General features: G+C 44.5%; 4 protein-coding genes and 1 pseudogene across 5 annotated transcripts; 2 read left to right on the forward strand and 3 right to left on the reverse strand.

The window, feature by feature from the left end:
- The first annotated feature begins 6,860 nt into the window (after nt 1-6,860).
- LOC103651678 (uncharacterized) lies at nt 6,861-7,703 on the forward strand. Its single transcript, XM_008677387.4, has one exon. It carries the CDS (start codon nt 7,035-7,037, stop codon nt 7,386-7,388), a length of 354 nt encoding a protein of 117 aa, XP_008675609.1. The 5' UTR covers nt 6,861-7,034; the 3' UTR covers nt 7,389-7,703.
- Nucleotides 7,704-7,923: 220 nt separating this feature from the next.
- LOC103651679 (PAP/OAS1 substrate-binding domain superfamily) lies at nt 7,924-14,345 on the reverse strand. Its single transcript, XM_008677388.4, has 9 exons — nt 13,900-14,345; nt 12,195-12,380; nt 11,769-11,861; nt 11,438-11,620; nt 11,222-11,324; nt 10,942-11,127; nt 9,762-10,852; nt 8,949-9,460; nt 7,924-8,441 (listed from the first exon to the last, which is right to left on the reverse strand). The coding sequence occupies exons 1-9, from the start codon at nt 14,110-14,112 to the stop codon at nt 8,381-8,383; spliced, it is 2,628 nt and encodes an 875-aa protein (XP_008675610.1). The 5' UTR covers nt 14,113-14,345; the 3' UTR covers nt 7,924-8,380.
- Nucleotides 14,346-19,436: 5,091 nt separating this feature from the next.
- LOC103651680 (amino-acid permease BAT1 homolog) lies at nt 19,437-21,811 on the forward strand (annotated as a pseudogene).
- A 3,063-nt stretch (nt 21,812-24,874) lies between these two features.
- LOC100274929 (uncharacterized) lies at nt 24,875-25,990 on the reverse strand. The gene is made up of 2 exons (NM_001322018.1): nt 25,362-25,990; nt 24,875-25,211 (listed from the first exon to the last, which is right to left on the reverse strand). The coding sequence occupies exons 1-2, from the start codon at nt 25,509-25,511 to the stop codon at nt 25,101-25,103; spliced, it is 261 nt and encodes an 86-aa protein (NP_001308947.1). The 5' UTR covers nt 25,512-25,990; the 3' UTR covers nt 24,875-25,100.
- A 14,896-nt stretch (nt 25,991-40,886) lies between these two features.
- Nucleotides 40,887-45,501, reverse strand: LOC100502155 (uncharacterized). 2 transcript variants are annotated; one of them, NM_001323622.1, is made up of 3 exons: nt 43,700-45,357; nt 42,649-43,583; nt 40,887-41,344 (listed from the first exon to the last, which is right to left on the reverse strand). In NM_001323622.1, exons 1-3 carry the CDS (start codon nt 45,026-45,028, stop codon nt 41,185-41,187), a joined length of 2,424 nt encoding a protein of 807 aa, NP_001310551.1. In that variant the 5' UTR covers nt 45,029-45,357; the 3' UTR covers nt 40,887-41,184. The 2 variants fall into 2 exon arrangements, with proteins under 2 accessions (NP_001310551.1, XP_008673338.1); XM_008675116.4 differs by having other exon boundaries at nt 40,928-41,900; nt 43,700-45,501.
- Nucleotides 45,502-71,630: the final 26,129 nt, after the last annotated feature.

The following is a 71,630-nucleotide window of genomic DNA, read 5'->3' on the forward strand; positions in this document are numbered from 1 at the left end:
TTTGACTTCCTATACATACAAGTTAGAATGACACATTTCTATGTAATTCAAAGTTACAACATACTGTGACTTACCATTCGCTTAGCTAAGCGCACATGACCATCGCTGTCGTAGTTGTGGAACGACTCAGTCCCACGGTTTCCCCTGTTCCTTTCAGAAATGGCACGAAACTCAGGGGAAGCCCACCATCTGCACAAGGCCCGATAACCGTCTGATCGGGTGACCATCCACGGGACCGACACCTACATGAAATTTTTTCAATAAAGCAAATACATGGATTCGTGCGATATGAGATGCAACAACCTGTTTACCTCAAGGTATTGCTCCTCCGTCAGGTAAATTGATGACCACTCAGCCTTGGTATTTGGCATCAGTCAATCATCAGCACTTGCTCTGTACCATGCCTTTATAGCCTGAAATTCGTGCATAGTACATTGCATCTGCAACGACATCATTCGCGTTATACTCAAACACGTAACGAGCGTTCATATCATATGATCCATCGTCCGACAACTTGTACCGTTTCTGCAAAAAAATTAGTGTTATCATAAAAGCAACCATATATGGGATAACTAAATTAGTATAAATAATTCATACCCAAGTGCATGTGTGTTGCCAAACGTTCTACAGCCACCATAGCGATAATGCTCCCAAGTGGTGGCGGGGACAGACTCGCCACTAGGCAAAGTCACAAGACCAGGCCAGTGCAGACGAACAAGATTACCAAGGACCATGTTCACCTGCCTGTAGTGTCCTGTGCCTATGAACGAGTTGTCGATCCAAGTCCTACAAACAGAAAACAATGTAGAAATTAAAACATAACTTTCAATAACATTTAAGCAAAGATATGTCACTCACTTTCCACTAGACTTTATCAAAACCCGAGATTCGGGTGGAAGCTCTAGAGGTGGTCCAACAAAATGCAGCTTCCTCGTCCTCCTAACTCGAGAAGTTCTAGGCCCAGCTGCGGAATCTCCACCAGCCCCAGAATCCCTGCCTGCAGAATACCCACCAGCATCGTCTCCAGCATCATCTCCCACATCATCTCTGCCATCATCTTCAGCATCATCTCTTGCATGATCCTCTACCACTGGTTCCTTGATTTCAGCATCCTATGAAACAAATAACTTACATCATACAATATTAAGTAACTCAAATAATGTAATTTAACAACTAACTTACGTCGTGTGGAGGCAAATGTTCTGCCAGCGCTCTTCGTCTGCTAATGGTAGAACCTGTGCCCTGAAAAACTGAATCCTCACCCCTTGAGCTGCTCCTCGAGCTACTCCTCGACCCAAGCAAACTACGAGCAAAAGACCTCATTTTCTTTGACATCCTATTTTAACAAAAACAAGTTAGTACATAAATCGACATAAAAATAATAAAATATTCAATAAAATCTTGATCCATACTCGTCAATCGTAATCGTAATCAAAATCAGTATCTAGTTGCTTTCGTCGATTTAATGGACGCCAAGTAGCTTTCTTCTTTCTCGTCACTCGTTTTCTTTTTGGAGGAACCTCTACATCATTTTGATCGCCTAATAAAGATTCTTCCAACATTTCAGTTTGTACATTAAACGTGCCGGTAAGTTCTTCGTCTTGGAAAATCTCAGCAGCCCCCACTTCCTGCTCGATTTGACTTTCAACATAACCAGCATCACCAGGAGCATATAGTCGTTCACGAGGATTAACTTTGTACACTACCCTCCAATCAACCAAACCCTTTTTCTTAGATGGATATGTCATATAATACACCTGCTCGCATTGGTGGGCAAGGATTATAGTGTCGTGGCCTTTTAATCTATCGTTGTGTTTGACTTCCACCATGCCATATTGGTTTTCTCGCGTTGTATTTAGAGAAAACCAATCACAATCGAAGAACACCACTTTGAGTTGTTTATCTCCAAAAAACTTGTACTCGAGTATATCATTAATGACTCCATAATAATTAGTCACCTTCCCTTCATCATCGATAGCTCCAGTTACAACTCCGGAATTTGTCGTGGCTGCTAGAGGATGATCATCTTCGAACCTTGTAGAACGGAATCTAAAACTAGTGTTCTATGTGAATAGTGCTTGTAGCGTTTTACTGAGGGCCACGAGTTGCATCATTAGTTTTGTCCTCGTCACTAGTGTTCTATGTGAATAGATGCCAGAAATTAGTTTATCAACATGAACTCATCATTCAAATTTGTAGAAAGCCCAAAAGGTTATGAAATCATATATGCATTCATACATAATTAAAAAACATCATTGAGAAAAGGCTACCATTGGCATCTATTGTCCATCGAGTAATTCTGCCTGCTACATGTTTTAGTATTCAGATTATGAACACATAAACTTGGGACATATTGACCAAAAGATTATTATCACACAAACATGAACAAAATGTTGCCTAGGACTTACAGACATATATAGAAGTCAAATAGAGGAATTTCAGAGGACGTACAATCATCCACAAAACCAAGCAGAAAATTCAGAACCAAGCAACTTGAATCAATAGAAATTACAATTTGTTTGTGTTGATACACATATTTCCTGGTCCTCCAGGAACCAGAAATGGAGACACATATTGGTTGTAAGTCGTACGATTAATCGTGATTGGTCATGATTACTCGTCCAAGTCGGTTTGGACAAATCGCAATTAATCGTCTAAGTCGGTCAGTCAGAACGACTAGCAAGTTGTCCGACTTGAAAACAACCTGCCAATAACTTTAGGTTGTCACTAGCAGCGTCATCAAGATTTTATCCCCCAAGGCCCCATGAATAGCAAAAGCAAGAGCTCTATACAACATATCATTAAATGCTCATTATAGACATTCTAAGGCCCCGTTTGGTTACATGGACTAATCTTTAGTCCCTGGTTTTTAGTCTCGTTTAGTCATTTTTTGGAAGGACTAAAGTAGGGAGTAATTGGCTTCAGTCTCTAGTCCCTCGGTCCCTCACATGGGTGCTAAAAGGGACTAAACATCATTTACTTCAATTACCATTGCATAGAGAATTTACACCGTACACAGGCAATAAGAAGAGGGACATTTCAGTCTTTATATACTTCATTTAATGTGTTTAGAATCTATTTAGTCCCTTAAACCAATCAAGATAGAGAGTAAAGTTTAGTTCCTATAACTAATGGAACCAAACGGGACCTAAGAATGTTTCAATATGTAGCAGATTGGTACAAATAATCTAATCGTGTACAACAAAATTGGCGCTTGACCCTCCTACAAAGAGGTTGATATTACCATTCAATAAAGAGGAAAATCTGCATCACTGCGAATCAAAATATAACATAGCACAAGTAAAGGAATTTTTATTACTAAAGTTAACCTAATGGGTAAACGGGTATTAGAACGTTCCGCTCTCACCCATACCAGTTAACACATGGGTATAAAATACCTAGTATAGACTTGGCCTAGAAACATGAACTTTGGCTTCAGCAATTCATCTTCTTTTGACCATTTAACAACCTTTTGGACGATAATATCATGAAAGGCTTAATGACTATGTAATGGAACATGTAATGTGTTGTGTGGTACTATTCTAGTGTTGCTATTTTATCTAATTATCTATGGTGATGTTGAATGGATGATTGAATGATGTTGGAATTTTTGTAATGGTATTTAGATGGATATATTTCATTTGTATAATATTTTATTTTTGATATATGTTTAATCTTTGTGGGTACGGGTGATCCGACGGGTGACCCATACCCACGTGGGTATGGGGTGAATCCATACCCACCATACCCACCAGTGGATATGGGTGACCCGATGGATAGTTTTTTTGTCGTGGTATGGGATAGTAATATCTCGTGATATTTACCCATTGTCATCTCTTGTTTTGGCAGTTTAAGGACTAAAAATGACTAAATTTTAGTCACTAAACTTAGAAGGTGTAAACCAAACGGGACCTAAAATTTAGTTCCCAAAGTTTAGGAGTGTGACTAAATGAACCAAACATCCCCTAATTAAGGAACGTACAACCTTAAACCTCTAGATTATTTATAAGTACAAAAACAGCTAATAAATAGACTGCATAATATGATAGAGTGTTTTTAAAATCAGTCACATTATAAATATAGTTAGAGGACTATAAGTACGGAGAGACATGTAGAGATTGATTCTTCACGAAGAGATTGTCTCTTTTTTTCATTTAACTCCTAAGAACCCCCTCAAGGGTCGGGTATTAAATGAAGTTGTATACCCTTACAAAAAAGATCCAGACGGCTTCACAGTCCCTTCTTCTCACTCAAGATCTAGAGGAAAGCTTTATCGTCGCATTTATTACTATTTGATGTAACATATCAAATAATATTTTGATCTGCAACAAAGCTAAGCAAATAAGGAGTCGAGAATTACAAACAACTTGCCAATATAATGTTGCTACGACGCCTAGGTGATAAGACTGCCTCCAAAAATATCCTCTAGATTTCATCCTCTAAAAATATTATATGTCCTTTATAACACGAGTTAAAAGATTTCATCCATCTTTACTCTCTCGGGCAATGTCACCTATATCTCATCCCGTATATCTTACCAACTATACTACCAGAATTATCCTAAACTATAGTGTTTATATTACCAGAACTTTTATAAACCGTATTATTTGTTACAAAAATAAAATAAAGCATTCGTATAAGGATTGGAAATCTTGTATTATGTACGAATAGATGCAAAACCTGGCTTCTTTCGTATGAATACATAGTGCTGAGGGCCACGAGTTACATCATTAGTTTTGTCCTCGTCATTAGTGTTCTATGTGAATAGATGCCAGAAATTAGTTTATCAACATGAATTCATCATTCAAATTTGTAGAAAGCCCAAAAGGTTATGAAATCATATATGTATTCATACATAATTAAAAAAACATCATTGAGAAAAGGCTACCATTGGCATCTATTGTCCATCGAGTAATTCTGCCTGCTACATGTTTTAGTATTCAGATTATGAACACATAAACTCGGGACATATTGACCAGAAGATTATTATCACACAAACATGAACATAATGTTGCCTAGGACTTTCAGACATATATAAAGGTCAAATAGAGGAATTTCAGAGGACGTACAATCATCCACAGAACCAAGCAACTTGAATCAATAGAAATTACAATTTGTTTGTGTTGATACACATATCTCGTGGTCCTCCAGGAACCAGAAATGGAGACACATATTGGTTGTAAGTCGTACGATTAATCGCGATTGGTCATGATTACTCGTTCAAGTCGGTTTGGACCAATCGCAATTAATCGTCTAAGTCGATCAGTCAGAACGACTAGCAAGTCGTCCGACTTGAAAACAACCTGCCAATAACTTTAGGCTGCATGCAACGACATGGCCTAAAAGTATATCTAAGCATGGACGTATCAATATGGTGCAGAGCATGATCTCAATCCAGTAGGACCAATTCTAGTTACAACATTTAATTCTCTACCAAGTGCTACAAAGAATATATAGACAATCGTAAATCTAAAATCAGCAAAAGAAAGAGCTCTATACAGCATATCAGCATTATAGACATTCTAAGAATGTTCCAATATGTAGCAGTTTGGTACAGATAATCTAATCATGTACAACAAAGTTGGCGCTTGAGAGGCTGATATTACCGTTCAATAAAGGGGAAAATCTGCATCACTGCAAATCAGAATATAACATAGAACAAAGAAAGGAATTTTTATTACAAACCAAGTATTACAATGTCACCAAGGCCAGGCATGAGAATGGTCGTTCAGCATCTGCAGTTGAAAACAGAAGGTGAATATAACCAAGCAAAGCGAAATTGATCAAACAAACCTGAATACAAAAGGCCAATCCCAGAACATTGTTTGCGAGCCAATGCTTCCTTGACGTATACCACACAAAAAATTCATGGCTGCTAACTGCGTCCACAGCGCGGTGCGAAGAAGTATGGCACGGCCGGGGGTGGACTGTCGCTAGCCACACCATCGTGGACAGCCGCAGCTTAAGGGCGGCATCACGTGAGTGGCCATGGACTGACAGCCCAACAATCATCGCGTGAGTGGCAGTTTAAACGCGGTTGAAGAGGAGAAGGCGGAGATCACGGGGCAGAAGAGGGACGGGGAGAGCGCGCGGCGAGGAGGAGGGAGAGGGATGACGGAGCTTCGACGGGGGAGGCTGATGTAGGTGGAAGGAGTGTACGGGTCGGATATGGGCTTGCTTGCTAGCTCTCCGAGTAGAATGCACGGAAGATCGTCAGAAGACGTACGACAGCCAGTCATCAAACTCTCCGAAACTGCAGCAGCGTGTTTGATTTCTTTGCTCGCTGCCTCGCTGGCAGGTGCACGTCTTCCTCCTTCCTTTTCCGCTTCTCACACTCTCTCTCAACGTTTTGGGCCCAGCCCGCTAGGCACGGTTAGAAAACCAGTCAGTGACGTGTAAGCACGCGAGCTCGATTTATTGTCCAAGTTCAGCCCGCAGCGGACCTAAACGGGCCGGCCAAAAAGCAGTCGAAAAACGGGCTAAGCGGGCCGGTAAACACATTTTAGTGTAAAAAAGCGGGCTTAACGAGTTTATAGGCGAAACATGGACTAATTAGGTATAATTTGTTTTTTTTAATTAGATTATATTTAATACTTCCAAGTTCCAATTAATATCTATGACAAAGGCTACAATTCAGTTATTTTTTAATACAAACTGGTCAGGCACAAGACTTATATATAATGTAAACAGGCAAGACAAGGACAAAGACGACACAGTGCGGCGTTCAGTCACTCACACGCGGTTTCCTTTCGTTCCGATGGACTCCGTCGTCTCCAAGCCACCGCCGGTCGCCGCCTATATATATTATATATATCTATCTTTTCTCCTGCCTTACCTTCTCCCTCACACCTTCCCGCGTCTCTCTCTCTCTCTCTCTCTCTCTCTCTCTCTCTCTCTCTCTCTCTCTCTCTCTCTCTCTCTCTCTCTCTCCACCATCCAAATCCACACACGCACCGTCCGCGTCCAGCTAGCTACTCCACCTGACGAGTGACGACGACTCCAACGCCTGCCCGGCGGCCCGCGCATTCGCGTCAATGGGCAGCACAGGAAGACAGCAGCAGACGCGGCTCCGGCCGCCCCGCTTCAGCAGCTTGTTCCTCCTCCTCCTCGTCCTCCTCGCCGCCGTCTTCACGCAGCCATCCAGCTGCAGGCCTGTGCTTCTTGTCGACAAGACCGACGCCACCGACGTCATACTGCTGCCTGTACCCGCCGACGCCGAGACCACAGCGACGGTCGTCTTCGCGGCACCGTCGGCGACCGTGCCCAGAGAGGACGACGACGAGGGCCGGCGGCATCATCGGCTCGCCGGCGGCCGCCACCAGTGGCTGCTCAACAAGAAGCCCCGGGGCAAGGCGCCGCCCTCCGCCCCCAGCAAACGCACCAACTGATTTCATTTCATCTCGATCGACATCGACCGTGCGTGCTCACTCTCCAACGACGGAAAAACGACACGCTGATACTAGTTCTCCTCGTCTTCCATTCAAACTTCTTCTTCATTTATTTCTTCTTTTCTTTTTTCTTTTTTTTGGCTTGAGTACATATATAGTACAGTCTACAGGATGTAAATGTAGATACCGATCGATACATGATACAATTCAGTTCCAAGTGTTTCGCGATCGCGTCTTCATTGTTAGGCAACGTACGCCACAGTGTCTTTTTAGTTCTTGGATCTATAAAAAGGTGAGAATATATATTATTGCAGACCGAGATGCATGTTCTTGTTCTTGGATCGAGCAAGCAGGGGAGGACGGCATTCGGTCAACCAGTTTGACGCCTGCATGGCTGGGAGACACGCATACGCATGCAAGGCGCCGTAGCGGACAGCGGGTCGACAGTGCGTGGGCGTGAACGCGCGCGAGTTTTACGCGCTTTTCGCCTTTTGCGTCCACGCGGATCGATCAGGACGCGCACAGACTTGCGAGATAATTTATTTGTTGCGAGATCCTGCCAGACCCCTTACTCGTTATATAAACGCCAACAAAGGCTACTAAAAACGCTATTCTCAACAACAACACAACCAACTAGCCCTCCAACATGTCTGAAGGGGGACCTTTTCCTAGTAACAGTACTATCTACATGTCATAACCCTGCATCTTTATTCCTTCTGCTTCTCTTGCTGTCCCTTTTGTTTTCTTTCTTTTTTTTTCTTTTTTGCCAAATGAGGGTGTAAGGCTGATCGCAGGGACAAGGTGAATCTGACGCCTGGAGTACGGGAAGAAAATGGCAGGATATACAACATGTTGTCTGGTTTCAGGGAGCAACAACTCGGTGCCACTGCTGCGGTTCAGCACAGACCATTCATCGGTAATTTTGCCTGGTGATCAAGTGCGGCGTTGACAGTCACCTCTCAGTTCATACTACAGTGTACCGCCATCAACATTCAACTGGACAGTGGGGGGAAGTCTCTGCTGTCCTTGAGGCGATATGATTGAGCGCCATCCCTGTGAATTGTACAGTGCAGGGTCAGACGTTGTAATAAACGCAGTAAACTCAGCACAAAACATGATCTAGATGTGTATTTATCAAGTACATCAGTAAGCTTTTAATGGTAAGCTAGTAAAATCTGCATTACCAAATCTGAAAAGACATCAGAATCCAAGGACACCAATTCTTTCTTGATTCACATAGTAATAATAATGTGACCAATGACAACTTGAATTGCCTCCCATCAAAATGGTACGCACGTGTGGTTCTCAAGAGTCAAGACCAAGGAACCCAGTACGATATAATCAAAAAAAAATTACATGCAGTATAATTTACTCTATGTATTAATGCCCGACCGTCAACATCACAACTATCTAAATAACTTTGCAGAAACACCAAAGTACCAAACTACAAGGAGTAAAACATCTAATTGTTGTAACATGGAAATGCCCACTACATTAAACATCATTTCTGCCATACAATTATTGTTAGTGCTGGCGATGAAAATAATATGCCATACATACCTCATTAGATTGGAATCTGTCGTAGTAGTGTTTCGAGGAGCAGAAACAGTACTCACAGGTCCAGAAACTTGATTGCTGGAAGCGGATTCTGATCTGCTAGCATGGTCTTTGGAGGTAACTTCTAAAGGCAACGGCCCCAATATCCCAGACTCAAGTTTACTGTTAAAGGTCCTGGACTCAAGCTTACTGTCTTGCAGGAGCATGAAACCATTGCCATGGAAATTATTCCTTCGAACCTGGGAAGATGGAGAATGAGCTGGTACCTTCAATTGATCTCTTGGAGAGTTAAGAGATGACGATGACATTGGTATACTCATTGGAGATGGCATTCCATGATCAGTTGCACCAGGAATATGTATCTGTGGTAGCTCATGCCTCAATTCCAGACCAGATCCCATATCTGCAGGCATATCTGTTCTGACATGGTGATGGAACCTTTGATAATTATTTGAAGCGAACTGATTTCTTCCTCTCTCCACACGTCCAGTGGGTGGCCTATTCTTGCGCAATTTCTACAGCATCCAACAAGGCAGACAAAATTATCATGAATACGGGACAAAGCTAAAGTAATCCTACTATGTAGTGAACTCATAAGAATAATGCCACAATGGAGACATCTTCAAGGTTATTGCATGTGAAGAAGGGCAATAACTCTAATAACATGATAAATAGATTACAAGGAGATTATTATGTGCACACATGTACAACATTTGGAACAGAAAGAACACATGGGCAAGTAACAGATACAGATTGTTCAGAAATGTTATTTTAAGTTCTACAAGCATATTTAGAATGTCCATGGAGGGAACATACTCGGTCAGAAAAGTAGGTGCCTGTTCCACGGGTCCTCATAGCCATAGGATCATCTGGTTGAATAAATGGACTCCACACAAGATAGCCAGATGGGTAAGGAGGGCAAGGGACTGCACCATTCATGCTAGCATATGAATATGGATTTTTTCTTCCTCGACCATTTGAAGGGCACGTGTTCTGACATTGCAGGGATGGTGGAGCAGGCCTTCCAGAGGAAAACGGGTTTACTGGATTATCTTGCTGGAACCCTTGCGCATACTGAAGATTATGGAAGTATGTCTCAAAATCTCCAGTGAGATCTTTCAAGATGTTATTATTGGCTCCACCAAGTTGTGAATTTTCATGTGTACATGCTGAGTTAGAGGTGGCCAGAACATTAACAAAGCCAGCAGAAGAGTAAGCATTATGCTCAATGGGTGGCAGAAAGCTTCCTGAAAACTCATTGTGATACTTGGCATCTTCAAAAGAGTGGTAAGATCTGCTTGTGAACTGCTTTGTTGGCATCCCATGGTGTGACATGTTTGTGTTATGTCTAACAACCACCTTACCATTTTCTAATTGGTAAAATTGATGTGGGGCATAACGTCTCCCAGATGGCGAGATAGTTGTTAAAGCTTCATAGAAGTCACCACTGTTCCTCACACTTACTGAATCATCAGTACTAGCATGACTTGAGCCTTCACTATCTAGCAACCCATCAGAAATAGACTTTATCGCTTTCTCTCCAGCAATAGAGTTACATTGTTTCTGTTTTATTGAGTCATCATGATTGATGGAATCTGAAATGTTGATGTTATTAAACCGATAAGAGAAATCACCACAGGGATTGCTGTATAAAGGTGCACTGCAGTTGTTGACTCTTTTGCAATCCAAGCCTAGAGACAAGGAACCGTTGGTGGCATGATAAGTCAATGTACCATCATCAGATGAGCTCACTAAAACATCTTGTCTGAACCCAATACGATTTCTCTTTAATGTGTTCCCAAAGAACTGATTCACTTCATCAACAGTATAACAGACAGGCCTTTGAAGAATCTTCCCAAGCTTACGAGCACCAAAATCAAATGCACTACGTATTCGGTAAAAATTTCCTGCACATGGAATAGTACAATTAAGCTTGAATATTTTTAGGAGATCATCAAGAACCTGATTAGTAATTCAGATAGAGGTAGAACAATACCTCTGCTGACACTGCGTCCAAGATTATTACTTTGTTTCAGTGGATCTACTATATTTAAAAACTTCCGAGAAAATAGTTGTGCATCTTTCTCAGAGTTTCTAGGGGGGACACTAAATGCATCTGCACATTCTCTGAGAAACTTTTCCCGCAGAAGAAAACCATCATCATGAATAACTGGAGGGTCAGCTGTTGAATAAAAACCCATGTCAATTATCAACAAATTTAAGTTGCAACTTGCAACAAGCCAACATACCGGGTCATTCAGAGTTCATTGACTTACTAACTAGATCAGGTAGTGAAGATAAGGAAACAGGACCAAACAAGCTGATTCCCTTAGCATCCCAATCAAATTGACTATAGTAATCGAGAAACCTATAGAGGACCTGCAGAAGGGCATATAATTATTTCACCCCTGGGAAGTAATTTATCTTGAAGAACTTTGATAAGGTTACAAAAAAAATATAAATGCAGCAGCAAAATTTATGCCAAAACTTACAGCTAATGGGCCATTCAAAGACTTATGGAAGATATGGAAAATGTATAGCACTAAAATCTCCAAAGCGTAGGTAGATATCAATCCATGGTGTGCACCAAGAATGCGAGTTTCATAGTAACACCAGTCTTTAATCAGCATTACGCTTCTTTTGAAGAGGTGTTTCTTTCCAAAATTCTCATCAACCTGCAAACGAAGGCATAAGCAACTCCAAAGAAGGCAGTAATCTTCGTAAAATGCGTTTATATTATTCACTATTAGACAAGTACAGAAGTGCCAGATCTGAGGTTTAAGGAAAGACAACAGAAAAAACCAAGTAACATTGAAATGTTACCTTCTCCAGAAAACAAAGTGTACAGAGTCCCCCAATCTGATTCACAGAGATATCTACTATAATGTTCTGTACTACACATTTCACCAGTTTGACCTGCCATAACGAAGATTTATCATAAGATAAACAATATATGAAACAACATTCTCACCTATAGAAACAGTGGCACATTCATTTGCTCCACCAATGTCGTAAACAAGACAGAAAGGAGTTGCTTCCAAGTATAAAGAAATGGGAATTCCTTTTTTACATAATGTACATAAATGGATGGTGATATGTATGAGTGCAGGGAATTCGAAGTACATTAATTAGACAAGTGGTGCACATATGAAACTAACACTTCCAGTAAAGTGAAAAATCTAAAATATGATATATTGTGTGTGTGACATATGCATTCAAAACATAGACCAATATGGTAAATTGAAATACCTCAGCATGGATATACTGGACATCTTTGACATCAAATTCAGAATCTTTCCTATGCTCTTCTGATTTTAGAATAGCACATACTTCATTTGCTAATTTTTCATCAGAAATTGCAGGGCCGAATGTAGTCAAGTCAATGTCTCCATCAGGAAGATAAGTTTTCAATGGAACAGATCCAAATGGAAAGACCTATGTTTTACAAACATAAAGGTTAAGTTTGCAGTACAATCCCTCTGATGTGGCATTAATGTAGCATTGAGACAGCACCAGAGCAGCACCAACCTTAGTAAAACTGCGATATCTCACTCGGGCGCATGCAGAAAAGCACCAATACTAGCTAAACATGCACATGTGAAATACTATCTAGTAAGCAATGCACTAAAACATGCTTCAGTGGCTTGTTAAATAACTGAATTTATCCCTCCCTGTAGACCTTGTAGCCAATTTACCTCAAATTGTGACACGTGTTCGACAGATCTATGGGATTGGGTGCACTCATATGAACAGCAATCCAAAACATCCTCAAAAACGACAGCCAAGTCAAAGACATGAGCCAAATCTTAAACCCTTACACCATATACACCCACATTTATCTACAGATTCACTCATAGATTGGAATAGGATCATAGTTTGGTACAATTATCACATTACAACAATGGTAGAATAAACTTGGTAAAACTATCGTGGCTATTTGCATAGTCCTTGCACGATACAATCAATACTAGCAACTATTTATGAGTAATTAACTATAAATGCAGAAACGTGTCTCAATCACAAAAATTACATATTCAACATTTGTATTTGTACAAACACAAAGATCATTCATTTGTACCACGATTTGCAATGCTTCTAAAACACAATTTAAGAATGTATAATTAATGGAATACATGCTACATTTAAATAATGTGTCTTAGACAGAATCAGGTAGGCCCGATCTTAAAAACTCTTATATTTTATATAATACGATCCTACAATAGATCTTAACATATCATCTTCAATCCAACTCAAGATGTCCTGACACCTGGACTGAGGCATAACAAAAGAGCACAGCTTCTCCTTCAAAACAACATGAACAATGTATGAAGGGACACGTCACTAAAACAGACATTAAGATAACAGGTGTGGCCCAGCGCCCCAGCCCTCCAATCCACTGTCAACAACCTCATTGTGTTTAATGCGGTATTCGAACACGTGCCGACAGATAGTTCGCGCTCACATTAAAGGTCATTCCCACCAAATCACATGGAGACTCAAGCGCGCAACCGACAAAGTATATCCACACCGTTACACGTTTATACTCGTCACCACCAATAAACACTTGACACCTAAAGCCCCCAGCAACAAACGACAAGGGTTTAAAAACATGAGCTCTTATATATACCGGTTTCGCGCCGAAAACCGCATGCTAGCAATTATTACAGTACATAAAAATGGAATAGCAAGAATGGCAGCAAGCAACTCCGCAGCAGGGACACACCCAGCATGAAAGCCTGACTTGGATTCCATGACCTAGAACATGAACAGTGGCAGTGAGACAGTAAGGACTGATTCCTCCTAAAGCACCCAGACAGCAGGCATTGGAGTGATCTGTAGGATATGACTGGTCATAGCACAGCAGAGACTGATCAAACATCTAGAGGTACAAAATTGTAGCAGCAGGGAAGGTAACACTTCCACTTCCAGAGTAGAGTAAGGACAGTATCTGAACCTGAACCCCGGAGTGGGACGCCAAGAGGCGCTGGACGTAGTCGATGATGGCGGCGCGGAGGTGCTCGGAGGTGGCGCTGGGCTGGATCGTGTAGAGTATGCCGAGCGCGGCGCTCTCGAAGCGCCGCCAGGCGTCGCGGGGGATCGACGAGGGGTCCGGGTGCGCCGGCGCGGGCTCGGGCACCGCCGGGTACGCGTCGATGATGTCCACCATGGTCGCCGGAGCCCCGAAACAATGTGCGAGAGCCTCGGAGTGAAGCGGCCAGCCGCTTACAGGAGACGCTAGCTTCAGGCGGCGACGGCGGACGGCCCGAGGCGCTTGCGCTGCGGCCTGCGGTGCGGAGTATCACTCACCGAGGCGATCGGTGAGAGCGCGGTCGCGACTGGGCGCCGCCGGATGGGGACGGGTTAGGGATTTTAATGTGACAGCAAGGGTCTTTTGTTTTTGCCTCAGAAATTGAAACTGAAATTGAAATGGCACTTCCCCTCCTAAATTTGGCGTCATCTGCAACACGCCAGAGTAAAATGACGATGGTGGTTGATGATGATGCAACACACAAAGGTTAGCAAGAGTATGAATACCACTGCTAGCATTTACATTTTCTTCTGCTATGTTTGCATCTCATGAAATGACGTGCGTCGGGAATTAATTTTGTACCATAATCAAGGATATATACTAAGGTCGGGCTTTCACTTCTTAAAAATGGTTGTGGCTTTAGTTTATTCGTCAAAGCAGCCTTTCTGAAGGAGCCAAAGACATTAAAAACCATCTGACAAAATAACTTCTAGACTAATTTTTTTTTAAAAAAAAACTATGTCAAATTAAAGCCGCGACATGTTCTGTACCAACAACGACGCCTATTTTGCCTAGTGTACTAGGCCAACCCGGGGACAACTTTGACATAAGCGCGAGGTGAGGCGGGAGACGGCCTTTGCGAAATAAGATTAATCTATACTACTCTATTAAGAGAATAGCGTCAGCGTCCACACCAAATATGCCCCTGTCTGGTATTGCCCTGCTCTCGTGGCCCCGTTCGCAGCCAATTTTTTTTCCCGCCACCAACCCAGTCATCCCTCCGTGCATGCCTCTCCCCTATTCCTTTTCTCTCTCCCTTACACTTGCAGGTGGGCCCCACTATCCTTTCCCACTTGCTGCTCATCTTCACAATGGAATGGCGGGTCATTCTCTCTCACGCAAGGAACACAACAGCCGCCACTGATTCCCGTGAATGAAGGAGTAGTAGCCGCTACCCTGAGATGCCACAATCTCTTTCCTTCTTTGCTCGATCTCCTTCCTTCTTCACTCTTTTTTCGTCCCTATATGTTTCCTCCCACGGTGGAAAGCAGCCAGTCACATCTGCTCATATGGAAGCGCAGTCGCGCCATTAATGGAAGCTTTTGGAGCCGCAATCACCTTTTTCCTTATCGGCATTGCTATCTCCTGGCTATAAGACGCCACGGCCGTGGACCTATCCCCATCCTCAGCTCACTCTATGTAACCTCTCTCTCCCTGTTGTCTGCGCGCCGGAGCATTGCAGCGATGTCGCCGCCCCTCACTGATGTGTCGCCCCCGTCATTCTTCTCTGTCGAGCTCGCTTAGGAAGCTCGCCGTCGACGCTCGCTGTTGCGACCTCGCCGTCTGTCTACTCGCCGATGTTGTACGCCGCACGCCTTCACATGTCCGTCGTCGCCGTTCTCTGCTCTTGACCATCATCATCGACCTGTGCATGCTGATGCTCATTAACGCCTCGCCGAAGTCCCCCCGTGCCAAGTGCCACTGGAGTTCTCAGTCCCTCCCGCACCCGTGACGCTGAGTCTTTGCCCTGTGTTGCTTCAGTGCGTTTGGAGATACCAATCTGTTTCTACCTAATGTTTCTTTCTCTATTTGCACCACACAATAAATCATCTTGCTCCACATGGATGCACAGACAGAGAACACAATAAATCATCTTGCTCTAAGACAAGAATATTGATCTACACAATCAGGTACATGAGCCATTGTTAGTGTACCCGTTTCTGTTCTTCTCTCTCATGAGACTGATGTCTTGACTGTGAAAAAGCAAAAAAAGACTAAAAACAACCATGGTTAGATTTACAATGTCTAAACAAACGTTATCTATTATGGTGAATTATCTAACAACTGTTGTATAGTCATCAGTCGATTTATTATTGAGCAAGCTCATCTAATGCCTTTTGTTTGTGAAAACTGCTACCTCGAGTTTTTGTTGTTGAGTTCGAAATAATGGATGGATGTACTCCATGCAACTTCTGCATGAGTAGAGAAACTAAGGGTTGTGTGTTGTCGTAACGCACGGAAATTGTATTATTTAAATTGTAAAAATACTAAAATTATCTCTACTACTACTTAAGTGCCTACTGTAGGCGTTCACAGCCACAGTGGCGCACGTTCTGCCGCCCGTGGCCCCCGCCCCGCATCCCGCGCGCGACCTTCCTTCAACGGCGCACCAATCAACGCGTGGAGGCCACCATGTAGTAGCGGATGACAGCGCTGATTTTGTTCGTTTGGATAAATTTTAGTGCCCACCCGTGTCGCGGGGACGACGCTGAGGACGCCAACGGCGACGGCGGCAGCCACCCCAAGCCCTCCACCACGACCGCCACGAAGACGAAAACCCTAACAGTGCCCAAACCCAAGTCGCCGCCGAAGCGTCAGGGTGCGAGTCGCCTCACCTTTGCGGACAACGAGGACGAGGACGACGCCGAGATGCCCTGTTTATCTTCGATGTATATGGTTTGCATGTCACCAACCGTTGTGAGTGGTGATTGATTATTTATCGTCTTGTTTTATCTGTATGTACTCCTTTAATGCAGCACCTTCGTGTGTCATGTGTCGTCTCCCCTGTAAGATGTTGATTAATATTCGTTATATTATTGTTTATTGTTTATTTTTTAGCAATGAAAAAGTACATGTACAATCTTATATATCTTTTAAGGTATGTAAAGATATGCTTTACAAAAGTATAGAATAACAATTATGGTTTTTACAAATCAACGTATTTTATCATATTAATTCTGTAGCAACGCACAGGCATATACCTAGTGTGATGTGGAGAATGGATGCATCTCGTGGAAGGGCCTCTCTGCAAAATATACACAAGTCAATGTCGGTTGAACCAGTATTTCTTAGCTTCAACATTCTAATGTAAAATGAGGAAAGTACTGTTGATACGCCTTCCTAAAAAATAACAAAGCGAGGGCGAAAACCTTGCCCAAGAGGCCCTCAGATATACTAAAGTTTCTCTTTTTTGTATCAAAAGAAAAGGTGACGTGGTCTCACTTTATTTCACTAGATATATAGCTAACTAGACTGTGTCTTCTGTCATATGTTCTATCATATCTTTTATTTCAAATTTTACTTTGTAAATAGTATTTAGTCCATAGCGTAAAACGATCTCTTGGCCACAACCTCACAAACACGGTAGTATGGCATATATCCACTATACCGTCTTATTTTAGATTATTTCGGCTTGTATGAAACATGTATAATGATCTTATCTTCTGCAACATATAGCTCAATTACGAAACCTAATACTGTATCATGTAACATGCAGATTTTCCACAAGTCGATTACTACATTAATATTGCGCTCGGAAAATACGTGCGGTTGGTATTATTCACTTTGCTAAGACGACTATTCTCATTATTCATTTATATTAGTTGTGAACGGTCAAAAGAATACGATGATTGAGTCATACACTCATAAATATGGTTGCAAAGATGCTGGTTCAAACTAAGAATGTAATAAGAGCAACTCCAAAAGACTATGTATATGGTTTTGTAAAGGTAAATTTAGCTAATATTAAAAGAAAATTGTATCAATAGACTCTGTAAGAGTATCTCAAGAGACTCTTTATTTTAGCTTTATATTTAACTATCTATTTAACTTTTTATAAAGATTACACTCTATATGTAGCATCTCACTCCAACAGACTATCTACCTAGTTTGGCTAGTCAGGTGGCTAGCCAAATTTAGCTAGTGAGAGAGTCAATTTGAAGAGTCAGATAGCTTGGCGAGTCAGATAGCTAATCTGTGGAGAGTTATTTTGCTATTGAGTAGCCAAAATTTAGCTTGGTGAGTTATTTAGCTAGTCTCTTGGAGATGCTCTAAACGACTCTTCAAATTTAGTGGCTCTCTATTTCTCCATCTTCGCTCTCCATTTTTGGATAGCCTGCTTCACTCTCTATTCAGTCCGTAGGTTTACCGAGTCTGTTGGATTAGCCTACACTTTTTCTCTAAAATCTATTTTAGAGAGTAGCTAAATCAGTAAATTTGGCTAGTCTTTTTAGCTAATCTCTTGGAGTTGCTCTAAGTACTAAATGGTTTAGACTGACTCAAGGGAGACTATAAACTCCTACCCTAATATAAAGAATGCTATTATATCCTCTGTATAAGATTACATCTCCTCTCTTTTATTTACTATATTTTTAAAAATAGGTTAAGCAAAATTAAAAATATGTATAAGATATTTGAGAGGCTATAAAAATTTAGAATAATGTTTTAGAAAATGAGATACATAAGACTTTTCGGTAAATGAATGAGATAATATTTTAGGGAGTGTTTGAATAGACTGGAGCTAATAGTTAGTTATCTAAAAAATTATTAGCTAACAAATAGCTCGCTAACTATTAACTTATTTGGTAAAAGTAGTTAACATCTGAACTATTAGCTAGATTGTTTAGATGTCTTAACTAATTTTAGCAGCTAATTATTAGCTCTAATCAGTGGCGGAGCTAAAGGGTGGTCTGTGTGGGCCACATACCACCCAAGCCCAAAACCTAGTAAACTATAGGTATTAGATATAAAAATATTATTTTTAAGCAACAACTTTGTTTTATTTATTTGAGGCATCTATGGGGACGAGACAACGCATCATGACAAACATGTGAAATTGAGCTCATATGCCTACAGTCGCATTAGATAGCTATCTGGTTCTAGAACAAGCATGCATAATGCCGCTTCAAGCAGTCTAGCACGACTATGCCTATCACGAATTCTAGGCTTAGTACGATACGTTGTATGATTTTCGTTCGCGTCAAGTCGCTTAGATAGGAGAAGGCTATGCTTACTGTAAAGGTATCATAAATATAATCGACAATTTCTTATACAATTATATGTTTTATATGTTCGTACGCAGTGCGCACAACTATTTTTTGTTAACTTTTTTATATTTTTTAGAGTTAAATATTTTATATTTGTAAAATGTAGAGGATTGTACGACTTTTGTATTTGATCATATTATATTTAATAAATTTTTTATTGCATATCGATTATTGTACTTATATTATGAAAATAATAAACTGGATTATTCATCACTAAAATCCTATCTACGTCGATGGCTTTCTGATGTATTTAAACATGCTCTTAGATAAGTTTTTTTAACGAGAGAAAGGTAGTAGAATGCCGCTGGAGTGAGTCTAAGATCCCCTGTTCTGGTCGAATCCGGCGCGTTGACTTCATCTCCCTCGAGGACCAGCATAAAACATCCCCTGCCGGTCGCAGTTCGCCACCAGCGGCCATCATCCAACACACTCCAGAGTCCAGAGTTCCCTCCCACCAACCCCACGGCGTAAGCGGCGCCATGAACTGGAAGAAATCTCCTCCCGCTGTCTCCGACGGCGCCCCCGACGACGCCGACGACGGTCGCCTCCGCGAGCTCGGGTACAAGCAGGAGCTCAAGCGCCACCTCTCGTACGACACCGCCTCCCCCCCATCGTATCGTATCATATCATGTCGCCAGCTCGAGCTTTGCTCTTCCACTGCATCTTTCGCGCAGGGTGCTGTCCAACTTCTCCATCTCCTTCACCGTCATCTCCGTGCTGACGGGGGTCACGACGCTCTACAACACCGGCCTGGCCTTCGGCGGGCCCGCCACCATGACGCTCGGCTGGTTCGTCGCGGGCGCCTTCACCATGGCCGTCGGCCTCTCCATGGCCGAGATCTGCTCCGCCTTCCCGACCTCCGGCGGGCTCTACTACTGGAGCGCGCGCCTCTCCGGCAGACGCTGGGCGCCCTTCGCCTCCTGGATCACAGGATGGTATGGTAACCTTGTTCAGCTTGCCGTTTTATTCAGTATTTACTTGAAAAAATGGAACCTTTATCTGCAATCATGAAAAAAAATGAACTCTTTATTTGTGTTTGCCTCTGTGACTGCTTCTTCCAGGTTCAACATTGTGGCACAGGCAAGCAGAGCGTCCCTTTCCTGAAGCTCCTTCATTCCCTCCCCTATAAAATCAATCTCTGCAGTGGGCAGGCACCGCCAGCATCGACTTCTCCCTGGCACAGCTGATCCAGGTGATCGTCCTTCTCAGCACGGGGGGCAACAATGGCGGCGGGTACCTGGCATCGAAGCACGTTGTTTTCGCCTTCCACGCGGGGATCCTGCTCAGCCACGCCGCCATCAACAGCCTCTCCATCACCTGGCTGTCTCTGCTCGGCCAGTTCGCGGCGCTCTGGAGCATGCTAGGTATATGCATGTGTCTCCAGTCTCCACAGGCTCTCGCATATCACTTGGTTTCTTTCAGGTGTCCTTGTCCTGATGATCGCTGTGCCGGTTGTGGCTACCGAGAGAGCCAGTGCCAAGTACGTCTTCACCCATTTCAACACGGACAACAGCGCTGGAATCCACAGCAACCTCTACATCTTCGTTCTGGGGCTCCTCATGAGCCAATACACGCTCTCAGGGTACGACGCGTCGGCGCACATGGTACGTAACGTACGTAACAGTTGCTGTTGCTGTTCCCAGCTAGCTATAGTATAGTAGTAATGGATGCATGCTTTGGCTGCCTCCATGCCGCACGCAGACCGAGGAGACGAAGAACGCAGGCAGGAACGGCCCGGTCGGGATCATCACTGCGATCGGCGTCTCGCTGGTAGTGGGCTGGGGGTACATACTCGGCATCACGTTCGCCGTGAAGGACATCCCCGCCCTCCTGAGCACCGGCAACGACGCGGGAGGGTACGCCATAGCTCAGGTGTTCTACCTCGCCTTCAAGGGCCGGTACGGGAACGGCGCTGGAGGGATCGTCTGCCTGCCTGTGGGTCGTCGCCGTCGCCGTGTACTTCTGCGGCATGAGCTCCATGACTAGCAACTCGAGGTGATGCATGCTAGCTTGATCGATCTGCCTGCCTGCCACTCGATCGATCCATGCACTACTGACTGATGGCTAGCTGCACTGCACTGCACTGCGGGCTTTCTTTTTTTTCTGCTGCCAGGATGACTTATGCGTTCTCGAGAGATGGGGCGATGCCGTTTTCGTCCGTCTGGCACAAAGTTAACGAGCAAGAGGTGCCGGTAAACGCCGTCTGGCTCTCGGCTTTCGTCTCCCTTTGCATGGCGTTGCCGGTAACTCAACAACTGAACCCTTTCCTTTCTGCCTTCTGAAACGAGCTGAGGTCTGCATGCATGGTGGCATGATGATTCAATCCCAACCCAACCTGCAGTCTCTGGGCAGCCTCGTCGCGTTCCAGGCTATGGCGTCCGTCGCGACGACCGCGGTCTACATCGCCTACGCGCTGCCGATCCTCTTCCGCGTGACGCTGGCGCGCAGCCGCTTCGTGCCGGGGCCCTTCAGCCTCGGCCGCTACGGCGTGCTCGTGGGCTGGACCGCCGTCCTCTGGGTCGCCACCATCACCGTGCTCTTCTCGCTGCCGGTGTCGTACCCGGTGACCAAGGACACCATCAACTACACCCCGGTCGCCGTTGCCGGGCTGTTCGCCCTCATCTTGTCGTCCTGGATCGTCGCCGCCAGGCGCTGGTTCACGGGCCCCGTCACCAATTTGGGAGGGTAGATGAGATTGAGATGCTACTACTGTAACACAAATAACGGTGCCTGATTTGAATTGAAACAACGGATTCACTCAATGATGTAGAATTGAAATATGGTTGTATATATCTATACCACTATATAATTTATCCGTTCAAACTTTACAAAACTCATACAACTAAATCACTAAACAAATTGCACCGAGACTTAACACACCAACAAAACCACGGTTCAGATCGCTGAATAACATCTCTCCGAAAAAATTATGTACATCCCGGATGCAAAGATGTTAAAATTAACTGAAGACATTTAAACAGTCTAGCTAATAGTTTAGCTATTAGCTACTTTTAGTAAATTAACTAATAGTTCGTTAGCTAATTCCACTAACAATTTTTTAACCAACTAATCATTAGCTCTATTGCGTTCAAACACCCCCTTGTTAGCGGACCAATAGCGGTTATGTCTTTAGGTTGTGGCATGATTAAGGGATAAACTATTTAGGTCCATAGTCTTCAGCACATATGCTTTTGTTCAAGATGAAGGGGGTGCCATGGCATGATAGATGACAGAGGCGAATTATCTGTGAACTATAAACACGTGGCTGAGCTGTTCACATGATGTTTATGTGTGATGAGTGATTGTTTAGAAGATGATTAGCTTTGGTCTAGTGTTCTCGGCGTGAGTTGTGCTATGTGCAACATGTATTTTCACTTTGTATGTGTAAAGCATGGAGATAGTCAATGGCAAAGATAAAGGTCAAGCATATTCGTGTTAATGGATCGGGGGCGGTAAAGACGGACGCCAAGGCTTCGAATGAGAGACTGAAGAAGCCTAAAGGCTGACTATAGTGATTGTTGACACCTAAAGAAATTGATAAGCACAAGTATATATGGAGGAATATACCATTTTAAGTCAAAAGGATGATTGACCAAGTCAAGCGGATGCACCGGAGGCCTTGATCTTAGGACTAGATGGTTACAGGAAGTGAATGGCCTATAAAAAATGTGTGGCCTAAAAATAGCAATACATAGTGGTCAACCATAACATGCATCTTTGATGTCACCTCTTGTAATGTATGCCATATTATCCAATGTTTTCGGTACATTCACAAAACCGGCTACCAAAAAATTTGCATCGTGTTTATTTGGATTATTAGAATATTGGACAAATTTAGTACTAATTTAATTTAGAAAAATATCGACATCATTTTGTGACATAAGAAAGTTGCATGTCTGATTTAGTCATAAGTACTCCCTGTGTCCCAGTATATAAGGTGTAATCACTCCTGGTTCAAAGACCCAAAAAATATATTCAATTCTTTCAGTATCACTGCATCACATATGTGTCTAAAAAAGAACATGTCTTATATTATGGGACATTAACAGAAAATGGTTATGCTTTATTTCATAGGATGCAGGAGTAGTTGTCCCACTTGTTGTCGTGCAAAAAGGATGCAATGCATATCACAGATCACCACCACAACAGATGAGAAGTCAAGATTTTAGAGCAGGTCAATATATAAAAAGAGGTAGTGGTCGACCTAAATAACTTGGGACGAGGTTATTAAGAGAGATCTTAAGGACCTGTTTGTTTCAGCTTATAGATTATATAATCTGGATTATAATCTAAATTATATAATTTAGATTATAATCTAGATATATTATAATCTATATGTAGTTGTTTGATAGTTTAGATTATACAAATGTAGATTATTCACAAAGACAACAATACCCTTATTGTTTATTTGAGGTGAGAAAAGAAAGATGGCATATATTGTAATTTCTATTTACATTACCATGGGTAGTGGGTCTTTTGCCAAAATAATCTCAAATAAGCTAGTCTTGAGGAGATTATAAGATTATCATAATCTGAAGTTTAGATTATATAATCTAAACTAATAATCTATGTGTTTGTTTAACTATTGGATTATTTGCGCTGGATTATATAATCTGGAGAGATTATAATTTGAAACAAACAGGGCCTAAGAGGTGAAATATTTGCAAGGAATTAGTTAAGAATGGGTGCGCTTGGAGACTCGTAATCAGTGTGGTCGAACCATGACCTTTATCTATTTTTCTGTTTACCCTTAAAACTATTGCCTTTCTTTTATCCTTTCGACGTCTTTTTATTCTATCCTTGTTTCTTGTGGAGGCTCCCTCAACTACTAGGGATAAAAGGCTATATTGTCATTGTTAGCATCTCGAACAATAAATCCTATATTTAAGTCCTCAAAATTAAAATAAGACATGGTTTAAAGTGTTTAGGGCCACAAAAACGTTTGCACCTCCAACAACTAAGCACTATATCATATTATTAGAAAATAAATCATGTTATTTAGGAAATAAAAGATTATCAATATTGTACAAAATGAGGATAGGGCTCCGGTATATGAGCTATTATATTTAGGACCCGACACACCGAGCTCAATAATCGTTTGATGATTTTTTTTTTTTTTTTTGTAAAATAGAGTATCTGTTGGAGTATGTTTTTGGTGTTAAAGAGTCATATATTTCAAAATAGGTTCCGTTTAGGGCTCATGTTGGAGATGCCCTTGTTGTAATGGAAACTACTAAAAACATCATGATCAACGAACACGTAGTGGTCATGATGGGTAAGGTTACGCTTACACCCTATATAGGATGCAGTAAATTATACCTAGCATAAACTTAAATCTTAGATGCAACCAAACTGTATTATCCTCTTGCAGCATCATGCGGTAGGTAGTGCATGATGCATAGAATCTTTCAACGCAAACAGAAGAGGCTGACTGAAACCAAGGAGCAGCACAACATTCAGAAGTTTGAACTGATGAGGGAATACGACCCAGCCTGAGATGCTTTCATGCCTCTGGTCCGGCGAAGAGGAGCAACATGATGTTCGGCTCCTCTTCCAGGCCGAAATTCTAGCAAGTAGTACATGTGAGCAGTTCGCTTAAGATTTTGCTTCCTTGTCCGGAGTATCATAGGGCACTGGGAGTTTTCAGATCCCAGCAGGTGAAATGGAGCTTAGTGAGCTGATGCCAAAGCTTATTTGGGCCATTCAGGCCTCAAACAGGTCTCTCCAGAGAGCTTCTGCGTCTGTGGACGAAAGCTCCTCTTCTTCATTCTCGACATCCGGATTGCAAAACTATTCCTATGCAAGTCACAAGTAACAAAAAACGAAAACGGTTCTTGCAATGCAAACAATGTTCGTTACCGACGAAACTTGGACCCAAATCTCATGGCCAAAGTATACACTTGCAGGACAGCAACCACTTCCAGCTTTACACACAACACAAGGCTCAGCTCAGCACAAGAATAGTTTTTGTTTTTGCAAATTTACTTGAATATATACCAATACGTAACAGCATTACAACAACATGACTGACTGTACCAGTCTCCACTGCATCGGCAGGACGAGATGGTTTCACTTTCACTTTCACCGCGCCGACTTGGAAGGCTGGGCTTGGGCAGCGAGGGTGCGCCAGAGGTACCGCCCGCTCGCCATGTCCACCATCGTCCAGAACCCTGCTTTCACGGCCGATCCAACCTGGATTTGCGTACAAAAATAAATAAATAAACTTTCAGGATTGATCTCAAGTAACTGTTACTAGCCAGGGAGGAGAAGCTGCTAAGAATAGGGGGAGGGAGCCGGAGGGGGAAAGGAAAGGGCGAGGGGCGTCGGTTGGGTTGGGGTTACCTTGGAATGAAGGGGCAGGGGTGCCCTGGGGGATCCCGAGTCGTCGGCGTCGGCGTCGAACTGGTCGGGCTCAGCGTTGAGGCCCCTGATGAGGAAGAAGCCGGCAACGGTGGCGGAGAGGAAGATGAGGATCACCCGCAGCGGGCACATCTCTTCTCTTGCTGCCTCCTCTGATTCCCGACCAAGGAACCGAACAACCAATCGATCAATCTGCCGCGGACGGGGTTCAGGAAAGGCGGCGCCTTTGGGCTCCGGGCGGGGCGGCTCTGGCCAGCTGGCGACGGGGAGGGAAAGAAGAGCAATGGCAGGTTGGGTTGGGTTGGGTTGAGGGGGAGTCGCCTGGGTTGGTGGTGGGGCGGTTTCTTTTGACCTTCTCCCGAGGCGTAGCACGCAGGCGCCCACCTAACGCCTAGCCTCCCTCCCCCGACAACTTCACTCTAATAAACTAACAATTCGATCCAAGAGAAACCAAGAGAGAGGGGGGAATGGCAATTCGAGCGGAGGTGGACGCGAGCAGCTCAATCAATCCAATCCAGGGAGGGGGAGAGATTTGCGGTGTTGCTTTGCCTTCGCGTGTTCGCCACAAGGACTATCGGCGGAGGAGGCGCGCGGGATCCGCGGAGGACGACGACGACGCCTGCGCTGCGCGTTCCCCATTTATATACTTCCTTCTCCTTCTTCCTCTTGGTGGTGGTGGAAAGCTGGCAGTGGCAGGGCTGGCGGGGCCCGCATGCCAGCACTGTCAGAGGCCACGTTAACACGCGCCGGGTTGACGGATTCCGTCTTTGGGGCCCACCTGTCACTGGGCCGTACCGTGACGACGGCCGTGATGCGATGGGGTGGTTGCGTTGCGGAGACCCGGTTTGTTTGGTGGCCCCCATTTGCGTGTTTGACGCCGGTGTGCAGGGCAGGTTCAGGGCGGAAAAAATCGGTTTGAATAGCTCCACGACTTGGGCGCTAAAAAATAAAACAAGCAGGTACATAAGTGTGATTTCTTGCATCGAAATACTCCCTCCGTTTATTTTTAGTTGTCGCTGGATATTTCAATTTTGCACTATCCAGCGACAACTAAAACGAAACAGAGGAGATATTTGTTTTATTCTGCTATATAAAACCAGGAATGCATTCGAATAAAAAAACCGGCGACAGTTTCTTCTACAGTTATATTTGGTCAACCTGCTTCAATACGGTCTAAAACAGTATTTTGAATAACTATATAGAAAAACTGTTAGACACATTCTTAATCCATATAAAATAATTAAATAAATTTTATGGGTTGTACTAAATAAAATCAGTATTATAATTTAGTAATAATATAAGATAACGACATGATGTTTTGGTTTTTTTAATTCACGGACTAAAGTTTAGTTAGGGGACTAAAGTTAAGTCTCTAACCTGTTTGGTTCTAGGGATTAAAAGTAGTAAGACAATATACTAAATGACTATAACTAAAATGTCCTTTAACATATATGTGTTTAGATTTTATTTGTATATATAGAGTAATTGAGTAAAGAATGAAGACGTGTTAAACGCAAACGCACGTGCACTGTTGACGAGACACGGTTCGTAGAGTTACATGAGTTTTGCATGTAATAATCTCCCACGACTCGCCGTCCTAGCGTTATAAAGTTTGGGTCTGTTTGAGCATGATTTTTGGTTGTATTTTTTGAAAATTATCTTTTAAAAACAATGGTGTTTTAGATACTATACCTGTTGGAGACTTTTTCTCAAATGCTAAGAGTTAAGAACAAGGCAACATAAAAAGTGTTAAATGTTAAAGTCTTTCATCCTTCGAAGCATTATCTCCCTTCTGATATAATGAATCCCGGACGAAGGTTACTGAGAGCACCTAGAGGGGGTGAATAGGTGATCCTGTAAAACTTGAACTTAATGCCACAAAAAAATGGTTAAGCGTTAGCACAGTAATGCCAAGTGGCTAGAGAAGAGTCTTAGCAAAACACAATAACCACAACAGAATCAACACAGATAGGCATAGTGGTTTATCCCGTGGTTCGGCCAAGTACAATACTTGCCTACTTCCACGTTGTGGCGTCCCAACGGACGAGGGTTACAATTAACCCCTCTCAAGCGGTCCAAAGACCCACTTGAATACCACAGTGTTTTGCTTTTCTTTTCTATATCCCGTTCGCGAGGAATCTCCACAACTTGGAGCCTCTCGCCCTTACACTTTGATGTTCACAAAGAAGCACGGAGTAAGGGAGGGATGAGCAACTCACACAAGACACAAAGATCACAGCAAATACGCACACACAAGACCCAGACTTGAGCTCAAGAGACTATCACAAGTTTCATACTAGAACGAAGCTCAAATCACTAAGAATGTCGAACAAGTGCGCAAGAATGGAGTGTGAGTGATCAACAATGCTTAAAGGATGCTTGGTGCCCTCCTCCATGCGCCTAGGGGTCCCTTTTATAGCCCCAAGGCACCTAGGAGCGGTTGAGAGCAATCTGGGAAGGCAATTCTTGCCTTCTGTCGCCTGGCGCACCGGACAGTCCGGTGCACCACCGGACACTGTCTGGTGCGGATTTCCTTCCTTATTTGGCGAAGCCGACCGTTGGCAGCCTTGGAGCCGTTGGCGCACCGGACAGTCCGGTGCCCCCTACTAGCCGTTGGCTCGGCCACGTGTCCCGCGCGGATCGCGCGGGCGACCGTTGGCCCGGCCGACCGTTGGCTCACCGGACAGTTCGGTGCACACCGGACAGTCCGGTGAATTTTAGTCGTACGCCGTTAATTACTTCCCGAGAGCAGCAAGTTCGCCTGAGTCTGCCTGGCGCACCGGACACTGTCCGGTGCACCACCGGACAGTCCGGTGCACCCAGACTGAGCATACTTTGGCTGAACAAAGCCATCTCTTTTCCAATTTGATTTCTCCTGTTTCCAGCACTTAGACACAATACATCAGTCCATAAAACAATGTACTAAGTCTAGAAACATACCTTTTGACTTGATTTGCACTTTGTCCACCACTTTGCATAGATCAACACTTAGGCACTTGTGTTGGACACTAAATCACCAAAATACTTAGAAATGGCCCAAAGGCACATTTCCCTTTCAATCTCCCCCTTTTTGGTGATTTATGCCAACACAACATAAAGCAAGTAGAACAAGTGCAGAATCAATTCAAATAAGAACTCAAAATCTGATATATGGATCACTCTTTGCCACCACTTGGTTTGTTTTTGTAAATAAAACTCAATTTCCTATCTCTAAGTCAAACACACATGTTGAACCATAATGAGAGCTGTTTCACGAGAAATTGATCAAGGATTCAAAAACTCCCCCTTTTTCCCATGATTAAGCCTTCTCCCCACAAGAAACCAACTTTTGACAAAAGAGACAACAAGAGAGTTTTGACAAATCAAGAAGCTCTATTCTACTATTTTCAAAATTTCTCAAGTGGTAGCTGATCCATTTATTGCTTTGGTCTTATTTTCTCCCCCTTTGGCATCAAGCACCAAAACGGGATCAATCTTGGCCCTTAAACCCCATTTCCTCACCAAAATCTTTAACTAAGAGTAAAAAGGCAATACGAGCATAGAGATGAACTTGGAATAAGTTACACTTTCATCGGAGTGCAGTGGAAGTCTTGCATGGTCCAAGTCCACCTTTTCCCTTGCAATTCACCTTTGAGACTAAATCAAGCAAACTCAAGCACATGGTTAGTCCCAAAGAGTCAAGTTGTAACACATCTCCCCCTAAATGTGTGTGTCACTTGCACAAGGACTTGTGAGGTCCGGGGAGTGCTTGTACAACTTGAGCACCATAAATAAGCAACAAAATGTAGAAGGAACATGATCAAAGGCATAAACACACGTATGCTATAATTCAATCCAGGTTCCGCGAATCTAAGACATTGAACTCACTACGCAGCCTGCAAAAGGTCTTCTCATCTAGAGGCTTGGTAAAGATATCGGCTAGCTGGTTCTCGGTGCTAACATGAAACACTTCGATATCTCCCTTTTGTTGGTGGTCTCTCAAAAAGTAATGTCGGATGTCTATGTGCTTTGTGCGGCTGTGTTCAACACGATTTTCCGCCATGCGGATAGCACTCTCATTATCACATAGGAGTGGGACTTTGCTCAGATTGTAGCCAAAGTCCCGAAGAGTTTGCCTCATCCAAAGTAGTTGCGTGCAACACTGTCCTGCGGCAACGTACTCGGCCTCAGCAGTGGATAGGGCAACAGAAGTTTGTTTCTTAGAATTCCATGACACTAGGGACCTTCCTAAGAATTGGCACGTCCCCGATGTACTCTTCCTATCGACCTTACATCCGGCATAGTCGGAATCTGAATATCCAATCAAGTCAAAAGTAGACCCCTTTGGATACCAGATCCCGAAGCAAGGCGTAGCGACTAAATATCTAAAGATTCGCTTCACCGCCACTAAGTGACACTCCTTAGGATCAGATTGAAATCTAGCACACATGCATACGCTGAGCATAATATCCGGTCTACTAGCACATAAATAAAGTAAAGACCCTATCATTGACCGGTATGCCTTTTGATCAACAGACTTACCTCCTTTGTTGAGGTCGGTGTGTCTGTTGGTCCCCATCGGAGCCTTTGCGGGCTTGGCGTCCTTCATCCCAAACCGCTTTAGCAAGTCTTGCGTGTACTTCGTTTGGGAGATGAAGGTGTCGTCCTTGAGTTGCTTCACTTGGAACCCAAGGAATTAGTTCAACTCGCCCATCATCGACATCTCGAATTTCTGCGTCATCACCCTGCTAAACTCTTCACAAGACTTTTGGTTAGTGGAACCAAATATTATGTCATCGACATAAATTTGGCACACAAAAAGATCACCATCGCAAGTCTTAGTAAAAAGAGTTGGATCGGCTTTCCCAACCTTGAAAGCATTAGCAATTAAAAAGTCTCTAAGGCATTTATACCATGCTCTTGGGGCTTGCTTAAGTCCATAGAGCGCCTTAGAGAGCTTACACACGTGGTCGGGGTACCGTTCATCCTCGAAGCCAGGGGGTTGCTCTACGTACACCTCCTCCTTGATTGGCCCGTTGAGGAAAGCGCTCTTCACATCCATTTGGAACAACCTGAAAGAATGGTGAGCGGCATATGCTAGCAAGATACGAATGGACTCTAGCCTAGCCACAGGAGCAAAAGTCTCCTCAAAGTCCAAACCTGCGACTTGGGCATAACCTTTTGCCACAAGTCGAGCCTTGTTCCTTGTCACCACCCCGTGCTCGTCTTGTTTGTTGCGGAACACCCACTTGGTTCCCACAACATTTTGCTTGGGACGAGGCACCAGTGTCCAAACTTCATTTCTCTTGAAGTTATTTAGCTCCTCTTGCATGGCCAACACTCAGTCCGGATCAAGCAAGGCCTCCTCTACCCTGAAAGGCTCAATAGAAGAGACAAAGGAGTAATGCTCACAAAAATTAACTAATCGAGATCGAGTAGTTACTCCCTTGCTAATGTCACCCAAAATTTGGTCGACGGGATGATCCCTTTGAATCATCGCTCAGACTTTGAGTTGGAGGTGCCGGTTGTGCTTTTTCCTCCATCACATGATCATCTTGTGCTCCCCCTAGATCACACGCCTCCTCTTGATGAACCTGTTCATCGTCTTGAGTTGGGGGATGCACCATTGTTGAGGAAGAAGGTTGATCTTGCTCCTTTTGTTCCTGTGGTCACACATCACCAATCGCCATGGTTCGTATTGCGGCCGTCGGAACATCTTCTTCATCTACATCATCAAGATCAACAACTTGCTCTCTTGGAGAGCCATTAGTCTCATCAAATACAACGTCGCTAGAGACTTCAACCAAACCCGATGATTTGTTGAAGACCCTATACGCCTTTGTATTTGAATCATAACCTAGCAGAAACCCTTCTACAGCTTTGGGAGCAAATTTAGAATTTCTACCCTTCTTCACTAGAATGTAGCATTTACTCCCAAAAACTCGGAAATAGGAAACATTGGGTTTGTTATCGGTTAGTAGCTCATACGAAGTCTTCTTGAGGAGGCGATGAAGGTAGACCCGGTTGATGGCGTGGCAAGCCGTGTTCACGGCTTCCGACCAATAGCGCTTGGGGGTCTTGAATTCTCCAAGCATCGTCCTCGCCATGTCTTTAAGTGTCCTGTTCTTCCTCTCTACTACACCATTTTGCTGTGGTGTGTAGGGAGCGGAGAACTCGTGCTTGATTCCTTCCTCCTCAAGATACTCCTCCACTTGAAGGTTCTTGAATTCGGACCCATTGTCGCTCCTTATCTTCTTTACCTTAAGCTCAAACTCGTTTTGAGCTCTCCTTAGGAAGCGCTTGAGGGTCCCTTGGGTTTCAGATTTATCCTGCAAAAAGAATACCCAAGTGAAGCGGGAAAAATCATCAACTATAACAAGACCATACTTACTTCCTCCTATGCTTAGATAGGCGACGGGTCCGAAGAGGTCCATATGAAGTAGCTCCAGGGGTCTTGATGTTGTCATCACATTTTTGGCATGATGAGAGCTTCCCACCTGTTTCCCTGCTTGACAAGCTGCACAAGGTCTATCTTTTTTGAATGTAACATTAGTTAGACCTATCACGTGTTCTCCCTTTAGAAGCTTGTGAATGTTCTTCATCCCCACATGTGCTAAACGGCGATGCCACAACCAGCCCATGCTAGTCTTAGCAATTAAGCATGCATCTAGACCGGCATCTTCTTTTGCAAAATTAACTAAATAGAGTTTGCCGTCTAATACACCCTTAAAAGCTAATGAACCATCAGTTCTTCTAAAGACAGACACATCTATGTTTGTGAATAAACAATTATATCCCATATTACACAGTTGACTCACAGACAACAAATTATATCCAAGCGACTCAACTAAGAACACATTGGAAATAGAGTGCTCGGATGAAATAGCAATTTTACCTAACCCTTTCACCTTGCCTTGGTTCCCATCACCGAATATGATTGAATCTTGGGATCCTTGTTCTTGACGTAGGAAGAGAACATCCTCTTTTCCCCCGTCATGTGGTTTGTGCATCCGCTGTCGATAATCCAGCTAGAGCCCCCGGATGCATAAACCTGCAAGGCAACTTTAGGCTTGGGTCTTAGGTACCCAACTCATGTTGGGTCCTACAAGGTTAGTACAAATAGTCTTAGGGACTCAAATGCAAGTTTTATCTCCCTTGCATTTTGCCCCTAATTTTCTAGCAACTATATTCCTACCCTTTCTACAAATAGCAAAGGAAGCATTGCAAGCATGATATATCGTAGAAGATTCGTTAATTTTCCTAGGAACATTTGCAACATCTCTCCTAGGCATATGATGAACAACATTTCTCCTAGGTATATTTCTACCATGCATATAGGAAGAACTTGAAGCCAACATTGCATTTGAACCATAAGCATTACAATTTCTATCATGATGAACATTTCTAATAAATTTCCTATCATGGTATAAGAAAGCATGGTTCTTTTGCACACTATATGCCATAGGGGCCTTCCCTTTCTCCTTGGTGGAGATGGGAGCCTTATGGCTTGTTAAGTTCTTGACTTCCCTCTTGAAGCCAAGACCATCCTTAATTGAGGGGTGTCTACCGACTGTGTAGGCATCCCTTGCAAATTTCAGTTTTTCAAATTCACTCTTGCTAGTCTTAAGTTGGGCATTAAGACTAGCCACTTCATCATTCAATTTAGAAATTAAAACTAGGTGTTCACTACAAGCATCAACATTAAAATCTTTACACCTAGTGCAAACTACAACATGTTCTACACAAGATGTTGATTTATTCGCTATTTCTGACTTAGCACTCAAGTCATCGTTTATGCTCTTTAAACTAGAAATAGAGTCATGGCATGTAGACAATTCACAAGAAAGCATTTCATTCCTCTTTATTTCTAAAGCAAGAGATTTTTGAGCTTCTACAAACTTATCATGTTCATCGTATAAGAGATCCTCTTGCTTTTCTAGCAATCTATTCTTATCATTTAAAGCATCAATCAATTCATTTATTTTATCAATCTTAGTTCTATCTAGGCCCTTGAATAAACTAGCATAGTCTATTTCATCATCATCACTAGACTCATCCTCACTAGAAGAAGCATAAGTGGATTTTCCAGAGTTTAACTTCTTCTCCTTTGCCATGAGGCAGGTGTGATATTCATTGGGAAAGAGGGGCGCTTTGTTGAAGGCGGTGGCGGCGAGTCCTTCGTTGTCGGAGTCAGACGATGAATAATCTGAGTCCCACTCCTTTCCAAGGTGTGCCACACCCTTAGCCTTTTTGTATGCCTTCTTCTTTTCCCTCTTGTTTCCTTGTTCCTGGTCACTATCATTATCGGGACAGTTAGCGATAAAATGACCGATCTTACCACATTTGAAGCATGAGCGCTTCCCCTTCGTCTTGGTCTTGTTTGGATGCTCCTTGCGACCCCTTAGCGCCGTCTTGAAGCGCTTGATGATGAGGGCCATTTCTTCATCATTAAGTCCGGCCGCCTCAATTTGTACCACCTTGCTAGGTAGCGCCTCCTTGCTCCTCGTAGCTTTGAGAGCAATGGTTTGAGGCTCTTGGATTGGGCCATTCAACGCATCGTCAACGTACCTTGCTTCCTTAATCATCATACGCCCGCTTACAAACTTTCCAAGTATCTCCTCGGGCGTCATCTTTGTGTACCTAGGATTCTCACGAATATTGTTCACAAGATGAGGATCAAGGATAGAAAAGGGCCTTAGCATTAGGCGGACGACGTCGTGGTCCGTCCATCGCGTGCTTCCATAGCTCCTTATTTTGTTGACGAGGGTCTTTAGCCGGTTGTATGTTTGAGTTGGCTCCTCGCCCCTGATCATCGCGAATCTACCAAGTTCGCCCTCCACCAACTCCATCTTGGTGAGCATGGTAACGTCATTCCCCTTATGTGAGATCTTGAGGGTGTCCCAAATCTTCTTGGCGTTATCCAAGCCGCTCACTTTATGGTATTCATCCCTGCACAATGATGCTAGAAGAACAGTAGTAGCTTGTGCATTTTTGTGAATTTGCTCATTGATAAACATGGGACTATCACTACTATCAAAATGCATTCCATTCTCAACTATCTCTCATATGCTTGGATGGAGAGAGAACAAATGACTACGCATTTTGTGACTCCAAAATCCGTAGTCCTCTCCATCAAAGTGAGGAGGTTTACCAAGTGGAATGGAGAGTAAATGAGCATTTGTGCTTTGCGGAATACGAGAATAATCAAAAGAAAAGTTTGAATTGACCGTTTTCTTTTTCTCGTAGTCGTCATCGTCCTTTTGGGAAGAAGTGGATTTGTCGCTGTCGTAGTAGTAGATGATCTCCTTGATGCGCCTTGTCTTCTTCTTCTTCCCGTCTCTTCTTTTGTGGCTCGAGCCCGAGTCCGTAGGCTTGTCATCTTTCGGCTCATTGAAGATAGACTCCTTCTCGTTGTTGTTGACCACCATCCCCTTTCCCTTAGGATCCATCTCTTCGGGCGATTAGTCCCTTCTTGAAGAGAACGGCTCCGATACCAATTGAGAGCACCTAGAGAGGGGGGTGAATAGGTGATCCTGTAAAACTTGAACTTAATGCCACAAAAACTTGGTTAAGCGTTAGCACAGTAATGCCAAGTGGCTAGAGAAGAGTCTTAGCAAAACACAATAACCACAACAGAATCAACACAGATAGGCACAGTGGTTTATCCCGTGGTTCGGCCAAGTACAATACTTGCCTACTTCCACATTGTGGCGTCCCAACGGACGAGGGTTGCAATCAACCCCTCTCAAGCGGTCCAAAGACCCACTTGAATACCACAGTGTTTTGCTTTTCTTTTCTATATCCCGTTCGCGAGGAATCTCCACAACTTGGAGCCTCTCGCCCTTACACTTTGATGTTCACAAAGAAGCACAGAGTAAGGGAGGGATGAGCAACTCACACAAGACACAAAGATCACAGCAAATACGCACACACAAGACCCAGACTTGAGCTCAAGAGACTATCACAAGTTTCACACTAGAACGAAGCTCAAATCATTAAGAATGTCGAACAAGTGCGCAAGAATGGAGTGTGAGTGATAAACAATGCTTAAAGGATGTTTGGTGCCCTCCTCCATGCGCCTAGGGGTCCCTTTTATAGCCCCAAGGCAGCTAGGAGCCGTTGAGAGCAATCTGGGAAGGCAATTCTTGCCTTCTGTCGCCTGGCGCACCGGACAGTCCGGTGCACCACCGGACACTGTCCGGTGCGGATTTCCTTCCTTATTTGGCGAAGCCGACCGTTGGCAGCCTTGGAGCCGTTGGCGCACCGGACACTGTCCGGTGCACACCGGACAGTCCGGTGCCCCCTACTAGCCGTTGGCTCGGCCACGTGTCCCGCGCGGATTGCGCGGCCGATCGTTGGCCCGGCCGACCGTTGGCTCATCGGACAGTCCGGTGCACACCGGACAGTCCGGTGAATTTTAGTCGTACGCCGTTAATTACTTTCCGAGAGCAGCAAGTTCGTCTGAGTCTGCCTGGCGCACAGAACACTGTCCGGTGCATCACCGGACAGTCCGGTGCACCCAGACTGAGCATACTTTGGCTGAACAAAGTCATCTCTTTTCCAATTTGATTTCTCCTGTTTCCAGCACTTAGACACAATACATCAGTCCATAAAACAATGTACTAAGTCTAGAAACATACCTTTTGACTTGATTTGCACTTTGTCCACCACTTTGCATAGATCAACACTTAGGCACTTGTGTTGGACACTAAATCACCAAAATACTTAGAAATGGCCCAAAGGCACATTTCCCTTTCAGTTATGAAGGACAAGCCTTCATAAGCACAATAAATGATGGAGAAGGATTCATACACAAGATATGAAAAATAATATAAACACTTTAAACATTGTTATTAACTTATTTTTATTTGTGTTACTGTATTAACAATAACAAATTAAAAATGTACCTTCGGCTCGAAGGAAAGCAAGGGTACAAGCGTGACGCAAAAGCAAATGCCAAGTCAGCGTGAACAGTACGAGGATACTGTTCACCTATTTATAGGCACGGGACGCAGCCCATGTAAAATTACACACATGCCCTTTACATTTGCTAATGACCCTATAGTAATCCATCGAGGTCTGAATAGCCTTTTACTTTTTAAGTCGGTTCCCTTTTCTGCTGTCATGCCGAAGCTCTCCTGCACATAGCTTCGGCTCTGCGCCAACCTTCGTGTTCTTTGTGCCTCTTCATGTTGTAGTTCTGATCCAAATCCGAAGATACCTGTTCATGTATTATACTCCAGAAACATTGTTAAATCATGTTTTTGAGGACCTTCGGAAGCCGAAGGCCCCCAACAGTAGCCCCTCGCAATATTAATTTGTTAGAATGATAAATTCAGATTGCGATATGGACGAAGGCCTTAAGCCGAAGGTCCGAAAAAACACCTTCCCTTTGCTAGAATAGCAATAGTCAATGACAAGTGGGGCCCTGCCACTTGCAACGTATTGGGCGTATAAATAAGAACGCACCGCGAGCACATTTAGCACGCTTTCTTGCCGTCTGCTCTTGCCTTCCTAATTTTTAGTTCTTTGCACACCAACGCTTGTCTGGCTTTTTAAATTTTTAAGCTTCGTCTTTGAGAGCACTTTCTTAGCATTTTCGAAGATGTCTGAAGACAAGAAAGCTATCGCTGAGTCGAAGCTAAGCCTTTCCGAAGAGATGAATCTCGGCTTCCTGAATCAATAGCAAAGACAAACACAGAGAAGATTACTAAGGAGATTTTAGAGGGCCTATCTGAAGACACTGGTGATAGTGACAGTTATGATGTGGAAAGTGGCGGTGAAGATTCCGAAGATCGACCCTGGCGACCAAGCCATGCAGTTTTTGGAAAATCAAGCATTAAACAAAGCCATCTTGTCAATATGAGGGGTAGATATTTTCGGGATTTATCTATTGTGAGGGCTGACGAAGGAGAGAAAACTTGTACGACTCCCGAGGAGAATGAAGTCGTGATATTCCGAAGTTTCTTTAAGGCTGGGCTTCGGTTTCCTTTGAGCAGTTTCGTGGTAGAAGTTTTGAAGATATTTAAAATCTGCCTTCATCAAATTACTCCCGAAGCAATCATAAGGATGGGAATCTTCGTATGGGCCGTGAAGAGCCAAGGTTTGGAGCCAAATGCAAAAAGTTTCTGTAGCATGCATGAGTTATTATATGAGACAAAACCCTGGGGTAAAGAGCAATACCATAACAATTTTGGTTGTTACAGCTTCGTTGCCCGCTCTGGGTCAAGCTGTCCCGTGCCAACTTTTCGGAAGAGATGGCCTGGGGACTGGATGAATGAATGGTTCTATGTAAAAAACGACTTGAAGACACGAGAAGATATTAAAGATATCATCATGCGCCCCATTTGGCAGCGTTTTGGCCTTCGGAAACCGAAGGTGGACATTGACGAAGCAGCCGAAGAATGCCGGAGAGCGTTCGGTGTAGTTTGTTCTTTCATCGGGACGAGGGATTTGATCCAGGAGCATGTTGCCTTCAGAGTATGGCCACTTGTGGAAAAGTGGGAAATACCAAAGGAAACCATCAGCAAACCTGACGAAGGTGAACTAGTTAGGCTAAAATATACCTTCAGATATGGAGATCAGTTTGTCGAGCCAGATGATGACTGGCTGAAATGTATTGAGGCCACAAGCGATGAACTGCTTGGACCATATTCGAAGGCAGAAGATACTGCACTGTCTGCAGTCTTCGGAGTCCGGAAGAAGAAAAGACTCAATCGAGTATTTGATGCCATTGGGTTCGTCTATCCTGACTACCGTTACCCAACATGGGGTCAAAAAAGGAAAGATACGACTTCTGTGAAGGAAGCTGCTTCAGCCGCTCTTAATGAGCCATCGCCGAAGAGGAAAAAGATGAAGGTTCTTATGCACCGGCCACGCTATATTGAACCGGCCACAGTGCCCGAGTTTGTCAATGAAACCTCTTCGGCCACCGAAGCCAAGGAGCCGACTCCCCTGCCGAATATTGAAGAGCCGGTCATAATGCCGGAGATGGAGAAAATAGAAGAACCGAAGGCTAAAGAAACAAGGACATCTGAAATTTTAAGTCCTTCAGCAAAAGTTGAAGTACCAAAAAGCCAAAAAGGTCCCGCAATGACCCCCAAAAGAAAAAGGATGGTTAATGTACTGGATGTATTGGAGACAATAAAGTCTTCAAGCACTACTCCGAAGAAAATTGCCGAAACTCCTGAAGTGCAAATTGAAGCCTTTGGTGCCGAAGCTACAAAGCACCAAGCTGAGACTGAAGCTGGGCCTTCAGAGCCCGCCAAGGTGAAATCCTTGGAAACCAAAGAAATAGAAGCAGCAGAACAGATTTTGGCTGAAGAAACTGGCACTGCCGCCCCCGAAGCATTTTCCGAAGCTTTCAATTATATATTACGACATGCTTCGGGGAAAGAGTTGACTGAAAAAGAAAAGCAAGAGGCTCAGTTCTATGCCCAAAAATTGAAATATCCAAAGGGGGCGTTGATATTCAATGGTAGCGGAGAAGAAGACTTCTTGTATTGTCTCCCTGACAGCAAGGAGATTTCTGTCTGTCGGGAGATGAGCAAGAGCTTCGGATTCCCAACATTAGAAGACGGGCTCTCGGTGTTGTCAAAAAACGAGCTGGCCGACAGCTTGGCGTACAATAGCTTAAAGGTGAAAAAATGAGATCTTTGTATTATTCCTTGAAACCAAAATTTTTCGTTTGCCTGAACTTATTAACGCATTTTTTACAGAGCCTTATACTTAGCAATGCCCTCAGGGCACAAAAAGATGCCGAAGACGAAGTATAATTTGAGATATCTGATTTTACTATTTTATTTATTTATTTATTTATTTATTTTATTATTTTTCTCTTATACGAATTTTTGGTTTTACACCATGTGAGAGATTAGAGACTAAAGTCAATTAGTCTCTACTTTAGTCCTTTCGTTTGTCAAAATAGAGACTAAACGGGACTAAAAACCAGGGACTAAGACCCTGTTTGGTTTGAGGGACTAAAGATTAGTCCCTCCACTTTAGTCTCATTAAGCACTAAGGCCTCATTTTGTTTGAGGGACTAAAGATTGGTCCCTATATTTTAGTCCTATTTAGTCCCTAAATTACCAAACGGTGGGACTAAAATAGAGACTAAACTATTTTAGTCTCTAGTCCCTCAAGAGGTGACTAAAAGGGACTAAACCATATAAATTCCACTTTTTGCTCCTCATTTATTTCAGTTGCACTAACGGTGAGAGAATGCTTAGGGGTATTTTGGTCCTCTTATAATTCATTTAATACGTTTTGAATATTTTTAGTCTCTAGAACCAAACAGGATAGAGACTAAATTTTAGTCTCCAAACTAAACTTTAGTCCATGAACTAAAGTAACCAAACGGGCCTAAATAGCTAAATTGTGGGACGAAACTACTTTAGTCCCTAGTCCCTCAAGGATTGATTAAAAGAGAGTAAACCAAATTAATTCTAACTTTTACTTTTCATTTATTTCAGTTGCACGAATGCCACGAGAATATTAAAAGGTATTTTAGTCTTCTTATGAGTCATTAATATGTTCTGAATACTTTAGTCCCTGTAACCAAACATGGTATGGACTAAACTTTAGCCCCTCAACTAAACTTTAGCCCATAGACTAAAGAAACCAAATAGACCCTAAAGACTAGTCCCTCTAACCAAACCAAACGGAGCCTAAGGCCCTGTTTGGTTCTATTAGTCCTAGGACTAAACTTTAGTCTATGGACTAAACTTTAGTCTATGGACTAAACTTTAGTCCCTACCCTGTTTGGTTACAAGGATTAAACAAATTCTAAATACATTAAATGTAACACATAAAGACCGAAATACATTTTTCTTATTTCCTGTATATGACGCCAGTTTTCTAGACAAGGGTAATTAGAGTAAATGTTGCCCTTTAGGCCCCGTTTGGTTCCATTAGTCCTAGGACTAAAGTTTAGTCCAGAGACTAAATTTTAGTTCCTACCATGTTTGGTTGTAGGGACTAAACAGATTCTAAATACATTAAATAGAACACATAAAGGCCAAAATGCCCTTTTTTTGACACAAGTTTTCTAGTAAGGGTAATTGGAGTAAATGTTGCCCTTTAGTCTCTTTTAGCACTCATGTGAGGGACTAAAGACTAAAGTCAATTAGTCCCTACTTTAGTCCTTCCGTTTGGCAAAATAGAGACTAAACAGGACTAAAAACTAGGGACTAAAAATTAGTCTCTCTAACCAAACGGAGCATTAGTCCCTTTTAGCACCCATGTAAGAGACTAGAGACTAAATAATTAGTTCCTACTTTAGTCCTTCTGTTTGGCAAAATAGAGATTAAACGAGACTACAAACCAGGGACTAAAGATTAGTCTCTCTATCCAAACCAATCGGGGCCTAAGTGTAGATGAACGTTTGTGTTTCTTCTTCAAAAGTTGCACTTTGCCCACTCCTCCCAGCAGGTCTCTATGCTCTCCAGGGGTTTTCGTCTCGAGCTCCGTCGCAGGTGCAGTCAGCGAATCTGATGCGTGCGGGCCACCAAGCACAAGCACGACATTGATGGACAGGCATTTCTTTCTCTGCATGCATCAACCAATGGCAATGGCAACAAAACAACAAGACATGATAGACCCTTCTCTTCTACTCCTACACCATATCCGCCTCTCTCGCCTGCCTCCACTACCCACCACTTGCGACATCACAGAAACAATAGCATACATACAGGCATAAAACATCATCAGGTGAAACAAGGCCCAATGCAGTGCAAAAAAGAGGAACACAGTCCAGCTTATATCCGACCGTAAACCCTACATGAGAGGAGGCAAGGAAGCCTTGGCTCCACATTTTCCCTTCCTTCTATTACAAAAGTCTGTTCGTTCTATGCTCTCTTTTTTCACTGAATGGCCACAGTGGCTGCACATCAGGACTTGTTGGAGAAAACAAGCCAACATGTGCACCGGACGGCGACAGAACATGCCCGCCGCCGCCTTCCTGAGCTCCATCCAGCACCAGTTCCTCCCTGCATAAACCATATAATCAGGCGTTCTCACTCAATCAATCAACAATGGTAAAAAGGGGAAAATTTTTAGCAGGCCTGAAACACAATTGTAGTAAACTCAATATTCAACAATGCCACAATTGTAGTAAACTCAATATCCAACATACGCATTTCCGCAACAATTATACATTGAACACGCCATCTTTTTTAGACCAACATTCTGCACTATACAATATAGTAGGTCTAATCAACATCCTATAAAACTTGCCTTTTAGCTTCTGTCTCTGTGGCACCCTCCTGGTTGACTATATTTAGTGGAGTTGTGTTTATGTTCAACAATCACAACCAGTGGACCAAATTATGCAACCAGCCAGACGCCCAGCCACAATCCTAGCTAGCTAAGTATTCATTATGGTAGTTTGTCAATTCAACTGCAGTGCAGAACTGTTAATACCATATATCCATGCATCAAGGAAAAACAATACATGAAAGTGAGAAATATCATAAACACGTATCTGCAGTTTAAGTGCTCCCAAATGCTTCAGGTGCTAGGCAGGAAGCAGGGTGATGTCTAGACCTAATCATGGTTAAGCAGATGATTGAGTAGACTACACAGCAATTAAGTGCAAGCAGGATGGTAACGCCCAGCATATAGTCAGACACTTTTTAGTAGCAACTTTAAACACCAAAATTGATTTGACTGATTCAAGAATCATGAAACATACGCTAAAAACCTAGAAGAACCCAATTTGCATGTACTTCTCATAAACAAAATAGATGGTGAACTTCCACCTAATAATCAGAGAATAGAGCATGGTACCTTTACATTTTCAAAGAAAGGATCACCCAAACTCACACATTAACATGGGCTCAATAATATGAGTATCATTTAAACACTCAGTTATACTAAGATAATGCACTTTGCTTGGCAATGTTCTCTCATTTCTATGCATAAATTCCTTGTTTAAAATACGAAGTATTCCATTATTAGACATGGAGATTTCACATTAATGTGTAGCTATGTATATACAAATTCATGCAAACACCATTGAATGATTATCATGAAGAAGTGTCAACACTACGGTGCTTAAATGCATCGATACATGGAGCTATGCACTTATGCAGTGAACTCGAAAACCTTAATGACAGCATGAAACAAGCATTGCGTATGCGCGAAGGACAACAACACTATTCTCTAATGAGTCATTATACCAAAATTTCTAGCCCAAGTTAACAGTATAAGATGATCAGCGGTCATTAAAGATTTAAAGCCTTTGTGGCAGAAAATTTTCTGAAAAAGAAAAAGTACATCAGAGAGTACTTACTTAGGCAACAAATAACCAGGTGGCCCAAAGGGGTGTTCGCGGGCTGATTTGTTTGGAGACCCGAAAGCCAAGTCATTGTGCAATTTTCCTGGCATTTCATGTGAAAGGAACAGGCTTGATGTATCAGGTGGCAATTGTTGGAAAGGTGCTTTCTGAAGCCATGGATCACTGTCATTCAAACCAGTACCCAGGGGACTTCTTGCCCTGCCTCCACTACTGAAAAGGTTAGCACTATGGTTAAATTGATTTGTGTTTTGTTGAAACCACTGACTCTGAGGACCTTGCAAACCTAAACTTTCCTGAACCAATGGCGTGCTCCACATTTGCCATGTGCCTTGTTCACTGCTAGTCACAGGCAGAATGGGACCACCAGAACCTCTTGCAACTGATGAGTGCGAGGGCTTGGTAAGCTTTTCTTCAACCGTGTGGGATCTTGAGAGAGGAGACTCAATTGGTGAAGGCCACCCATGTGGTTCTTTAGCAACATCACTCGAGAAGAATCCACAATCTAAGTCCGGAGGGAAGTTATCTAAAGATTCTGAAACTGGCCCAAGTAATGCAATTGCATCTGGATCATAGCATGGGTCCTCAAATTGCTCTGATTCTTCGAGTAGTGTTGATTCTGCATCATCATAGAAGGGCATATGTCCAGCAGAAAAATGAAATAGTGGGTTACTGGGAGGTGCTCCATTAAGTGGTGGAAAACCAGGATATTGCATGGACTGGCTTGAACTTGGCTTGCAGTCCAGAGGAGGATACTGAGAGAGAAATGTATGAGCATTGTTTATTTGTGCTCCATTTGGTTCTGGCTTCCGAATCATATCATGAGCTGAAGTTGTAACGTCAGGATAAGGGGCCACTGATGCTGAGCGTATAAAAAGCTGATGCCATGACTTTTTAAGGCCAGTAGGGTGTGGCTGCACATTTGGACTAACCTGCATATACATAGCATAATTGGAAGATTTGAGATGGAAATTTAGGTAGAACTAACTAATGCAACTGATTGGAATAACAAGAATTTAACTAAGATAGCTATGCCCCTGATACTCACAGGTCGATTAAAATTAGTCCATGCATTTCTAGTTTCTCCAGCTGTAGCAGATTTGTCTGTAGCTTGCGTGGCTGCATGCTGGACATCTCTTTTGATTGCATTACCCTGGTCAGTTGCAGGAACTACAGATCTACTAACCTTGCTAACTTGAGGAGCAGGGGCCTGAGCACTTCTGCCAAAGAAGGAACCGCCACCAAACCCTCTTGAAGAAGATAAGAAGCCACCTGTCACACGGCCAAAGTATCTTGATCTGCTCTCCCCTGTTTTATTACTGTGACTGTTAGCATCGAAGTAACGAGGCTTGTAACTCTCACGCCTGTCCAAGTCGCTCTTTCTGTCAAAGTCTCGCTTTCTATCGCCTTCTTGGTTCAATCTTCTATCAATGTCCTCACAATCTGAATTGCTTTTACTTGATCCCTTGTCCTCTTTCTTCTTCCTCTCCTGACACCGCTTCTCTACCTCCCTCCTAGCATCCTTCTCCCCAACAGGGGTAGCGCTTTTTGACCGCTCTTCAGCCTCTGCCTTTTCATCCCTCAGCTTCCTCCGTTCCTCTACTAGCTTAGCCATCTCCTCTCGCTGCTTCCTTTCCTCCTCCTCCAGCATTTCTCGCTCCAGCCTTGCCAGTCTCTTCTCCTCTGCCTTCCTTCTTGCCTTGTTGGTCCTGCTCTCCTCGGTTTTTCCTCCATTCTCCCCACTCTTTGCCAACCTTTTACCATCTATGTTCAAGCCCTCACCATCCCCTGACAATGTAAATCTGAATATATTCCTTAATAACCACCTCATTGCTGTCGAGCAAAAGGATGAAAGTAAGCGCCACGAGAATCCCAAGAAGGAGCTGTTATTGCTGGAGGAGCAGTGCAGGTCCAGCCAATATCCACAATCCTGAGCACAAGGCCATCCGGTAGGGGCCTTCCCGGCTGAATTGAGGTCGAGCACGGGGCGCTTGGAGACATGACCGCAGTAAGAGCACATGAACTTACCACCGCCAGGGTTCTGGTCCCTGTACGGGTTGCTGCAGTTGCGGCAGCGCCGTGTTGCAGTCTTGCGGAGCTTATGGAGCTCGAGAGCGTGGGCCCGGCGCTCCTCGCGGAGGCGCGCGGAGCGGCGGGAGCGCCAGAGGGAGAGGCGCGGGAGGAGGATCTCGTACCAGAAGAGGGTGAGGAGGAGGACGGAGACGCAGGCGAGGCGTGGGGAGGTGACCTCGAAGCGGTAGGCGGCCGGGAGGAGCAGCTGAGTGGCGGCCCAGATGACGATGAGCGGGACGACGAGCCACGGGAGCATGGTGGCGACGCGCCGCGACCACCGCTGCACGGCGCACAGCGTACACATTGATTATCCGGCCGCCTCCGCCGCCCTCACGCCCAGCTGGATCGCCAGCGCCGTCGCTCGGCTCGGACCCTTAAAGCGGGTGGGTTGGTGGGTTGCTTGCTCGGTCGGTAATGCTGCGATTCGATTTGGGGAAGGAGGGAAAACCCTCGAATGGGGGCGACGCAGCGGGAAGGGGAATCAAAGGCGTCTGCTTTTTGTGAAGATACGAGATGCGGGAGCTAGGAGAGCTTGGGAAGGGTGGATTCGAGAGAGGGGAGCTCGAGGTGGGCAATGGCCATGGCGAAAACCCTAGCTTTTCAATCCCTCCCTCTTCCTCTCCCTTCTTTTTGGATGCCTGTTTGATTTTTTGTTCTCTCTCTCTCGAATTTCTCTCGGTGGACAAGGCAAGCGTGCGAGAAGAAGACAAATCTGTAGGGTGAGAAACCGGATAGGGCTTCATCCACTGTCTTCCATTTGTGTCGAAATGGAAAAGCTTCCATTTTTTCTTTTCTTGCAACTCTCCTCTTTATAACTCTACAAACCGGTGTGGTTGTTTACTTCGATTATATAACCATTATATAATCCAGCTTATGGATTATATAATCCAACTTATGGATTATATAATCACTTAGAGCCTAATTCAAAATAAGTTAAATTATATAATCTGGACAAATTATAACATCAAGCAAATAATGTTGGATCTTTTATGGGCTTGGCCTATTTATTAAATAAACTCTATGGTGTGTAATGGTGGAGAATACCAATAGTACCACATTGGAAGTCCAAGGGTCTCTTGCCTTGACTTATATGGTGGGATTTATTCCACTTAACTTGAGAAGTCAACAAATGGACAAGGGCGTGCCACACGCGCGCGCGCGCCGCCGGCCGGGCCGGGCCGGGCGTGGCAGGCAGGCAGAGTGACCCTTCTCCTTCAGCTGGCCGACTCATGGCATGACTCGGCGACCTTTCTCCTTCAACTTTCCCTCTGCGAGAGGTTAAATAGAGGAGCACCCCTGTCACTCGGTACACCTGCCGACTCTTGGTGTGACTCGGCGACCTTTCTCCTTCAACTTTCCCTCTGCGAGAGGTTAAATAGAGGAGCACCCCTGTCACTCGGTACACCTGCCGCCGAGTGAGGGTATTTCCATCTCGTGGCTCTGCGCGCACAGAGAGGCGAGAGGGCAGGTGCCTCCGAAGCCCTTGCCGTTCGAGACCCTGCTCGGGGGATCGGCAATTAGGTTTTTGGGGAGCGTCTTCGCGACTAGGGGTGGATATCGAGCCAGCTCGACCGAGCTCGGCTCGGCTCGACCGAGCTCGAGCTGGCTCGTTAAGGGAACGAGCTGGCTCGACTCGACTCGTTAAACAACCGAGCCAGAGAATCAGCTCGGCTCGGCTCGTTTGCGAGCTCGAGCTGGCTCGTTTAGCTCGCGAGCCAGAACAAAAAAATAGTATACATGTATATATACAATAATATAATCAATTGCTAGTTAATTTCATACTAATTTAACACTAGAAAAGACTAACAATACTCATAATTTTATATATCACATCATTTAAACCCTAAATTAACATAGTTCATCACTTATTAATTCATCCAATACAAGTATATGCTTTGTTTTACAGATAAATGCTAGCTCATTCGAGCTAACGAGCTGGCTCGAGCTCGTGTCGAGCTGTCTCGTTAACGAACCGAGCTGAGATGTTAGCTCAGCTCGTGATAAAATTGAAACGAGCCGAGTCGAACCGAGCCGAGCTGGCCACGAGTCGAGCGAGCTCACGAGCCACGAGTATTTTGTCCAGCCCTATTCGCGACTGCCCAAACGTCTGTCGTTGTCTTCTTCGCTGGTTCCTGGCGTCTCCATCTCGATCGGTCGGATGACAAGAGAAGCTGGACAAGGATCAGGATCCTCGAAGCGCATGGGAGGGTATGATCAATTCAGTTCGTTACTGTTTTATATTCTGCATATTATATATGTCGTATGTACCTCTGTTCTATCGTATTATAATATGTTATATCTGTTTGTCTTAATTTTACAGTCATCCTGTTTATATTGTTATCTGTTTATTTCCAGTTGTTCCGCAATAATCCATGAACCATGCTTATACACTTATTTTATTTATATGATTTACATGCTTCATATGCTTTGTGTTCTCATGGTCCATATTGTTATGGATATTTTTGAGATCACGTTTTCTATGTTTGATTATCTATTATATGTCATCATCATAATGTTAATTTATGGAATTAAAATGATACAGAAAATGCCTATAATTCTAACAATCCAAAAACCTAATGTTAGGCATTTTTCTGTCAGAGGTTTTGCTGTTGTGCTAAAGCCAGATCCTTTTGATGGTAAAAACTTCTTGATATGGAAAGCTAAGATGGAATTGTGGCTAACTGCAATGTCTTGTTTTCATGCCGCTGAGGGCAAGCCTGCCAACTTACCTCCTGAGGATGAGGCTAAGTTTAAGGCTGAAGACAACCTCTTTCGAGGAGCAGTAATTAGCGCACTGGATACAAAATTCCAGAAAAGCTATATCATCCTTCCCACAGGGAAAGAGCTGTGGGATGCACTTGTCGGAAAGTTTGGAGTAACTGACGCTGGTAGCGAGCTGTATCTCATGGAGCAGCTGTATGACTACAAGATGGTTGAGAACCGATCTGTAGTGGAACAGGCTCATGAGTTTCAGGCACTAGCTAAGGAACTCGAACTTTTTCCTTGTCCTTTGCCTGACAAGTTTGTGGCTGGCGGTATAATCGCCAAGTCGCCACCTTCTTGGAAGGACTTTGCTACCTCTCTCAAACATAAGAGACAAGAGTTCAATGTGGAAGAGCTCATTGGTACTCTTGATGTTGAGGAAAGGGCTAGAACAAAGGACAGTGGAAAAGGTGTTGAGACCTCTACTGCTAATGTGGTGCAGAAGAGAAACTTCCGCAAATTTAACAAGAAGAAAAACCAGAACAAATCAGAGAACGCGAATAAACCTGTTCAACCAGCACAGTTTAAAAAGAAGAACAACAATAACAAGGGAAAGGGAGGATGCTTTGTCTGTGGCAGTGATCAACATTGGGCAAGAGAGTGCCCTGATCGCAAGTTCACTCAAGACAAGAAATCAGCTAATGTTGTAACCACTGAAACTGAAGGTGGAACATCTGGGTATGGTAATTCTTTACCATTTGTTCTTTCAGTCTGTAATTCACCTGAGTGGTGGATGGACAGTGGTTCAAACATTCATGTGTGTGCTGATGCCTCTATGTTCAATTCCTACCAGGTCGGGAGGTCTGGCGCCTTGTTGATGGGAAATGGGTCGCGTGCTCATGTTCTTGGTGTTGGTACGGTCATTCTGAAGTTTACTTCGGGAAAGACGGTGCCATTGAAGAGCGTGCAGCATGTGCCCTCTATCAAGAAGAATCTCGTTAGCGCTTCTATGCTATGTCGAGATGGATACAAAGTTGTTCTTGAGTCTAATAAATGTGTTGTGTCGAAACATGGTACTTTTGTTGGTAAAGGATATGACTGCGGAGGCTTGTTCCGCTTATCACTGCATGATGTGTGTAATAAAATGGTGAATTCTGTTAATTTTTCTGATGAGTCAGATTTATGGCATTCACGTTTTTGTCATGCAAGTTTTGGTTGTCTTATGCGGTTAGCAAATATAAATTTAATTCCTAAATTTAACTTGGTCAAAAAGTCTAAGTGCCATGTGTGTGTTGAATCAAAACAACCCCGCAAGCCTCACAAGGTTGCTGAGGCGAGGAGTTTGGCACCTCTAGAACTTGTTCATTCTGATCTGTGCGAGATGAATGGAATCTTGACCAAAGGTGGTAAAAGATACTTTCTCACTTTTATAGATGACTCCACTAGATTTTGTTATGTGTATCTCTTAAAAACAAAAGATGAAGCGTTCAATTATTTTAAGGCCTATAAAGCTGAAGTTGAGAACCAACTTGAGAGGAAAATAAAACGGTTAAGGTCTGATCGAGGTGGAGAATATTTCTCTAATGTGTTCGATGAGTTCTGCGTGGAACATGGTATTATTCATGAGAGGACATCGCCATTCTCACCACAATCCAATGGGATTGCTGAAAGGAAAAACCTCACTCTAACAGATTTGGTGAATGCCATGTTGAGTACAGCGGGATTATCTAAGGCATGGTGGGGTGAGGCGATTTTGACGGCATGTCATGTCCTGAATAGAGTTCCAACAAAGAACAAAGAGATCACACCATTCGAGGAATGGGAAAAGAGAAGATTAAATCTCTCATATTTGCGCACTTGGGGTTGCTTGGCTAAAGTGAATGTGCCAATCAACAAAAAGCGTAAACTTGGTCCTAAAACTGTTGATTGTGTATTCCTTGGGTACTCTTTTCACAGCACTGGGTATAGGTTCTTAATTATAAAATCTGATATGCCTGATATGTATGTTGATACTATCATGGAATCAAGAGACACAACATTTTTTGAGAATGAGTTTCCCATGAAGAATACACCTAGTGATACAAGTCATGAGACTATAATTCCCCATGAACACGAACTGTCGATTCCTATAGATCATGCTGAGGATTCTCACGTGCACATCCCTGAGGAGGATGACACTATGGTCACTCGAAAGAGCAAGAGACAGAGGGTTGCAAAATCCTTTGGTAATGACTTTATAGTGTACCTTGTGGAAGACACACCAACTACCATTAGTGAGGCATATTCCTCTCCTGATGCTGACTTATGGAAGGAAGCAGTAAGGAGTGAGATGGAATCTATTATGTCTAATGGAACTTGGGAGGTCGTTGACCGTCCTTATGGTTGTCAACCTATAGGTTGCAAATGGATCTTCAAGAAAAAGCTTAGGCCTGATGGTACAATTGAGAGGTACAAGGCAAGGCTTGTGGCCAAAGGATATACCCAAAAGGAGGGTGAAGATTTCTTTGATACCTACTCACCAGTGGCTCGATTGACTACAATTCGCACATTAATAGCCGTGGCAGCCTCTTATGGTCTTATCATTCATTAGATGGATGTTAAGACAGCTTTCCTAAATGGAGAGTTGGATGAGGAGATCTATATGGATCAGCCAGAAGGGTTCATTGCGGATGGTCAAGAGAACAAGGTGTGCAGGTTGATAAAATCATTGTATGGCCTAAAACAAGCACCTAAGCAATGGCATGAAAAGTTTGATAATACTCTTACAGCAGCTGGCTTTGTTGTAAATGAATCTGACACGTGTGTATACTATCGGTATGGTGGGGGTGAGTCTGTTATGCTGTGCCTTTATGTTGATGACATTTTGATCTTTGGATCAAATCTCAATGTGATTGAGGAAGTTAAAAATCTTCTATCGAGCAATTTCGAGATGAAAGATTTGGGAGAGGCTGATGTCATTCTAAACATCAAGCTTGTTAGAGAAGCTGATGGTGGGGTAACTCTGTTACAATCCCATTATGTGGAAAAGGTATTGAGTCGCTTTGGTTTTAGTGACTGTGATCCTGCTCCAACACCTTATGACCCCAGTGTGCTATTAAGAAAGAATCGGAGAATAGCAAGGGATCAATTGACATACTCCCAGATCATTGGCTCGCTCATGTACCTTGCAAGTGCAACAAGGCCAGACATCTCTTATGTTGTGAGTAAGCTAAGTGGGTTTGTGTCGAAACCAGGAGATGATCACTGGCGTGCTCTTGAGAGAGTGTTGCGGTATTTGAAAGGTACTATGACATACGGTATTCATTATACCGGAAACCCAAAAGTGATGGAAGGCTATTTTGATGCCAACTGGATTTCTGATGCTGATGAGCTTTATGCCACAAGCGGATATGTGTTTCTGTTTGGAGGTGACGCTGTTTCCTGGAAGTCTTGCAAGCAGACTATCTTAACGAAGTCTACAATGGAAGCAGAACTCGCAGCATTAGAAACTGCTGGGGCTGAGGCCGAGTGGCTTCATGATTTCCTATTGGACTTACCGGTAGTTGAAAAACCGATACCGGCTATTTCCATGAACTGTGACAACCAAATGGTGATTACAAAGGTTAACAGTTCTAGGAATAACATGAAGTCTACAAGGCATGTTAAGAGGAGATTGAAATCTGTCAGAAAGTTGAAAAACTCCGGAGTTATAACTGTGGATTATGTCCACACATCAAATAATCTGGCAGATCAATTCACTAAGGGTCTATCACGCAATGTGATAGAAAGTGCATCGAGGGAAATGGGTATGAGACCCATGTGAGATCTACTCTAGTGGTAACCTGCTCTATGTGATCGGAGATCCCGTGAAGTAGAGTGGAGAAACAAGCTAGGAGTAGATTGTGAGGAAAGATCCCTTCTTTAACTCATTTCTGATGCACATCTTTCCTATCTGTAAGGCAGGATGGTTTTTACCTTAATGTATTCCAAGAGTCTTATAAAGGTGAGATGTTGTCCTACAGAACATCTTCTGAGGAATACACCTATATGAGTCAGACTGCTAGTCACAGTCTATGGGACTTGGGTAATCCCTAAATACTCATGAAAGGCACTGAAGTGTGACTTATATGCTTCTAAACAGCGGGAATACCCTTTTTGCAGCCTAGTATCAGCAAAGGATTTGAGTGAATCTTATCTCGCACAAAACTATCAATTCAAGGCATAGTCCATTGTTCAGTTGTGAATGAGTGAAACTCTTATTCTAGATGGATGTTCAACTTAACAGTCTCCATCGAAACACTGGTATATCAAAGGATTGTGATTCTGATACTTCATCATTACAAACCCTAGAGTTTGGTGGGGATTGTTGGATCTTTTATGGGCTTGGCCCATTTATTGAATAAACTCTATGGTGTGTAGTGGTGGAGAATACCAATAGTACCACATTGGAAGTCCAAGGGTCTCTTGCCTTGACTTATATGGTGGGATTTATTCCACTTAACTTGAGAAGTCAAGAAATGGACAAGGGCGTGCCACACGCGCGCGCGCGCGCCGCCGCCGCCGCCGGCCGGGCGTGGCGTGGCGTGGCGAGGCGTGGCATGGCGAGGCAGGCAGGCAGGCAGGCGACCGGATATTATGCTTTCCGTATGCATGTGTGCAAGATTCCAAGCCGACCCTAAGGAAGCTCACCTTAAAGCCGTAAAACGATTCTTGAGATATTTAGTTTATACTCCTAAGTTTGGGCTTTGGTATCCTAGGGGATCCACTTTCGATTTGATTGGTTATTCGGATGCCGATTGGGCAGGGTGTAAAATTAATAGAAAGAGCACATCGGGGACTTGCCAGTTCTTGGGAAGATCCTTGGTGTCTTGGGCTTCAAAGAAGCAAAATTCGGTTGCTCTTTCAACGACCGAAGCCGAGTACATTGCCGCAGGGCATTGTTGCGCGCAATTACTTTGGATGAGGCAAACCCTTAGGGACTACGGTTACAAACTAACCAAAGTCCCTCTTCTATGTGATAATGAGAGTGCAATCTGCATGGCGGATAATCCCGTTGAACATAGCTGCACTAAACACATAGCCATTCGATATCACTTTTTAAGGGATCACCAACAAAAGGGAGATATCGAGATTTCGTACATTAATACTAAAGATCAATTAGCCGATATCTTTACCAAGCCTCTTGATGAACAAACTTTTAACAAACTTAGGCATGAGCTAAATTTTCTTGATTCTAGGAACTTCTTTTGTTGATTTGCACACATAGCTCATTTATATACCTTTGATCATGTCTCTTTCATATGCTATGACTAATGTGTTCTCAAGTCTATTTCAAACCAAGCCATAGGTGTATTGAAAGGGAATTGGAGTCTTCGGCGAAAACAAAGGCTTCCACTCCGTAACTCATCCTTCGCCATCACTCCAAGCAACACTCCGTCTTTGGTATAATCTTCACTCATTTGTTTATGACCAAAGGGGGAGAGAGTAATTCAAGGGCTCTAATGACTCCATTTTTGGCGATTCATGCCAAAGGGGGAGAAAGTATTAGCCCAAAGCAAAAGGACCGCACCACCACCTAATTTTAAAAAAAGAGTTTTTCAATTGGTATGATTTTCAATTGATAAATTTAAAATTGGTATCTTATTGTGTTCAAAAAGGGGGAGAAAGTAGCATTTCAAAATTGATATATCAAAACCCTCTTGAACACTAAGAGGAGAATCTTATTTAGGGGGAGTTTTGTTTAGTCAAAGGAAAAGCATTTGAACCAGGGGGAGAAAATTTCAAATCTTGAAAATACTTCGCAAAATCTTATTCATTTACCTTTGACTATTTGCAAAAGAACTTTGAAAAGATTTACAAAAGAATTTGCAAAAACAAAACAAGTGGTGCAAGCGTGGTCCAAAATGTTAAAAATGAAGAAACAATCAATGCATAACTTATAAGTATTTATATTGGCTCAATTCCAAGCAACCTTTGCACTTACATTATGCAAACTAGTTCAATTATGCACTTCTATATTTGCTTTGGTTTGTGTTGGCATCAATCACCAAAAAGGGGGAGATTGAAAGGGAATTAGGCTCACACCTAGTTCATAAATGGTTTTGGTGGTTGAATTGTCCAACACAAATAATTGGACTAACTAGTTTTGCTCTAGTGTATAAGTTATACAGGTGCCAAAGGTTCACACTTAGCCAATAAAAAGACCAAGTATTGGGTTCAACAAAAGAGCAAAGGGATAACCGAAGTGTGCCCTAGTCTGGCGCACCGGACAGTGTCCGGTGCCCCAGGGAACTTCACACTGAACTCCTCACCTTCGGGAATTTCCAGAGGTGCTCCGCTATAATTCACCGGACTGTCCGGTGTACACCGGACTGTCCGGTGAACCAGCAGAGCAACGACTAGTTCGCGCCAACGGTCACCTGCAGCGGCATTAAATGCGCGCCAGAGCGCGCAGAAGTCAGGCACGCGCGCGCTGGCACACCGGACATCCAGGCGGGCCCAGTAGACAGAGCTCCAACGGTCGGAACCCAACGGCTTTGGTGATGTGGCTGGCGCACCGGACATGTCCGGTGTACACCGGACTGTCCGGTGCACCATACGACAGATAGCCCCACCAAACGGCTAGTTTGGTGGTTGGGGCTATAAATACCCCCAACCACCCCACATTCAAGTCATCCAAGTTTTCCCACTTCAACTACTTACAAGAGCTCTAGCATTCAATTCTAGACACACCCAAGTGATCAAATCCTCTCCAAACTCCACACAACGCCCTAGTGATTAGAGAGAGAGATTTGCCTGTGTTCTTTCGAGCTCTTGCGCTTGGATTGCTTTCTTATTTCTTGATTCTTTATTACGATCAAACTCACTTGTAATTGAGGCAAGAGACACCAATCTTGTGGTGGTCCTTGTGGGAACTTTGTGTTCCAAGTGATTGAGAAGAGAAAGCTCACTCGGACCGAGGGACCGTTTGAGAGAGGGAAAGGGTTGAAAGAGACCCGGTCTTTGTGACCACCTCAACGGGGAGTAGGTTTGCGAGAACCGAACCTCGGTAAAACAAATCCACGTGCCACACTCCTTATTCGCTTGCGATTTGTTTTGCATCCTCTCTCGCGGACCTGATTATATTTCTAACGCTAACCCGGCTTGTAGTGGTGATTATTTTTGAGAATTTCAATTTCGCCCTATTCACCCCCCTCTAGGCGACTTTCAAGTCCCGAGAGAACTGGCCGAGCACAAATTGAAGGTCTACCCCCAGGCGAGGCCGATTCGACAAAAATTATGTCGCTTTACGCCCGACAAGAGAGAAGCCATCCGTACTGAGCTGGCTCGCTTGGTCGCGGCCGGATTCATTAGAGAGGTGTTACATCCTGAGTGGTTAGCCAACCCTATTCTTGTACTCAAAAAGAATAAAGTGGATTGGCACATGTGCGTCGACTATACAGATCTCAACAAACACTGTCCGAAGGACCCCTTCGGGCTTCCTAGGATAGACCAGGTGGTGGACTCAACCGTCGGATGTTCTGTATTGTCTTTCTTAGATTGCTACTCTGGATATCATCAGATTAGTCTGGCAAAAGAAGACGAGGACAAAACAGCAATTATCAACCCGTTCGGAGCCTTCTGCTATACCTCCATGCCGTTCGACCTCAAAAACGCTGGAGCGACTTATCAGAGGGCTATTCAGACATGCTTAGCTGACCACTGGGGCAAGCGTGTAGAAGCTTATGTGGATGATGTGGTGATCAAGACAGAGAACTAAAAAAATTTCATTGAAGATTTATAGCTGGTCTTCAATAGTCTACGGCGATACCGATGGAAGCTTAATCCTGAAAAATGTGTTTTCGGAGTACCAGCAGGAAAGTTGCTCGGGTTTATTGTCAGCCACCGGGGAATTGAAGCTAATCCAGAAAAGATCGAGGCTATCATGAGGATGGAAGCACCGCGATCACAGAATAAAGTACAAAGACTCACTGGATGTATGGCAGCTCTGAGCCGGTTCCTATCAAGGCTGGGAGAAAAAGGCTTACCATTCTATAAGTTGCTCAAGAAGGTGGACAAATTCCAGTGGACTTCAGAAGCACAGGAAGCTCTAGATGCGCTGAAAAAGTTCTTGACAACACCACCAGTGTTAAAACCGCCACGCTGAGCCACGCCGACTCAACCAGCTGAAGATCTGTTATTATACATTTCTTGCACGACTCACGTGGTAAGCACCGCGTTGGTAGTCGAGCGAGCAGAAGAGGTACATGCATACCCAGTGCACACATCCTGTCTATTTCATTAGTGAAGTTCTGGGTACCTCGAAGAAGAAATACCCTCAAGTCCAGAAGCTATTATATGCAGTACTTCTAACTGCACGCAAGCTTCGTCACTACTTCGACGACCACAAAGTCATAGTAGTCACTGGATTTCCGATAGGAGATATTCTTCATAACAAAGAAACCATCAGGAGAATAGCCAAGTGGGCCTGTGAGCTGGGATCTCATGACATTGAATTTCGACCTCGCACTGCTATCAAAACTCAAGCACTGGTTGACTTCGTATCAGAATGGACTGAGCAGCAGGTGCCGGATAACCCGAAAACCAAAGAAGTGTGGCGAATGTATTTTGATGGCTCGTTGAAGCTGCAGGGAGCAGGCGTAGGGATAGGGCTGGAAACGAGCCGAGCCGAGTCGGCTCGGTGAGGCTCGTTAAGTAAACGAGCTGAGCTCGGCTCGGCTCGCTCGTTCAGCGAGCTAGATGTATAGGCTCGGCTCGGCTCGAACGTGGCTCGCGAGCTGGCTCGAGCCGGCTCGCGAGCCGGGACTGTTTTATGTCCAGAATTCCAGATTACAGGGGAAAACAATTATGACATATCAGTATGACAGTATATATATAAGTATGGCAGTATATATATACTTGCATTTGTTCATCCATATATATATATATATAAGTATGGCAGTGACACATCCAACAACACATTAAGACAAAATAAAATGTCTCCATCCTCCAACAAAAGTAGAGATCACAGAATTTAGGTTCAGGTTATTGTAGAATGCAAGTATGCAGCAGCAGGGAGATTATAGTTCCATAACAACAGAAGACAATCACAAGGGCACAAGCACAACCATGCAAAAGTATAGACTACAACTCTCCAGCCTTCTGCCAAGTGCCACCAACCACCAGCTTACAAAGGATAACCTAGTTGCTCTCCACCAAACTTTTTGGAAATGAAATGTTTTCAACATCATCCTCTTCATCTTGTTCCTAAAAATAAATAGAGTAATTAGATTGAGAAAAAAGAACATAATATAATAAAAGAGAGTACAAGAATATCATACTACAGTACAATACATACCACATATGTAAAACTCCCATCATGTGCACCTCGAATCCAACTAGAGGAGCATACCAATGCCTCCACCATAGAAGGGCTTAGAGAGCTACGATAATCATCTAGAGTTCTACCCCCAGTGCTAAAAGTAGACTCTGAAGACACAGAGGTAGCGGGCACAATTAAGAACTTCTTTGCCATCCTCGACACCACTGGAAATCTATGTGAGTTAACCTTCCACCAATTAAGCAAATCAAACTCCTTGTCAGCTAAGCTCACATTTGTTTCATCCAAATATATGAGCAACTCACTCTTTGATGGGTTTGATTTAGTGGATGATAAGTATGACTGAAACTCACATGAAGCAGAAGGCAAACTACAAGATCTATCAGCCGTCAAGGAAGATGATGCACTAGGCTTACTTTGAGCAGCTTTTCTCTCTCTATGTTGCATCTCATAGTCTTCAAACAACTTTTCCAATTCACCTCTAACTTCTTCTATCTCCAATTCACCATGCAATATATATCATCTTATACCTTGGATCTAGGATAGTAGCAATGACCATAACATTGTTCTTTTCTTCCCAATACTTATTGAACTTATCCATCATCGCAGTACCCATTTTTCTCATATTCAAATTAGTAGAACTCATTGCTGCTCTCAATGCAATTTTGACATCCACAATGTGAGGATAAAATAGGTTTGCAGTGGGGTAAGAAGAAGCTGACAATGCTGTGGTTACTGAAGCGTCCCGATCCTTTGGGACTCAAATGTGAAACAATTACTAGTCCCAGGAGGCTAGTAAACACATTCCTTACTTCAAATAGTACAGAGTTTAGATAAATTTATTACAATACCGGGGTACAAGCTCGAGAGAGAGCCAAATAGAGAAGCGTAGTAGGAAAATTCACTAGCCCAAGCCACAGGCAGAACTGGGTGCAGACACAGCCCTCTTAATCAAGCATAGCAGAAAAGAAGTCCTCGGCTGCTGAAAAACATAAATAAATCTGGGTGAATACACTAGGTATTCCGCAAGCCCACCCCGCTCCCGTAGAGAGAAAGAGACCTATGATGTACATGCTCAATTTGGTGGAGTTGTAGTCACTCATCATTTTCTTAGAGAGAGGCAGTTGCTTGAAGGTTTTCCCATGGTATTACCAGTAACCAAAAACTCAACCACCACTGAGCTTCCCGCTCCCGTGGCTTCATTTTCTTTTTCAAAACCCATTTAAACACACCTTTTCCTTGATAAGAAACTTAGAGAAAAAGTTCTAATTGCCATACCATACCAGACTCATCCATACCAGTGGACACGGACTATTCGAATAGGTTTCAACTCTGCGCAGAGGGGTACACTTTACCCACTAGCCCGGTTTCTGCGATCTCACCGTCGCGAGACCCGAATGCCGGATCTCTTTCCTTACTCGCGCATCCTAACCTTAACGGTTATCCGGAAGGAGTCAGGCCACCACCATGCCCAAACCGGACAAAACTTTCCCCCTCCTTATCCTCCCGGTGCTCCCCAGCCTTCTTAACCCTGGGGTTGGACCGCACGAGTTCGGATTGAGTGACTGCCCACACAGTCTCGAGTGGTTGTACGACAAAGGAGTACAGGTAGTGAAAATGACAAACCGGTCCTTATATGAGGGGACAATCCTTCTGCTCACGCCTAAACCAGCTGAGCCAACACCTTAGGCCCTCCCCTAAACCAGGGAGTCCCTGATCATCCCACTCTCAGGGTGATGAGGGTGAGTACCCTTCATCGCAAAACTTTTCAAGAAGAGACTTTATTAGGGGAAACACATTGCCCTTCTTTCCAAACCACATTACGTATCCAGAAAGTATATGTTAATGCGGGCCATCTCTCACTCACAATGCAATATTCCCCCGTGATTCCCGGCCTAGGCAGTAGTAGAGAGAATAGGTAATTTATGCATCAAGGGAAGGATGGACTTGCCTTCGTCGAAGCTTTCTTGGCACAGAAGACCTACTTCCGGAAGTTCGGGCTCTGGTCCCTCTTCCGGGGCTACGGGTTCCGGATTTGCGGTTCCCTCTTCTTCTAGGAAACATATAGTAAAACAATACATCAATAGTAGTTTAACAATCATAGAGTGCCATTTCCTAACAACATTATTTTATGTGTCCTTGGAAATCCTTTTTGATAATATTTTGTGCATAAAATATTGAGAAAACTATTTAAATGGGAAAAAGGGGGTGGAAAAGAAAAAGAGAAGGGAATTCCTCTTATCTGGGCCGGGGGCATAAATTTTGGCCCACCCCGGGCGCGAGCGCGCGCTGAGGCGCTTTCGGCCCAGCGGCGGCCCACGAGCGGGGGGGAGAACGGTGCGGCCGTGGGGGGTGACGGCGTCGCATAGGGCCCACTTGCCAGCGAGAGAGGGGGGGGAAGGGACGGCGTTACGGTTGACGGGGGGGGTGAACCGGCCGTCCGCGGGGAGGACTCGGCCGCCGGTGGGCTCGGCGGCGGTTCGCCGCCGGTGGCCCGGTTCTTGGGCAATGTGTAGGTGCCTTAGCATGGGGAGGGGATGGCGAACCTAGATGTGGGCTCAATTTGGTCAGAGGAGGTCGGGAGGGGGCTGTCCGCGGGGAGGTGGCGGAGCTTCACGGCGGGGTTGCCGTCGGCGAGCTCTGGGCGAGCAATCGGGGTGGGGAGTGGTGTATTGCGTTTGCGGCAAAGTGAGGAAGCTGCTAGGCTAACTTAATCGCTCGCTGGGCCAACAGAGAGGGAGAGAGAAGAGGGGGAGGGACTCACCGGAGAGGGGGAAGACGGCGGCGCTTCACGAATTGGGCTCGGGCGAGGGGAGGAGGGTAGTGGTCGAGGCCGGTGCGAGGAAGAAGGAGCTCGGGGCGAGCTTTTTATAGGCGCGCGGGGGCAAGGGGAGCGGTGGAGCTCCCTGACTCCGGCGAGCTTCCCGGTGCCGCCATTAATGGCGCACAGCGCCGCCGAGGGGACTCTACGGCGGGGCGGTACTGGCGAGTACGCTGGTCAAGGGGAGGAGGACGGAGCGGTGCCAAACTTTCCTGTGCGGCGAGGAGACGGCGGTGAAGGGACGGCGGTGAAGGGACGGCGGTGAAGGGACGGCGGGGCATCGTATGCGGGGAGGACGACGAAGCGGCTGACCGGTGGGGCCGGTCTGCCAGTGGGAGCGAGCGCGCGAGAGAGGGCGGCTGGCAGGTGGGGCTGGCTTGTCAGTGAGAGAGAGGCGGAGTGCGGAGCGGGCTGGCGCGCGCGCGGAGGCAGGCCGGGAGTGGGCCGAGAGAGAAGGAGCGCGGGCGCGAGAGGGGGGGGGAGTCGCGGGTTTGGGCCGGGAGTCGGCCCAGCAGGGGGGGAGAAGGCTTTTCTCTTTTTCTTTTTACTTTCTAATTCCTATTTCCCATTTTGCATCTTTTTCTTTGGAACAAATTATTTTGTAGATACTCTAAGTGTTTAGAAATTAGAATCTAAGTGAGGTGCTTTGTGATCAAACAAAATGTATGCATATGATGAAGGAAAAATTTAGGGGAGGACTTTAGAATTAGAGGATGGAGGGAGGGGTAAAAGGTGGATTAGGGTTTCAAACCTAGATTAGGGTTTTTGGGATGCTACAAACCTACCCCACTTAAAGGAATCTCGCCCTCGAGATTCAGACGGGGCTCGAGAAAAGGTAAGGGTATTCCTTTCTCAGAGAGTCCTCACTTTCCCAGGTGGCTTCCTCTTCCCCATCTCTGCTCCACTGAACCTTACAGAGCTTCACTTCTGAATTGCGGGTCCTTCTGACTGCTGAGTCGAGAATCTTCACTGGCTTTTCCCGATACTGGAGATCTTTTTGAATCTGAATTGCTTCTGCCTCGATACGGGTTTCTGGTACTTTTAGACATTTGCGGAGTTGAGACACATGGAACACATTGTGAATATCCGACATGGATTCTGGTAGCTCAAGACGGTATGCCACAGGTCCTATTCGGGAAATGACAGGGTAAGGACCGACGAAACGGGGTGCTAGCTTTCCTTTCATTTGGAACCTTTTGACACCACGCATTGGGGAAACCTTGAGATAAACAAAATCTCCTTCCTCAAATCTGAGTTCCCTTCGCCTATTGTCTGCGTAACTCTTCTGTCGACTCTGAGCTTCAAGCAACCTTCTGCGGATCAAAGCAACTTTTTCTTCGGCTTCTTTAACAAAGTCGGGTCCTTCTAGTGTTCTTTCCCCTACATTGGACCACATTAGGGGAGTCTGGCATTTTCTTCCATACAGTGCTTCGAACGGTGACATTTTGATGCTGGCCTGATGGCTGTTGTTGTATGAGAATTCGGCGTACGGTAAACTAGACTCCCAATCTCTGTCGAAAGCCAACACGCAGGCTCTGAGTAAATCTTCAAGGACCTTGTTGACTCTTTCTGTTTGACCATCTGACTGGGGGTGATAAGCAGTGCTGAAATCTAGCTTGGTGCCCATTGCTTGCTGAAGGCCCTTCCAAAATTTTGAAGTGAACTGCGTTCCTCTATCTGATACTATCTTCCGTGGGATGCCATGTAGCTTGACTATCTCTTTAAGGTATAATCGGGCAAGGGCTGCTCCTCCGAAAGTGGTCTTTACTGGAATGAAATGGGCCACCTTGGTGAGACGATCGATGATTACCCATATGGAATCATTTCCCCTTTGTGATCTGGGTAGTCCGGTTACGAAATCCATGCCTATTTCTTCCCACTTCCACTCGGGTATTGGGAGGGGTTGAAGTAGGCCTGCAGGCTTCTGATGTTCGGCCTTTGTTCGCTGGCAGGTGTCACATCGGGCCACATACTGTGCTATTTCCTTCTTCATCCCTTTCCACCAATATCTGGTCTTAAGGTATAAGTACATCTTGGTGGTCCCTGGGTGGATAGAGTAAGCTGAGTTGTGGGCTTCATCGAGCAGGGTTTCTCGTGTTTCTCCCACTGGCACGCACAGGCGATCCTTGAACCAGAGGGCTCCTTGATTATCTGTCCTGAGGTCCGGAAGTTGCTCCTTTCGTGCTCTTTCCATAAGCTTGGTTGTTTCTGCGTCCAGGCGTTGGGCCTTGCATATGAGATCTTCTAGATTTGGCTTGACTTCCAGGCTATCGTTGTCTCCCAGACATGCACTTAGCTGAGCTGATTCTTTCTTCCAATCTTCCAAAAAGTTTGCTCCCTTAACCCCGAAGGGTTTTCTGCTGAGGGCATCTGCTACCACGTTGGCCTTTCCGGGGTGGTAGTGGATTTCGAGGTCATAATCTTTGATCAATTCGAGCCACCTTCTTTGACGGAGGTTGAGGTCCGGTTGCGTGAAGATGTACTTTAGACTCTTGTGATCAGTAAAGATGTGGCATTTGTTCCCAATCAGATAATGCCTCCAAATTTTTAGGGCGTGCACTATGGCAGCCAATTCCAGATCGTGGGTAGGATAGTTCTGCTCGTGCGGCTTGAGCAATCGGGATGCATAAGCAATGACTTTCTCATTTTGCATTAAGACACACCCCAAGCCTTGCTTGGAAGCATCACAAAAGATGACAAAATCCTGGTGTATGTCTGGTAGGGTCAGGACTGGTGCAGTTGTAAGTTTCTCCTTGATGATTTGGAAACTTCCTTCACATTTGGGAGTCCATACAAACTTATTGTCCTTTTTGAGAAGTTCCGTCATGGGCTTTGCTATGCTGGAGAATCCCTTGATAAAGCAGCGATAATACCCTGCCATTCCCAGAAAGCTTCGAACTTCACTGACGTTGGATGGTTGCTTCCAATTTGAAACAGCTTCTACCTTAGATGGGTCCACTTCTATCCCTTCAGCAGTCAAGATATGCCCTAGGAAGGCTATCTTTTCTAACCAGAACTCACACTTGCTGAGCTTAGCATAAAGTTGATGTGCTCTGAGTCTTCCGAGGACGGCTCGAAGGTGCTGCTCATGGTCCTTGCGACTCTTGGAATAGATGAGGATGTCGTCGATAAAAACCACGACAAACTTATCCAATTCTTCCATAAATACCTTATTCATGAGGTTCATGAAAAAGGCGGGTGTGTTGGTTAGTCCAAAAGGCATCACTGTGAATTCATATTGCCCGTATCTGGTGACGAATGCAGTTTTCTGAATGTCTGCTTCCTTAATCCTGAGTTGGTGATACCCTGACCTGAGATCTATCTTGGAGAAGTACTTGGCTCCTTGCAGTTGGTCGAATAGGTCATCGATCCGGGGAAGAGGGTACTTATTCTTGATTGTAACCTCGTTCAAGGATCGATAATCAATACACATCCTCATACTCCCATCCTTTTTGGTAACGAAAAGAACGGGTGCTCCCCAGGGAGACGAACTGGGACGGATGTACCCTTTTTGTTGTAGTTCCGAAATCTGAAGCTTCAATTCTGCCAACTCAGTGGGGGCCATGCGGTATGGTCTCTTTGCGATGGGTGCGGTGCCGGGAATGAGATCTATATAGAACTCTACTTCTCTTTCTGGTGGCATCCCGGGCAACTCTTCTGGGAATACATCTTCAAACTCCTTGATTACAGACATGCTCTCTACTGCCAGATTAAATATCATTGGATCATTTGCGGGCGGTTGGGCTTGACAGGAAACTGCCTTTCCTTGGTGATCTATGAGAAGAACAGTCTTGCTTGCGCAGCTGATAACACCCTTGTGCTTAGCTAGCCAATCCATTCCTAGGATTACATCAATTCCTTGGGATGGCAAGATGGTTAAGTCTGCCAGGAACACTACCCCACTTAAAAGAATTCTGACTTGGGAACACCTGAGTTTGCACAGGAGGTCTGATCCCGGGGTTCGGGTGACCAAGGGGATAGCTAGAGGTGTAGAGGGTATGCCATGCTTTTCCACAAACTTAGCGGCTATAAATGAATGGGATGCTCCTGAATCAAAAAGCACAGAAGCGGGAGTAAATTCAACGAGGAACTCACCGAGCACTACTCCCGGGGCTTGCTGGGCTTCCTGAGCGTCGACGTGGTTGACCCGGGCCCTGCCCTGGTACTGAGCCCTGCTCTGCTGGCTGCTGGAAGGAAACGCCTTGGGGGCGGGTGCTGATGGAATCTTGGGGCCATTCACCGAGTTGGAGTAGGTTGGTCCTGGTGCCTTCAACTGGGGGCAGTTGTTCTTGAAGTGATTGGGGTCCCCGCAGTGCCAACAGGCGTTTGCTGGCGGCTGGTTGCTTGCAACGGAGGGTGTCTGATGGGAGCTCTGACTCTGCTGACTGTAGCGCGATGGAGAGGGTCCAGATTGTTTATGGAAGCTTGGACCCCTGGGTGGGAGCCCAAAGGGTCGAGCTCTCTGGTGACGTTCTTGCTGTTGTGCTCGGAGGACCTGGAACTTTCTCTTGATGTGCCCTTTTTCTTCCTCTTTTGCTCTTTCCACTTGAATAGCTTTGTTGGAAAGGTGAGAGAAGCTGTGGAAGTCCTGGCTGGCGAGGATGGTCTTAAGCTCGGGTCTTAACCCTCTCAGAAAACGAGCCATCTTTCTGGACTCGGTGCTGACATCCTCGGGCGCGTAGCGGGCCAACTCTGTGAACTTGTGCACATATTCACTGACTGTTCTTCCGCCTTGGGTTAGCTCCCGGAACTCATCCTCCTTGAGTTGAACTATCCCCTGGGGTACGTGGTGCTCACGGAAGGCTGCTTCAAATTCTGCCCATGTAGCGTCTCTGATGGCTTCACTGAAAGTGTCCCACCATGCTAAAGCCATTCCTGAAAGCTGATGAGCTACCAGCTGAATACGTTGATTCTCAGGACAAGCGATGGCTTCCAACTTCCTCTTGATTGTGCGAAGCCAGTCATCTGCATCGAGGGGATTGCTGGACCCCTCGAACGTGGGCGGCTTCAGTCTCAGGAATTCTCCCATCCTGTCCTGGGGCCTTCCACCGCCTGGGCGCTGGTTCTCCAGACTTCGAGTGAGGACTTCAATGAGTCTGGTTTGATTGGCCAGAATTTGGGCTAGGTCTAGTGGTAGTTCTGGAGGTGCGGGGAGGTGGGTCTCACCCCCTTCTCCGCCAGCCTCTCCCTCAGCTCCTAGAGGAAGTCTTGCTCCAATCCCGGAGGCGGTAGGCGTGGTTCTATCCGAAGCCATCTGCCATGGGAAGAGAGTCGCTATTATGCACATGCCATTTTTTTAACTAGTTATTTTATTCATTACATCAAGCCATTACATTACATAGCATACCACTACCACAAGCTTTATCACACACGAGTGCTACCTAAGGTACCCCCGAACTCTTTCTCTAAAGTGTCCCCAAATTCCTTGAGAAGGTCATCAAGGCTGGCCAGGGACATGTCCTCGGTGTCGGACTGGTTTCTGGGAGGGTTCTCTTCCTGCTGCTCAGTTTGGCATCCTTGGTTTCTGGTCTTCTTGCGGATTTTCCTTGCGGGGGCGAGCTTCTTCAGTACCTTGTCGTAGTCCATTTTGAGGGTGCGGTAAGCTTCACGGGTGTTGGTTTCTTCGCCTTCAGCTAACGAGAGGCTCTCTTGAAGGGACGCCTTTTCTTCTGAAAGTTCCCTGACTTTCTGCTCCAGGCTTTCCACCCGGGAGGTTAGGGAGGTGCAGTGGAGGGCGAGGTCATCATATTGGTTATCAAGGGTATGAAGGTATCCAGCCATGTAGACAATGGTGGGATCATTCTCAATAGGATCTCCTCCTGATAGGGCCTGAAGTCTTTTCCTCCAGGTGGGGGTATTCTTGTTGCTGGGTGGAAAGTAGCGAAGGGGGGTTTCAATGATTACTTTGTTGTAGTTCTGGCATAGCTGTCGGAGGGCTTTTCGGGCGACATTTTGGCAAGCATCTAGGAAATGGACTCCGGTAAAAGTGACTTGGAAGGAACGTTGGTTGGGATAGCTTTGGCTTTCCCCCAGGTAGACTGCCATAGAGCATCTTATCATTCCGCCCTCGAAATGTTCCGTCCAGACGTATTCCGGCTTCTTGCGGATTCCCATGCGGAGCGCACAGCTTCGCAAGAGGCGTGGGAACCCTTCCACTTCTGAGCAGTAGGATGACTTAATGGCCAGAGAGTCTTCCATCTGGAATAGGAAAAGAAGGGTCTTGTTAAAACAGGGGAAGGGAAGAGAAAACTTTTCTTGAGGTAAGGGGTATTTTCTTTGTAAGGTAAGTTTTAGGGTCAGGGCTGCGACCTACGGCCAGTCCTATGGGCTCTGATACCACCTGAAGCGTCCCGATCCTTTGGGACTCAAATGTGAAACAATTACTAGTCCCAGGAGGCTAGTAAACACATTCCTTACTTCAAATAGTACAGAGTTTAGATAAATTTATTACAATACCGGGGTACAAGCTCGAGAGAGAGCCAAATAGAGAAGCGTAGTAGGAAAATTCACTAGCCCAAGCCACAGGCAGAACTGGGTGCAGACACAGCCCTCTTAATCAAGCATAGCAGAAAAGAAGTCCTCGGCTGCTGAAAAACATAAATAAATCTGGGTGAATACACTAGGTATTCCGCAAGCCCACCCCGCTCCCGTAGAGAGAAAGAGACCTATGATGTACATGCTCAATTTGGTGGAGTTGTAGTCACTCATCATTTTCTTAGAGAGAGGCAGTTGCTTGAAGGTTTTCCCATGGTATTACCAGTAACCAAAAACTCAACCACCACTGAGCTTCCCGCTCCCGTGGCTTCATTTTCTTTTTCAAAACCCATTTAAACACACATTTTCCTTGATAAGAAACTTAGAGAAAAAGTTCTAATTGCCATACCATACCAGACTCATCCATACCAGTGGACACGGACTATTCGAATAGGTTTCAACTCTGCGCAGAGGGGTACACTTTACCCACTAGCCCGGTTTCTGCGATCTCACCGTCGCGAGACCCGAATGCCGGATCTCTTTCCTTACTCGCGCATCCTAACCTTAACGGTTATCCGGAAGGAGTCAGGCCACCACCATGCCCAAACCGGACAAAACTTTCCCCCTCCTTATCCTCCCGGTGCTCCCCAGCCTTCTTAACCCTGGGGTTGGACCGCACGAGTTCGGATTGAGTGACTGTCCACACAGTCTCGAGTGGTTGTACGACAAAGGAGTACAGGTAGTGAAAATGACAAACCGGTCCTTATATGAGGGGACAATCCTTCTGCTCACGCCTAAACCAGCTGAGCCAACACCTTAGGCCCTCCCCTAAACCAGGGAGTCCCTGATCATCCCACTCTTAGGGTGATGAGGGTGAGTACCCTTCATCGCAAAACTTTTCAAGAAGAGACTTTATTAGGGGAAACACATTGCCCTTCTTTCCAAACCACATTACGTATCCAGAAAGTATATGTTAATGCGGGCCATCTCTCACTCACAATGCAATATTCCCCCGTGATTCCCGGCCTAGGCAGTAGTAGAGAGAATAGGTAATTTATGCATCAAGGGAAGGATGGACTTGCCTTCGTCGAAGCTTTCTTGGCACAGAAGACCTACTTCCGGAAGTTCGGGCTCTGGTCCCTCTTCCGGGGCTACGGGTTCCGGATTTGCGGTTCCCTCTTCTTCTAGGAAACATATAGTAAAACAATACATCAATAGTAGTTTAACAATCATAGAGTGCCATTTCCTAACAACATTATTTTATGTGTCCTTGGAAATCCTTTTTGATAATATTTTGTGCATAAAATATTGAGAAAACTATTTAAATGGGAAAAAGGGGGTGGAAAAGAAAAAGAGAAGGGAATTCCTCTTATCTGGGCCGGGGGCATAAATTTTGGCCCACCCCGGGCGCGAGCGCGCGCTGAGGCGCTTTCGGCCCAGCGGCGGCCCACGAGCGGGGGGGAGAACGGCGCGGCCGTGGGGGGTGACGGCGTCGCATAGGGCCCACTTGCCAGCGAGAGAGGGGGGGGGGAAGGGACGGCGTTACGGTTGACGGGGGGGGGGGGGTGAACCGGCCGTCCGCGGGGAGGACTCGGCCGCCGGTGGGCTCGGTGGCGGTTCGCCGCCGGTGGCCCGGTTCTTGGGCAATGTGTAGGTGCCTTAGCATGGGGAGGGGATGGCGGACCTAGAGGTGGGCTCAATTTGGTCAGAGGAGGTCGGGAGGGGGCTGTCCGCGGGGAGGTGGCGGAGCTTCGCGGCGGGGTTGCCGTCGGCGAGCTCTGGGCGAGCAATCGGGGTGGGGAGTGGTGTATTGCGTTTGCGGCAAAGTGAGGAAGCTGCTAGGCTAACTTAATCGCTCGCTGGGCCAACAGAGAGGGAGAGAGAAGAGGGGGAGGGACTCACCGGAGAGGGGGAAGACGGCGGCGCTTCACGAATTGGGCTCGGGCGAGGGGAGGAGGGTAGTGGTCGAGGCCGGTGCGAGGAAGAAGGAGCTCGGGGCGAGCTTTTTATAGGCGCGCGGGGGCAAGGGGAGCGGTGGAGCTCCCTGACTCCGGCGAGCTTCCCGGTGCCGCCATTAATGGCGCACAGCGCCGCCGAGGGGACGCTACGGCGGGGCGGTACTGGCGAGGACGCTGGTCAAGGGGAGGAGGACGGAGCGGTGCCAAACTTTCCTGTGCGGCGAGGAGACGGCGGTGAAGAGACGGCGGTGAAGGGACGGCGGGGCGTCGTATGCGGGGAGGACGACGAAGCGGCTGACCGGTGGGGCCGGTCTGCCAGTGGGAGCGAGCGCGCGAGAGAGGGCGGCTGGCAGGTGGGGCTGGCTTGTCAGTGAGAGAGAGGCGGAGTGCGGAGTGGGCTGGCGCGCACGCGGAGGCAGGCCGGGAGTGGGCCGAGAGAGAAGGAGCGCGGGCGCGAGAGGGGGGGGGGGGGAGTCGCGGGTTTGGGCCGGGAGTCGGCCCAGCAGGGGGGGAGAAGGCTTTTCTCTTTTTCTTTTTACTTTCTAATTCCTATTCCCCATTTTGCATCTTTTTCTTTGGAACAAATTATTTTGTAGATACTCTAAGTGTTTAGAAAATAGAATCTAAGTGAGGTGCTTTGTGATCAAACAAAATGTATGCATATGATGAAGGAAAAATTTAGGGGAGGACTTTAGAATTAGAGGATGGAGGGAGGGGTAAAAGGTGGATTAGGGTTTCAAACCTAGATTAGGGTTTTTGGGATGCTACAATTACTTTAGCTAAAGAGGCTAAAATAGGCTCAATTGCAACAAACAAATCCCATTCTTCAGCTGTAGGTTCCCACTTATAGTTCAAATCTGAATCAGCATAAGTCTTAATAGCTTCTTTGTAAGCTATAGCAGTGTGCAACATCTTATTACAAACTAGTGTTGAAGATATACACATAGTCGTTGACTTCACATAGATCAAAGTGCTAAAACAGAACGTAGCTGAATCACGTCTTCCATAAATTAGTGCACACATATAGTTGATGTCCAAGTTATATGCACTATTGAACATTTTATATTGCAAGGAATTTAACCTATACTATGGTACATCCCATTAAGGATAGAATACTAAAACAACTGAAGAAGAGGAAGTCTTCATACCTTGGCCTCTTATCAACTTCATCTTACTTTAGTTGAATAGTATCCTTTAAGTGTGGGGGACAGATATCCCCCGGGTCCACTAGAAGGATAAAAGACCTCACGAAAGGCCTAAGGGCCCCATAATTCATAAGGTCATCCCCTCGTGGGCCTGGGAGGAACGACCAGTGGAGCGGATTAACACAAGGCCGGGTCAGCGCAAGCCCAGGCGGCCCAACAAATTCGAGCAGTAATCACAACAGTGACCCGACCTTCCCGCGCAGGAGCCCCGTACAACAGAACCAAGCGAGGATGGGTCGACTGAATTATAGGAGGATAGACTCAGATGGTTCACTATTTCTTAGGCACACGTTGTTATCATATCTGCATGTAATGCCCCACGGTCGAGTATATAAGGCGTGGTCGGACCCAAAACACCGTCATTAAGCTTGTGATTTATCTAATTTAAAACAAGCATCATCTCTTAACATAGATTTTTTATGGATAAACTCAACACAAGAGATGTCATTAGTAGCACAAGCACTAGTTTCTTATTTAGCAACCCTTTATATGTGGAAGGCAAGCGAATTGCTAAAATAGAGAAACCTCATAATATGGACTAAATTTCCCTTGAGCCCTCATGCACACTATATTTGAATGACATGGATAATATGCATGGTTGTTCAATGAAGTCTAAAGGGCTGACTTAATCCATATTATGGTGAGTGCTGATATAGAAGAATCAAATCCAAATTAACTAGATAGAGGAGACGTCACATAATTTTGGATTCTTGACCATATGATAATATTCATTCATCTTCCAATTGGACCTTTATTTCATAATAAACAACTGATGTATATCCTCAAGTGCTTCTTTTTCCTTAGTGGCTACACAAGTCACAAAAGAGATAAGATGTGAAAATAATATGCACTTGAGATTCAGTTGTTACCACCCTTGCTACTATCTCCAAATATGATTTATACATTCATTATTGAGCACCCAACTTGATCCATTGAAGGAGTGGTCCTGCAAAACAAGTTTAAGCTTCATATCTTGGTACCCAATTTGAATTGGGTCCTTTGAGATTAGTAGTGAGAGCCTTGAGTAACCACACAATCCTAATTGTGGTCTTTCTCTTTGTGTAGGCACCCACATATACTTGATAACCATCTTACATGATTTCAAGTCAATATTTAATCACACAGATAAAAGCTAGAGTTAAGAATAGGAGCATTTTCTCCTTTTGTTGTATGATTTTCTTTCAAATTGCTCTTCAAGCAACCTATCTTGATCCTGTTATGAGCTTGGATGGGTTGCCGCCAAGTGCCCTTCTTTCATGATTGTTTCTTAGGGGCTTATACTTGGCGTTACCTTTTCTTGATACATCATTGTTTGGAGGTCGTCTTCTTGACGATGTACATAGCTTGACCTTGGGTGCACCTAGCTTATTAAGGTTAGTCACACAAGCATTCATATCATATATTAACAAATGAGGACAAGTTATGCATGGAATTTGCAACTTAGTGATTCAATTCGGTGTGAAGCATATGGATACTGATTGTAGTAGATTTCTAAGATATCAATATATAGGTTTCCAAAATTTAGAGAGTATGGATCACTAATTGCACCTTTTATAGTTTAAAAATCATATCCATGTTAGTGCATATGTATGTAATGAATATCAACAAAAAGGATTCGTATGCACTTTTAGATTTAATGGTAAGGAAATTTTAAACTGCATCAAGAGTAGCTATTTAGAAAAAAAAGATTACAATCCATATGAATGAGATACAAATTTACCATTTTGGATTGTCTTAGTATAGCTTACTCAAGAGAAACTTATTCTCTACGACATAAGATATATATAATGTTCTCCCACTAGATATGTGCATCGAGTATTTGAATGACTTGCCACATGCACTTTCAATTCAGTTAAGAGTCTCATGAGGAGTACATTATATATATTGGTCAAGGCATGATAAATTTGCAATGAATTAACTTATGCCTAAGAATACTTACCACCATATATAATGTACAATTTGTTATATCAATTGAAAGATCTTACTATATGAGATGGTGTCATCTATGTATTCTTCTTTTCTTCATTTGTCGAGACTTCCTTCTTTTACTTGTTATCTCTTTTCCTTTTATTACTAGTTAACAAAAACTTTGAAAAGAGATATTAATAGTACAAGGAAGTATTTAATGAATGGTGATCTTTAGATATGAATTGAAAACAAATCATCATTTGTGAGGCATAAAGGCATAAATTAAGTTCCTTTTAAGTTAGTGCACATGGAGGAGTGAATTAACATCATGCACCAATTTACAAATTTAAGCCAAAAGGAATTTAACGTCCATATTGACATTTCTTTCCATATTATAGATTATTACCAATTGAAAGAATGCCACTCGAAAGGAACTATAATTTATCCCATACCAAATGAAACAACTAGTTCCATACCTTTGCCTTGAGCAATCCTATTCTATCTTTTAGGTGAAAATTAAACTTTAATGCTTGTGATTT

Source organism: Zea mays, chromosome 3, assembly GCF_902167145.1.
Source record: "Zea mays cultivar B73 chromosome 3, Zm-B73-REFERENCE-NAM-5.0, whole genome shotgun sequence".
NCBI lineage: Eukaryota > Viridiplantae > Streptophyta > Magnoliopsida > Poales > Poaceae > Zea > Zea mays.

Coding starts and splice junctions, on each gene's coding strand:
- LOC103651678 (XM_008677387.4), top strand. CDS start 7,035: ATGGGCAGCACAGGAAGACAGCAGCAGACGCGGCTCCGGCCGCCCCGC.
- LOC103651679 (XM_008677388.4), bottom strand. CDS start 14,112: ATGGTGGACATCATCGACGCGTACCCGGCGGTGCCCGAGCCCGCGCCG. Junction 12,381..13,899: donor CGTCCCACTCCGGGGTTCAG/GTTCAGATACTG, acceptor TGTAAAACATAG/GTCTTTCCATTTGGATCTGT. Junction 11,621..11,768: donor CACTTTGTTTTCTGGAGAAG/GTAACATTTCAA, acceptor CTTCGTTTGCAG/GTTGATGAGAATTTTGGAAA.
- LOC100274929 (NM_001322018.1), bottom strand. CDS start 25,511: ATGTGCCCGCTGCGGGTGATCCTCATCTTCCTCTCCGCCACCGTTGCC. Junction 25,212..25,361: donor CCCTGCCCCTTCATTCCAAG/GTAACCCCAACC, acceptor ACGCAAATCCAG/GTTGGATCGGCCGTGAAAGC.
- LOC100502155 (NM_001323622.1), bottom strand. CDS start 45,028: ATGTGTACGCTGTGCGCCGTGCAGCGGTGGTCGCGGCGCGTCGCCACC. Junction 43,584..43,699: donor GGACTAATTTTAATCGACCT/GTGAGTATCAGG, acceptor ATGTATATGCAG/GTTAGTCCAAATGTGCAGCC. Junction 41,345..42,648: donor CCTGGTTATTTGTTGCCTAA/GTAAGTACTCTC, acceptor TGGTTTATGCAG/GGAGGAACTGGTGCTGGATG.